We start from the raw sequence: 72,089 nt of genomic DNA, 5'->3' as shown, positions 1-72,089 counted from the left end.
TTTCTTTTTCTCATTTCTTCCCTACAATAAATGGTAATCTTTCACATCTACCAATTGCCCTGACCAATTTATTGATCAGGACAAATAAGAACCTGGAAAATACTGCTGGTCCCCACCTCATCCGATAACAATATGATCCCATATAGCTACAAAGGAGGCTATACATAGAAGGCCTCACTATTGGGCCAGATAGTAAATATTTTCAGTTTTGAAGGCATCATGGCCCTGTCACAATTTCTCAGCTCTGGCATTGCAACATAAAAGCAATCATAGACAATATGTAGATAAATAAGCCTGTGTTCCAATAAAGCAGTATTTACAAAAAAATCCCAGTGGACTAGATTTGTTCAGAGTTCCAGGGCTTTTCAGCTAATTTGCTCTATTGGTCAAAATTCATAAAACCAAAGGTATAACTGCTAGATACAGCAGATTCGCAATCTCCATTCATTCTACCTCTATGGGCCTTCCTGTACTGGAGAGCATAAAAAGCTAAAATCTACATTTCCAAGACCTCTTGTATTTAGAATTCTGAAAAATTTAGAATAAAATATCATATTTCATTATGATGAAAACTAACCTACTAATCGGATAGACATGGACAGTATCTGGAGCACAGACGTAAAACAAGCTATCTTTCTGCTTCTGCTGGCAAGCAGGTAGTAGGGATGTGGCAGAGCAACTGAAGTGACTGGGGTCTTCAATCTGTGATTTGTCACCAGCTTGAAAGTATCACAGGCAGTTGTGGCTGCCATACTGGGACCAGGTAGCCAGGTCCAGGAAGCTGCTTCTGGGCCTGGAGCGGACAGAAGGCATCTCAGCCAATAGCCACATCAGTGCTGGAGATACAGTCTGGGAAGATTCCAGAACTCAAGGAGAAAAGTCATCAGAGGAAAATGACCAAACTAAAGGATCATAAGTAGGCTTTCTCCTGTAAGAATATTTCCTGACCACAAGGAAGATATCAGTGTTTGTATCTTGATTTTATATGCAAGAACATATATGCTGAATAATTTGTTCTGGCTATATGCCTCACTCCCAGGTTATCATGTTCCACAGGTGATCCAAGTTGTATACATTTAGGCAAATCACATCAGTTTCTTCTCTATCATATAACAGTATAAAATAAAATGTCCTTCCTAAGAGCCTATTCTGTTCTAAAATTCTGTGAACTACTAGTTAACCCCTATAAACTACGAACTACTAATTAACCCCTATGGACTCATGTGTACATGTATATGTACTTGCATGTACACAAACTTCTATCAAGGTCCTCCAAAACCAGGTATCTGCAACATTCTTTTTTGCCCCAAAAGACTAAGCCAGACTCATATTTATCTCAGTGCTATTGGAAACATCTATGGACTGAATTTCTGAATTCCCTCCAAAATTCATGTATAGAAGTCTCAAGCCCTAGTATCTCAGAATGTGACTGTATTTGGAGATAGAACATTTAAGGAAGCATTAAGTTAAAACTAGGTCATTATGGTGGGCTGAAATTCAATAGGATGTGTGACCTTGTAAGAAAAGAATATTAGGACACAGACACACACAGAGAAAACCATGTGAAGACACAGGGAGAAGGTGGCCATCACCAAGCCAAGGAGAGAGGCCTCAGAGGAACCAAACCTGCTACCATCTTGATCTTATACTTCTAGATTCCAGAATCACAAGAAAACAGATTTCTAATGTTTAAGCCACCAGCGTATGGTACTTTGTTGTATTAGGAAACAAATACAGTAATACCAAAATAAAATTTTCTGGAAACTTTTCTGAACACAAGAGAAGAAAGGACTTAGGGATTTCACCAGCAAGGGATTCTCTGTAGAATTGGTGACTAGTGACTAGGAATGTAGTTAAATGTCCATAAGTAGATGGCAGGATATACTGCCAAAGAAAACTGTTTGAAATGAATGTTAGACAATATTTCCATTTAGTAATAAAAAAAGTGATTGGCTTTATCTAAGACATTAAAAAGCTGCTCTGGTGCTTAAAAAGTATTGGAATGGCAGAAATAATGCTGAAGCTGAAAAAAAGAGCTCATAAGCTCTGGATGTTTCTTTAAAAAATTAGAAATCACATTACTGGTTGTAATCTGAGAGGCAGCAGTCTGTTACTCTGGTCACTGGCTCCAGATGTGTCAAGTTCCTCCCTGGGCTTTTCTTCCTGTGAGTGGATGACTGACTCATTGTTTTCTCTCTCTTTAGGCACTGCTGCCTGTCACTCTTTGGTCAGAGCCTCACCAAATTGGAAAATAAGCACTACAAGGGAAGAAGGGTCTTGTTTCTGTCCATACCATGCCAATGACCCACATGATCTTTGCATCTTCAACACAGCAATCCCTCACCTGGGACCATTTAGCTCCAACTCTACATTACCTGGGCTCAAAGTTTAAGCTTTCTGAGCCCAGTTGAATGTAAGTAACTTTGTTGGCTCAGCATTTAGTGTGCTTTGGTCCACATGGCTAAATTACTGATCTTCAAAGAGGTCAGTGGTCTGCTCAAAGTTGCCTACATATGGATAGTAGTGCCTTGATTTCTAGGGCCATCCCACTATCCTAGAGGTTCCAGCATTTTTCATATTCTAAAACACATGGAACTGATAAATATTTTACAATACACTATTGTGTGGAAGAAAGGACCCAAAAGCTCCAGCCACCCAGGACCTGCCTACATTTTCCAAGAGTTGAGAGGGTCAACTATTTAGACATTCTGTAACACACTCCCAGGAAAGACACAGTTGGGAACTGCCATGCATCCATTTGTGACAGTAAGTAAAACAGAGAGTGTACCTTGTTGCCTATATACTTAAGGTGACTGTAAGATGACCACTAAGAACTAGAAAAATGAGTGAAATGATGTTGCCTCTATGTACTATATGATAATATCGATAGATATTAGGTTGTAAGAAGGATATAAAAGTCACACACACAAAAAGACAACATGTTCAGAAACAAGTTGTTCAGGGGCAACATTAGTGTTTATAACATGACCAAAAGCATTAAAAAATGTAAGAAGATCAGCAATCATCACCATAGAAATCCAGAGAACAGGAGAATGAGTATTGGCTGAGGCTTTCAGGGATGGGGAGCTTTAGCTATTATGCTTCACTTTTTCCCTTTATCAAGACCATCTTGATGGTGAGATGCATCAGATGCATAAGCCTGGCCATCTCTGCTCTTAGTACATATCTAAACCTCCTTATCTTAATTCCATGAACACAAAGCATTCTTCTCATTTTAATTTTGCCTCCCATTAAGTCTGCCTTGGGGAAGAGGGCAAGGGAACCTCCAAGAATTCTGCTTCCCAAGATAAGGATGTTCCCTGATAAATTAGTGAGATGACTTCTGATTACAATTTGAGTTCCCATGAAGCTCTTTACAGCGAGAAAATTTCCTGGAACTAGCCAAAGGGAGCTTTGTGTAACAGCTACATATTTCATGTAAATTAACTTTGACATTGTTAAACCTCATACAAATTGATGATTACTTTTATTGGTGTGGATAGCCTTCACTGCCTGACCACCAGGCACTGCCAATAATGAGATTCTGAGTCTTTAAGGAAGCAGAAAAGGGAAACAAATGGGGGTCTGAGGGTCAATAACGTGTAGCTATGCCCAGTTCTGTGGACCCTTCCTTACACCACACAATCACTATTTCCATCTCTCTCCTCTTAGTTTCTGCTCAGTCCATGTCCCTTAAAAATAAGATCTAATCTTTAAACAAGTGAGTTACTGAGTGGTTCTGTTTTCCACGTTCAGATAACTCTGAAAGAATTGTTTATTCACTCAACAGATCTGGTTTATCCCAGATCTCTACGGCCAAATAAAAGACAATATGAAAACTTTTCCTTGTCATGTTATGCCTTGCTCAATTCACCTGGTACTAGAAAACAGCTTTTTCTAACTCTAGCAATCCCATACCCTCCAGGGCAGTGTTTCTCAGTCTTCTGAGTCATTTGGAGATCTTTTAATGTAGATTATCATTCAATAGGTCTGGTTGGAGGCATAAGATTTCACATTTTTTACAGTAAAATACAAACTTCCAACACTGCTGGTGGCCACACTTTGAGTAAGTAGCAAAGTGTAGGCAAGCATGCATAGGTGGATCAGGTGGTCACTTACACGTGGGGCTGGAAGGGTCAGAAATCAAGGCTTCTAGCCCTCTGGAAAGTATTAATCCCAAGACCCATCATTCTGCCATTAAGGTTTTATGTCTTTGTCTCTAGAAAATTACTCTGGTTCCAGGAAAAGTTTGTTAAAATGTAAATACTTTTTGAAAAAGTCATTTCTTAAATCCAGCCAATACAATGATAACCAACAATATTTTAGCAGGGACCCCTTGGGAGCCAGCTGGACACAAAGATAGCAGTTGGGCTATAAGAAACATAGCAGTGTGACACTACAAAAAGAAACACTCTCCAAAAGGAAGAAATATCAGATAAGAATCCTTTTAGTTGCAAGTAACAGAAATCCCAATTAAGAGTGATTTAATCAATATAGGCATTTATTCATCTTACCTAATTGGAAGTCTAGCAGTTCAAGACTCTAATCATATCACTGAGAATCCAAGCTCTTTCTGACCTGTATATCCCAGATTTTCCATCTTTGGTTACTGGATTTTATCCTGGTGCTTATTGTCTCATGATCCCAAAATGGCAGCTGCAGCTTCAGGCATCATTTCCACTTTGAAAACAGAGAAGGAAAGGTAAGCAGTATGCAAGCCATGTGTGGGCCTTTTACCAGGAAAGCAAATTCCTTAGCAGAAGCTTCAACCTGACTCCTCCTTGAATCTGATTGGTTTAAACTGAATCACTTGCCTTCCATTAGACCAATCACTGACAAAGGGAATGAGCTTGCCCTGAACTCAGAGAAACCATGACTCATCCTAAGGTTAGGGAAGGGACCTACCCATCCCAATAACAAGGCAAATCTACCTATTACGAAGTCAGCGAGTGACATGTGGAGTGAAGAGCACTGAGTAGACCATGACCAGTACTTACTCTAGGAAGAAGCCAGTTCATATTTTTAAAAGAGGTAGCAGTGTACCAAAGCCCAACTTTACCCATCCTGCACTCTGAGTCAGGTCTAACCCTAACACATCACCCTTAGTATTTCCCCATGATTTGATGTTCACCTTGAGTTCAGGAAGGCTGGGGCAATGGGGATATCCAGTGGGTGCTTCTTAGAAGAGTGATTGGAGGTGTTTGAGAGACAAACACTTGCAGAAAGATATTTAGAAGAAACGGATCTAGTTCATTGAATAAAACTAAATGTTCAATATAAATATCTAAATTAAACTTCAAAATAATCTTATGAGGTAAGGATGGATTATTTTTCACATTTTACAGTTTAGAACTCAGAGACTAAGAATCTTGCCCCAAACCACATAGTTTATAATTATATTTAGAATTCTGAAAACCTCACTGATTCCAAAGCGCTGTACCTTCACACTCACACCCGTACATTTAGATGAGGAACTTGCTCAGAATGATCATCTGAGGAGTGTTATGCACTTGTTCAGGAGTTTTGCTTTGTTGAAAAGGTAATCACACCCCTACTTTTGGAATTTACTTCAATCAAACTGGTTGGATGGGAAGGGGAAGAAATAGCTATGTTCGTTTGTGACAGCCACGTTTTAAAACATAGTTCCAAATCTACATCACCGTTCATCTATCTATAACTCAGAACTCATCTTAACTCTCCTCTTCTCCCCTCCTTTACTCCAGCCACCATCATCAACCTCTTCTTACAAAATATTATAGGTTTATAAAAAGAAACAAGGCTTTGGGACAGAAGCAAAAATTAACTCAAGATTATATTAAGAATTACAGCACTGTTTTTGATTTCTTTCATTTTCTAGTAATTTTCCTGTACTGGGTCACTATTCACTTCAGACACAAAAAGCTTTCCACTACCTCAGAGGTATCGTGTCTGATGAGAATCCAACTCAGGCAATTACAGAACACTGGTGGAGCATATCCCACTTGGACCAGCTTGTACACTAATTTATTTCTTCCTCTATTGATTAGACATCTTTATAGCTGCCCACAGCAATTAGGCACTCAAATCCGTGAGACAAGGATGAGCACTGCAAACTCCCAAGTGCAACAAATGCCTGGGAAATACATCCTATTCTTTTATTTCCTGGCCCCTTGGTTATGTCTGGTGAGGAAATTGCTTGGCTTCTGCTAGTGCTGTTGATGTTCCTTAGCTTGCATACACTCAGGCTGGGCTGTCCCCTTTTCTTAGCTACATTCAGCATTTGGATAGGATGAGAATGTCCATTCTTTGGCACAGTTTTCATAAACACCATTAACAAGCCTCTGGATAATGACCTTGATTCTAGAGATGTTAGATTTTTACAGTCTTTTCCGAAGAAATATAGAGCAGATAAGGACTTTTCTAATGTGCTAGTATACTCCATAGTAAAAGAAAAAAAGGAAGGATAAGTATGAGGGGGTAGAAAGAGGAAGAAAACCAACCCAGACATTTTGGTATACATTATGTCACTTCATTGTCATAAGCTGTGTGGGCATATAGCCTAGGCTATTGAGGCTGAGGAATTTGACCAATACCACAAAGCTTGTAAATATAAAATCTGGGATCTAAACAGTCTCTCTGAGTTTGGAGCCTCTTTCCATAACCACTTGAGTTTTGCCACCTGTGACACTGTACTTGAAAAAGGCATGGAAAGTGGAAAGACTCCATCCTGCTACTTCTGCTACAGGTTTCAAATTATCTCAGTTTCATGTGTAAATCCAAATAGTTTCTGTGGTGTGAGAAACTGAAAATGTAGATAAGGATCAAAAGATATAATAGATATTGTAAAATAGGAAGAAAATGTCTAAAGGGGAAGGGGAACTAGAAGGGGTAGGGAAAAGGAAAGCAGGAAAAGGAAAAAATATGAGAAAAGGAAAAAATGGAAACAAAGTCTTTGTAAATAGGGAGGGATGGAAGGGTTGAAGGTAGGGCAGGGGAATGAAGAAAAAATAAGAACCAAGATACATCATGTAAAGGTACAAATTTCCAATGACGAATGCCTAAAATGTACCAATAAACTTAATGAATAAAAAAAATTATCTCAGTGTCTCCAGCAGTAACATATAGATGGTTCTGATGAGGGAAACTACTGCCCAACTTGCTGTGGAAAGACAAGACAGCCATTTTTAATCCTTTGCAAAGATCAGAGCATAGTTAAATGTTGCAGGCCCAAGATGAATGAAGAGAGTACTGAAGCGCCCTTCCCTAACTGATGCTATATAGTCCATCTTAACAATCTTCCCAGCCTCCAAGCTCTAGGGATCCCTTTCCTTCAGCATTTGAGTGGGTCACGCTCTGACCAGGCAAGGCCTCTGGCCCACGTTCAGGCTCTTTCCTCCCACACACAAGCTAAGAACTAGAGTTCTGCTGGTCTATGAGTCACTGGGCCAAGCTGGGAACTCAGGCAACCCTGACCTTTCTGTCAGCCCTCATATACAAGGTATGATCAAGACATTTGGTGAATGTTTAACGTTTTAAAAATGTATTACAGTAAAATACGCATTAACCCCCCCCCCCAAAATACTCCTTCCTTCAAAGACATTTATCAGATCATTCTTGCCACTCTGAAGCAGTTCTGGAAGTTCTCTTTCGTGAGTATCTTTAGCTATATTGTCATGGCTGCTTCAGTGTCCTGAATCCATTCAAAATTTTTACCTTTCATGATCAGTTTGACTTTGGGGAAGAGCCAGAAGTTGGAAAGTGTCAGATCCAATTAATAAAGTAGTTGAGGACACACTGTAATGTTTTACAAGCCTGCTTTTCTATTTAATGCCACTCAGCAGTGGCATTCACCTCATGTTTCATCACACCTCATAAAGACTTGAAAGACAGACCTGCTTCACAAAGTAGCAAGGAATGATGGGATAAGTGTGTTTAGAGCGAAGAGGGTATTTTGGTATTTTGAGGGTAGATTAACCTAAAGCCAGTTCTCTTGGCTAGGTGAGGGTACATTAGGAACCAGGGCACACATTCAGAAACAGTTGATGCTGCTGGCTAAAGTCTGCACAGGACCCATGTGGAAGAGATAAAGGTGTGTGTCGAGAAGAAATGCTAATATCTGGACCCAAATTCCTTTCTTTTCCACAGCTGTAGTTTGGAACACACATTCGGCTATTTTCTGAATTGAACAATGGAGAATCTCAAGAATAACCATACCCATGAATAAGGATAAATACTTCCAATGTATCCTCAAGACCATACAGAAGCCCTGAAAATACCTTTAGGGTTATTCCATATAGGGATATATATAAAAGACATAAACATCTCACTGAGAACACACATCCCTAAAATTAAAAAACGCTAAAAGGGAATGCAAAATTATATAAGAAGGAACAAAACTGAGCCTCAATGTGTGAAAATTTTGCTCTGAATTATAACAAAATATATCAGTCTTAGATTGTTTTATTGATTCTTTTAAAAACAAAAAATAAAAAAATAAAAACAAACAGGCAAATTTAGTTGAGGATGATTCTGCCCAGTAACTGGCCTAGATATTTCAAAAAATGCCAATGTCATGAAAGACAGAAACAGCTATCTTTGGGACATACTCTAGATTAAAGAGAACTAAAGAGACATGGCAAATAAACACAATATTTGATCCTGTATTTGCTCCTGAATTTTCAAGGAGCTATAAAGCATATTATTAGGACAATTGGTAGTATTTGAATATAGAATGAATAATAATATTCTTGTTTTAGTGTTAAATTCTCTTGCATGATATTTATAATGTAACTTCATAGTTGAATGTCCTTTTTCTTAGAACACACTAAAGTGTTTAAAGGTAAAATGTCATGGTATCGAAAAAAACTTACAGGCTCTCAAAATGAAACACACATGCACAGAGTTAAGCAAATGTGTAAAGTGTGAATGCAAGAGGACATTCACTGCATTTGCCTTGTAACTTTTCTTAAAACATTTGAAATTTTTCCAAATAAAATAGAAAGGAGAGGAAAGGGGAATTGTTATAGATTTTTAAATATTTAGCAGACATATCAAAGAAATGTAACAGGATTGCCATATCTGAATCCTGGTTGGAGCAAACCAACTATAAAAAGAATTCTTTTGAGACACTCTATAAAAGTTGAACATGAATTAGGACTTAATTGATGTTAAGGGGTCATTGATTCTCTTAGGTATAATAATGGTACATTGTGGTTATTGAAAAAAGTTTATCTGCTGGTGAGGCATACTGAAGTATTTACAAGTAAACTGATAAGCTGTTTGAGATTTGTGGTTAAATAGACCAGAAAAGAAAAAAATTTTAAAGATAAATGAGATGAAACAAGAATGAAAGTGTTGAAATTGTTAAAGCTGGGTAATGTATCAATGGGAGTTCTTTACATTATTAGAATCTTAACTTTCTGTCTGAAAATCTCCATTATAGAAAGTTGTTTAAAAAATGAAAAATACATGTAGAAGGGTGCTGGAGAATATAATAATTCTTTCTGAAAAAATAAGAATAAGCAATTTATAAATTAATCACATATAATCATTTATAAATTACAGCCTTTATATCTTACTTTAGGAGTTTAAGATTTGATGTACGTGTGTGCACACACATACACATTCTTTTTAAAAATACCCCAAGCCACTCTTGCTTAAGTTCCAGCCCCAGAAGTGATGCTGTGATAAGCAGTTGCTTCTCATTTGCCAACTAATACTTGGCAGGTCATCAACAGCCTTCCAAATTCAGCATTCTCTTAAACTGACTTTATGTTAATATCACTCTCTCTCTCTCTCACCTTCAGTCCTTTCTTCTTACCCACCACCAATTATAAAACAAATAAATATCACTCCCCAAAGGGCTACAGTACAGATGTTTGTGTTCCTATCTAGTTATGAAAGAATTGCTGCATGGAGGTGAGTTATGGGCAGGTTCACCAGGAGTCTGGGTTGGGCTGAGACTAGGACATTGGACCTAGACCCTTGTCTTAGCCCTTAGTGAACATGTCCTCTCTTGACCATCTAGAATGAAGGCAGCACTTGTCTCTATAGTAACCAATCTGCCTGATATAGGAATTACGTGGAGAACAAAACATTGAAAGTCAATTGGATCCATTCATACCCAAACAATGTCAATTTAAGGGCTGTTAACCAAGTTGTTGGCTTTTTGAGTGGTCTCCCACCATGTATTGTCAAAGTGTGTGTGACGGGGAGCAGGGTGGCTGTACCAAATGTTCCATTCCACATCAAATTCTGCATGCTTTTATCCCCTCTCCCTGTGTCAAACATATCTTTATGTCCCAGAATCATAAGCCTTTAAAATGAACTTATTAATGAGGCAGTTTTATGGCCACAAAAGTGAGACAAAAGTGGTAGTCTAAGAACTCCTTATAGGCAAAAAAAAAAAAAATTTGTTTCCCATGAAGAAATGGGACTGAGTCTAAGTCCCACACAGAAACCTGGCAACTTCATGCATTAGTTTCTGATTATAAGGTAGGACTTTGAAAGATTCTCCTATCCAGTCAACTACCCAATGGGCCTTTGGGGAGGGGTGGAATATCATTTCAAATCAGAGATAACACAGTAAAATTTTCTAGCCCCTTGCAATGGGCACTTGTTCATAAGGTCATGTGAGAAACCAACAGAGATGCACTTAATGTAAGAATTCATAAGTGTTCACAGTAACAGATATTAATTCACTGTTGTTACTATTATTACTTCTATATGTCACATATAACTTTTGGGTTCCACACTGGAAAATATCTACCTAATTCTACTTCTATTTTTTAAATCTTTATTTTGGAACAATCTTTGACTTCCAAAATATTTTTTTAATATTATTTTATTGCTACATTTTATGTATACAATATAATGACATTCATCATTGGAAATTTGCATCTTAACATAATCTCTCTTGGTTTTTATTTTTTCACATCACCCTGCCCTCCCTTCAACCCCTCCATCCCTCCCTATTTACAAAGACTTTGTTTCCATTTTTTAATTTTCTCGTATTAATTCCATTCCTTTCTTCCCTTTCCCCTAACCCTCCCACTTCCCCTTCTGCTTTGCCCCTTTCCTTCCTATTTCACATTATCTAATATACCTTTTAGTCCTTATTTACACTTTCAGCTTCTCACACTAGAGAAACTATTCGGTATTTATACATGTGTGTCCTGCTTATTTCACTTAAGAGTATCGCCTCAATGGGCATCCGTTTAGCAATAAATGTCTCTAATTTCTCATTTTTATGGCTGAGTAGTACTCCATTTTAGAAAAAAACCAAATTTTCTTTATCCAGTCTCAAGTGATGGGCAATGGGGTTGCTTCCAAGTTTTAGTTACTACGAATTGTGCTGTTATGAACATGGGTGCACATATATCACTGTGGTATGATTCTTTTAATTCTTTGGGGAAGATACCCAGCAGGGGACTAGCTGGGTCAAATGGGACTTTCAGTCCTACTTTGAGGTATCTCCATGCTGATTACCACAGTGGTTGCACAAGTCTACACTCCCACCAGCAGTGGAGCAGGGTTCCTCTTTCCTCACAGCCCTGCCAGCATTTATTATTGGTTGATTTCATGATAGCAGCCATTCTTTCTGGGCTGAGGTGGAATCTCAGCATTGTTTTCATTTGCATCTCTCGAATGACCAGTGATGTTGAACATTTTTTCATGTATTTCTTTGCTATTTCTACTTCTTTGTCTGAGAAATGTCTGTTCATTTCAGATGCCCATTATCAGATCGGGTCTTTAAATTTGAGAGGTCTGATCTTTTTAAGTTCTTTATACATCCGAGATAGTAGGCCTTTGTCTGAGGAAAAACAGGTGAAGATTTTTTCCCACATTGTGGGTTGTCTCTTCACCCTGGTGGTTTCTCTTGCTGTGCAGAAGCTTTTTAATAAGAAGAGATCCCACTTGTTGATTGTTTTTGTTAGTTCACAGGCAAATGAAGATTTGTTTATAAAATTTTTTCCTACACCAGTGTCTTCAAGAGTTCTACCTAACCTCTGTTCCAGCTGATTCAGCATTTCTACTTTAATATTTAGATCTTTAATCCATTTCGATTTTAGTTTAGTGCATGGTAAGAGATATAAGTCTGGTGATAATCTTTGGCAAGCTGAAACTCAATTGTTCTAGCACCATTTATTAAAGAGGCTATCTTTCCTCCAGTAAGGGTATTTGGCTCCTTTATTGAAGACGAGATGGTTGGGTGTGTCTGGAGTCATCTCTGCATGTTCTAATCTGTTCCACTGGTCTTCAGGTCTATTTCTCTGCCAGTACCATGCTGTTTTTATCACAGTAGCTTTGTAGTATAGTTTCAAGTTGGTGATTGTGATACCCCCTGCCATGTCTCTGTTACCTAGAATTGCTATTGCTATTCTGGGTTGATTCTTGTTTCACTTGAAGTTTTGGATTTTTTTCTCAAGGTCTATGAAGCATGCTGCTGGGATTTGAATTGGGATTGTATTGAATCTATGTACCAGTTTTGGCAGTATGGCCATTTTCACTATATTGATCCTTCCTACCCAGGAGCAGGGGATGTCTTTACATTTTCTGATAACATCTTCAATCTCTCTTTTCAGAGTGCTCTAGTTCTCAGAGAAGAGGTCTTTGATTTCTTTCGTTAGGTTGATTCCTGGTATTTCAGTTTTTTGGATGCTATTGTGAAAGGAATTATTTCCCTATTTCTCGCTCAGTGAGTCTGCCATTCGTGTAGAGGAAAGCTATTGATTTTTGTGTGTTGAACTTGTATGCAGCTACTATAAGGAATTTGGTTACTAAGCCTAGAAGACTTTTGCTGGAGTTCTTTGGGTCTTTGATATAGCATATTGTGTCTTCTGAAAATAATGACAATTTGACTTCTTCATTTCCTATCTTTATTCCTTTTATTTCTGTCTCTTGTTTAATTGCTGTGGCTAGTGTTTCCAAAACTATATTGAACAGGAGTGGTGATAGTGGACATCCTTGTCTTGTTCCTGATTTTAGTGTGAAGGATTTCAGTTTTTGACCATTTAGTATGATATTGGCTGTTGGTTTTTCATAGATGGCTTTTATCAGATTGAGGTAGAGACCATCTATTCCAATTTTTTGTAGGGTTTTGTGGAATGCTTTTTCTGCATCTATTGAGATGATCATATGGCTTTTGTCCTTGGCTCTATTGATATAGTGTATTACACTGATTGATTTGCATATGTTGGACCATCTCTGCATCCCCAGGGTGAATCCCACTTGATCAGGGTGTGTGATCTCCTTGATGATCTTCTGCATTCTATTTGCCAGTATCTTATTAAGGATTTTTGCATCTATGTTCATTAGTGAGATTGGTCTATAGTTCTCTTTTTCAGTTGGGTCTTTCTCTGCTTTGGGGATCAAGGTGATGCTTGCTTCCAGGAATGAATTTGACAGTATTGCTTCCCTTTCAATTTCATTGAAGAGTTTAAAGAGTAGTGGCAGTAGTTCCTCTCTAAATGTCTTGTAGAATTCAGCAGTGAAACCATCAGGACCTGGGCCTTTCTTAGTTGGTAAGTTTTTAATTACATTTTCAATTTCATTGATTGATATTGGGTTGTTTAGAATTTTTAGGTCTTCTTTGTTCAACTTTGGTAATTCATATGTATCTAGGAATCTGTCCATTTCTTCTGTGTTGTCCATCTTATTGGCATATAGGTTCTGGTAGTAGGTATTGATGATCCTCTGTATTTCTGCTGGGTCTGTTGTAATTTCACCCTTTTCATTCCCAATTGCATGGATTTTGGCCTTTTCTTTCCTTTTTCGGATAAGTTTGCCTAAGGGGTTGTCAATTTTGTTTATTATTTTGAAGAACCGACTCTTGGCTTCATTAATTTTTTTGTATTGTTCTCTTAGTCTCCATTGAATTGATTACTGCTCGGATCTTTATAATTTCCTCCCTTGTATGAACTTTGGGTTTGTCTTGCTCTTCTTTTTCTAGAAGGTTGAGATTCAGCATCAGTTTGTTTAATTGGGCTCACTCTCTTTTCCTAATATGAGTATTCAGTGCTATGAATTTCCCTCATAAGACAGCTTTCATTGTGTCCCAGAAATTCTGATATGTTGCATTGTTATTGTCATTTAGTTGAAACAAGTGTCTGATTTCTTTAATTTCATCTGTGACCCATTGGTTATTCAGAAGTGTGTTGTTCACTTTCTATGTGTTTGTGAAATTTTTCTGGTTTCTTTTGCTATGGATCTCCAATTTCATTGCACTATGGTCTGATAATAAATAGGGGATAACTTCAATTCCTTTGCACTTATTTAAACATGTTCTATGAGAGAATATGTGGTCTATTTTGGAGAACAACCCATTTGCAGCTGAAAAAAATGTGTATTCTGATTTTGCGGGGTGGAACACTCTGTGAACATCTGTTAAGTTCATTTATTCAAGAATTTGATTGAGTTCTAGTATTTCATTACTTACTTTTTGTCTAGTTGATCTATCTATTTGTGACAGTGGGATATTGAGTTCCCCCACTTCTGTTGTATTAGTGCATATATAACTTTTCATGTCCATTAGTATTTGTTTTATATAGTTGAGTACAGTAGCGTTTGGTACATATATATTTATGATTGTCATTTCTTCCTGTTGGATTGTTCACTTTACAAAGGTGTAGGGTCCTTCTTTGTCTCTCTTAATCAGTGTTGGTTTGAAATCCACTTGTTCTACAAAGAGGTTAGCTACTCCTGCTTTTTTTCAGGTTCCTGTCACATGGAGTATTGTTTTCCACCCTTTAACTTTCAGTTTATGAGTTTCTTTTTGAATTAAGTGTGTTTCTTGCATACAGCATATTGTTGGGTCTTGCTTCTTGACCCATTCTGCCAGTCTATTTCTTTAATTGGTGAATTAAGACCATTAACATTGATGGTTACAATTGATACATATTGACTTATCATTTTCATGACTTTTTCTTTTTGTTGGATTCTCCCCCTTTGCATTTAATTTCTTGTCATGCCCAATGCATTCATTCTGCTGTGCTTCCTGGGGTTGTGATCCTCACTGTCTTTTCCTAGGATATTTTAAAAAATTTTTTGGAGTGCTGGTGTGGTATTCATGAAGTTCCTAAGGTGCTCTTTGTCATGAAAGTATCTCATTTCTCCATTAATTTTGAAAGATAGTTTTGCAGGATACATCAATCTGGGTTGGAGGCTGTTTTCCTTTAGGGTTTGAAATACATCACTCCAAGCTCTTCTTGCCTTGAGGGTTTGTGTTGAGAAGTCTGGTGTGATTCTGATAGGCTTTCCTTTGTATGTGATTTGTTTCTTTTCTTTAACTGCTTGTAGAACTTTGTTCTTCTTTTGGATTTCTGGAATCTTAACAATTATATGCATATGCGTATGTGTAGATTTTTTTTTATCAAGGCTATTTGGAATCCTGTATGTCTTACTTATGTGTATGTCAAGTTCTTTTCCCCTGCTTGGGAAGTTTTCTACCATTACTTCTGTGAACAGTTTTTTATGTCATCTGCATTCTCTCCTGTTTCTTCGTTGACTCCAATCAGACTTATGTTATTCTTCTTTGCCTCATCTAGCAGCTGCTGGATTGATTTCTCATGTTCCCTTACAATTTTGAAGCAATTTTTCTTTTCCTGGTCATTAATTGCAATCTTATCTTCTATATCTGAAATTCTGTCCTCACATTGGCTCATTCTGCTGTGTAGACTTTCAGCGGAGTTTTTCATCTCCTGAAAATCTGTTTGCATCTGTTTTATGAATTCCATTTGTTTCCTATGTTGGGATTCCATCATGTTCCTCAACTCCTCTCTAGATTTATTAATCACATCTTGCACTAGGAGCACAATCTCTCCTGCTATCTGAGAAATTATTTCTGATTTCATTTTTTCCAGATCCTCTTTTGTTGTCAGTTCAGGGAGTCCAGGTGGTTGAGTATCAGAGTGTTCCATCTCCTTTCCCTTTGAGGTTGCTGTAGGTGATGTGGAAGTATGGTTTGGAGACTTGTTTATGTGTCTTCTCATTTTGACAGGGGTGGGGGAGGCAGGAGGGGTGTGTGCTGTTGGCACCCATGCGGCTCACATCTTCTGTGCTGGGAAGCCCCTTCCTCTGCACTGGGAGCAGTGGTACAGCAGCTGACTTCCAAAATATTACCAGGTACTGGGAGCCTTATCACTATACCTATCAAGTAGCCTGACATTTTTACTTTTTAATTTTACAGAGTGAGAAAATATAAAAAGTAACATTCATTTATCTTTTGATCTTTCTTTTTCCTCCTTTATTCTACTCGAGAAATATGTATTCAACAGAAATTTGGTGTGAGGCCTGGGTCTCATTTCTCACTTGGGTACAAGATTCTTGTGTGAAGACCCTTCACAGTAAAATGTGATAGACATGTGAACAGCTGAGTTATAGCTCTGCAACACTTACCAGGTTTAACAAGTAAAAACTAGGATGCTCATCTCAATTCAAAATTCAGATGAATTATTGTTTAGTAAGAGTATATTCCAATAAAAATTTTCATTATTTCTCTAAAATTCTAATTTCACTGGACATCCTGTGTTGTATCTGAAAACTCTAATTCATACACAATTACTACTATCAGTGAATATTCAATTCACAGAAAGGACTGGTGAAGCACAAAGACTTGCACAAATAGAGAGGAGGCACATAAAAGAAACATTAAAAATAAAACACAATGTGTACCAGGTAATGAAACCAGCAAAGAATTGAATCTGCCAGTGAGCTAGAAAAGAAACCAGGTCAGAGTATTTGGGCAACTGTGAAAAGCGTATGAAAGCTGGAGCATAGGGTGTCGTATCGGTAAGTGGCTTAAGATTAGCTAAAGAGGTTAGATACTATTCTTTGGTCCTTGGGGAGGCATCAAATTTTTTGGCACAGCAGTGACAAGGGCAGACCTGTTTTTAGAAAACTCTGGAGTAAAGAGTGAACTACTGGAAGAGAAGAGGGTTGAGATGAGCAGTTATGGGGCTGTTATAGTAATTCAAGAGGAGCTCCTTGGTGGAACTGAAACTAAGACAGTGGCTCTGGAGATAAGATGAGAAGCTAAATCTGGGAGATGATTACTCAGATTGTCTGAACTGTTGATGGGGAAAAGCATTTGGCCATAACAGGTAGGACTCTGGGTTTTGGAGACTAGGGAAATAATGTTGCTGTATTTGGCCATGAACAAGATGATGCAGTGTGTGTACAAATTGACTCCACTCTAAAATTTAGCAGTATTTAATTAACATTCAAAACATCCTAATTAGAAATCTATTCTTCTGGGATCGTTAATTAGCAATCAGAGATCAATAACCTTCAGAACTACAGTTACTTACCACTTCAAATAGTTTGTCTAAATCTGCCCCGCAAGGTTTGGTACTTGGCATTTGCATGGCAATAAGCTAGGAGTATCAAAAAGCCCCATAACCTTTGCATAAAGAATTTGGTATGCCCAGCAATTTATTATTATCTTCAGGTCCTGATCCCATCTGTCCTGTATCTTCTAACTTCACGAAGAACCTAATTCTCTGGGAAAGAAAGGGTGCCACATTCTGCCTTTGAAGTATCTTTGCACATGTTTCTCATGCTTGTGAAAAAATATTAATTAATATATCTGACAAGACTTGATCTAAGACTCCACTTTCACTTGAACATGCTCCGTAGTAGTGAGGTTGTGACTAAGGGGATATGAAATCTTCCCTGTGCTTACGCCTCACCACTGGAGGCTGAGATTAGTACATATCAAAAGAACATGAACTATTTTCAGGATGAGCAAGTTAGCTTTTCAAAAATTGGCTTCTTATAGAAGGAAGGTGTTTCCTTTAAAACTCATGGAACTCAACTTATACCTTTCTCTGTGGGTTTTAGACACAACCAAAACATGCTGTTTACTTCATTCTTCTTGTGGGGAGTCCCCTTTCCTTACTTCCTGTGAGCCAGATTTAATCAGTGACATTCAGCTGAAGAGAAACATGATCACACATGATGACTTTCTAAAAAGTCTAAAAAGACTTAAAAAATAAAGTAAAATAAACCCAAGTATCCCATCGCAAATGTTGGCTCCAAATAGAAGATTTTATTGTAAACCTTCCAGACATACTGACTCCACTGTTATTTTTGAAGAGACATTCCAATAACAGATGCCCCTTCAATTAGAACATGGTTTGATAGAAAGCAGCAGGCACAAATTTAAAAAAAATAGCTCTCTTGAGACACGTCAAAACAAATTAGCTGTGATGCTGAAATTATTTCCTGTTTGGTTTAATGAAGTTAACAAGATAAGTAAATATGAAAAACAGTATTAAGAAGAAGGAACAAAATTCCAAGCATGAGTCTCTTTCAGATATTGAAAATAAAATATGAAATTTCATTGTCTATTTTTAAGAATCACAATGCACCTCATTCACACTGATTTTCAAATTTTCTTTCAAAATCTCTTTTAAGGTGAACTATTTGTGTACTTGAAACCTACTTAGAAGTCTATGATTCAGGCATTATGATTTTTTTTATGCTCTGTTTGCATGTTGAATGTAGTACCTCCAACCCACTGGTAAGAGATAATTGAAGAAAACATTAATATTTAAATGACATTTGGAGACTATGTATATTTTTCATTTAATCAAGCTTTTTTCTTGGTCTAATTAGCATAAATAATTAATATTTGCCCAGCAAGTTAAAGAGACTTGTTCTCTTCCTCCAGTAATTTATGATCTAAACATAAATTTCTCCAAAGACAGTTTTCTTATTGTTCTTGATCATTACTACCTTGGTTTATGTCTAAACTGCCTTAAAGATTTAGGAAGGAAGTCAGGCTGGTTTCTAGTCCTAACTTTGTCATTCTTAATCATTTTATCCCTCTAATCTTTAGTTTCCTATCTGAAAAAAACAAGGAGAATCTTTAATATTACATTTTATTCATAGAGCATCTAATAAGTACTAGGTCCTCCAGAAAGAATGGCCATCATCAAGAAATCAAATGATAGCAATGCTGGCAAGGTTTCAGGGAAAAAAGAACCTGCCTACATTGCTGATGGGAATGGAAATTTGTACAATCACTAAGGAAACCAGTATGGAGATTCCTCAAAAAACTGAAACTAGAAATTCATTCAACCCAGGTATTCCTCTTCTAGGTATCTTCTCTAAAAAGTTAAAGACATCATATCACAGAGATACACGTGTATCCATGTTTATAGCAGCACAATTCATAATAGCTAAATCTTGGAAGCAGCCTATATGTCCATCAACAAATGAATGGAAAAAGACAATGTATTAATTATACACAATGGAGTACTACTTTGCCATAAAAATTTTGAGTCATATGTGGGAAATTGGATGCACCTTGAGACCATAATGTTAAGTGAAATAGATTAGACACACAAGCCCAAATATTGTGTGGTTTTTCTTACATGAGAAACCCAAAATATAAATGAAATGATAAATAAATAAGAAAGAAAAACTGTTACCTACAGCAGCATCTAATTGATCCTGACAGTAACATGTTACAGCATTATCTTTATTTTACAGATCTGGAACTTAGGGACATAGAAGTTGTGTAATTTTTCAAAGGCCACTCCTCAAGTGACTAAGTCAGCATTTAAATCCAGACTGACTCAGGCCAAAGGACACAACTGATCTTAACCACACTGAGAGATACTACCTCTGGGATCCCTTCTAGATCAAGTTTCTCAAGGTCTCATGATTGCAAAGAAGAGGAAATATTCTTAGCAATAAGGAATATGAAGGTTCAAGGGACAGACACAGAACAGAATGAGAGTAACAGGAAAAATGTTGCATTCTGGTTTCCACATAATGAATTTGATATGCTGGCAGAAATGTCCAATGAACACTTGGATATTTAGGCTGGAAGAAAGGTTAAAGTCAGAGCTGAAGATGAAGAACTAAGTCCCTTCCAAGAAGGTAAAGGTTGAAATTAAATAACTGAGAGCAAGCACCAAGAGAGAAAGTGTGAAAACAGAAGGGGAAGAGCTAAGGGAGTTTGCTGGGATCTGCAGACAGGTGCTGGAGCTACAGAAGGACGTGTGGGGTGAGCAGGAGAACCTCAAGGGGAATGCTTCTGAAGCAAAGAAGAGGTCAGAGGAGGGTGGCCCACAATCCCAGCGCGTCCTCCCTGAAGCTAAGGAGATCAAGAACTACAAAGCCACTGGAATCGAGTATTGGGAGTCACTGGCAATCATCAGTGAGCAGATGCAGCGTTCTGGGGATCAACACCCTAGCACAGTGGTTAGGAAGTGGGACCAGTGGGAGCACATCTAGAATGTGTGCTCCTCTTTCAAGGAATTTGATGTCATCAGACAAGAAGAGAAATGGAAGAATCAAAGGGAGAGAAATATCAAAAAGGGTTATTTTTAACATAGACATATTTGACGTTTTTTTCACACTCCAGGGAAAGGGACCAGAAGTAGGAGGGAACAATGGAGGGGATGAAGTCCTGAGTTCACTGGAGAGGCCAGAGCTCAAGGTGCACATGGAGGGCTAGTCTTGAAGCATGACCACACACAAACATCAGCCTCCCCTCATCTTGAGTCATCACACCACAGCCTCGGCCCTGGTCCCCATCACCCATCAGGCTCAGTTTCTGGTCTCTATTAAGTACCACTTCTTTAAAGAACAATAAAATGCTATGGTTTTCAGAACCAGAAGTAACTGTAGATACCAAAATGCTCCCAATTTTGTGGTTAAGGGAACTGGGGCCTGGAGCTGTAAGCCTGTTGTAGCCTTCATAAGATTAGTGACAACAAGGGCTGATACTTGGCTACATTAACTCTGAGGCCATTATTGTCTCCTTTGTATCACATTACTTTCAAAGGTGCAAAACTCTCTTTCAAATTTCTTTCAAATAATTTTAACCTACCAGACTTTGTGAATCTTTAAAACTTCCTTGTACTCATGATGTTTAACAACCTTACTGAAGCAAATTCCTATTTCTCTTCACTGTTACCTGCTTGCAGCTTAAAGCCACAGTAGGAAGTTTATTCAATACAAGATCTAATCAGTGCAAAAGTTAATTAGACTCCATCAATGCCAGACCAGACTAAATCAATGCAACACCTACTGGACTATTAGCTTTGCAATCCCTGTGTTTCCTTAACACCAAGAAGTTTACTAACATTCAGCTTCCCACCACATACATAGTGAAACCCTAGACTTTGTCACCACCTGGAGATTAGAACCATGGAAGCCTGATCTCCCCTATTCTCTAGCTGCATCTCACATGTCTTCTCTTCCACCTCATGGAAACCTAAAATCCCTCATCCTTCATCTTCCCAATCATCAGCCTGCTCCTCTTTGAACTTCACAGTAGATCACAGACACCTTTCTCTCACTATAAAACACTTATCTGCTCTTTTTGCCTTGGCCTCTAAGGCCAGAATAGTGTTGATATCTCTGGTGTCATTCTGCCGACCAATCCTTTGCCTTGTCCAGTGTGAAATCTCTCACCTTCTGCATGCCCCAGCTCAATTTTCATGTGCCTTCTCATTCCTTTCCTTGCATCTTACCTGCCCTCTAATGCACAAAGAAAGATCAAGGTAGTCAGGAAGGCTCTCTTTCAACTTCCTGCCCCCTTCACTGTAAATATATTTACATTCTCACTCATTCTTCTTTCCTTTTCCCTACCTCATGAGGCTCTTCCTATTTAGAATCAACCTCTGTCCTAAATCAGGGACTTTCTTACCACCTTTCTCTGCTATACCACCAGCTTGTTTCTCCCTCTGGACTGTTTCTCCCAGCTTGGAACTATGGGAAAGCTTCTCTAGGCCTAAAATACCCACCCCTTGACCAGATGGCCTTCAGCTTCTGTCAGACTTCCTTCCTTCACTTCTCACCAGAACCTCTCAAAAATATAACCTACATTCATCCTTTCTTCTTCTTCACTGCCCTTTCCTCAGATCACTGCAATATGGCTTACACCATTCTTCAGGCCATGAGTAACCTCCCATCTCCAAGCCTAACACACACTTTTCCCTCCTTATCTCACCAACCCCTCTGTTTCATCTGCTTTGATGACTCACTTCTGCTCTAAACTCCCTTAATTCCTGTGATTCTACACTTTCATGATTCTTCCTAATTCTCATTCACTAACTAAAAACACACCCTTACTGCCCCCTATCATGTGCCAGCAACTGTGGGAACCTGGAGTGAGAAAAGCAAACTCATTGCCTGTCCTCAATTAGTGCACTGGGTAATGTCAAAGACAGTAGTAAATAGGTGAGCACACAAACAAACATTCAGCCGCCTCTCAGTGTACAGAGTTGTAATGTTCTATAAAGTCACTGCAAACCGTGAGTTAGCCAACACCAAACCATTGCTCCTAAGAGAAGACAGGGGCTCAGATACAGCAAATCTCTCGTCACAGCATGGTCATCAACCAATTCATGCACAATTGCTCTTTGTTCTGCTTAAACACACTTCATTTAATGTGTATTTCCTACAAATAATTAATTATATGCAGAATTTCTTTAAAATAAAATATAGCTGAGAACAGTTCAACATTTTCCTTATCCTAGGTGACAAGATCTCTTCCACGTCAGAGTCTCTCTGTTTAGTGAAATCATTTCCTGAGTTGCTTTCTCTGAGTCACATTATCAAAGTTTGTGTCTCATTACCATCCTCCAAATCATCTTGACCATTGAGTAAGGTACCTCCATAGTCAAAGTCAACTCAAAAGCAACTAGTCACTTCAGGGGAAGGCTCAGGCAGCCCTGGCCATGGATTTCAGGCCCCAGGCAAAGAAAAAGAGCTACTATAAAGTTTATTGCCAAGGCTGAACTACTGAACCCAGAGTGTGGAAGCAGATGGAACAAAAAAAGAGCATCAGAAGCCATGGGTACTCCAACTTTTGGGCCTATCTTTTATGTGGGTATAAATTCCAACTAATTTGATGGTACTGACCCAAATTTAAGTGAAAAATTGACATGTTCCTACATGATCATGCTTGAACTTACATTTACATGGCACATAAGTACTTCTTGGTACAGTTGTAGATTTTGAGGGCTCCCTTCCCTGATGTCTCCACTCCTCAGGGATCCACAGCCTGGGGACTGTGCAACCCCAGGAGAGGAGAGACAACCCTGCAGTCTGTCTAGGTCCCCTATTTTTCAGGGTTACACAGGAAGAACTTGGGTTCTCATGTCAACTCTTTCAAGGAAAGAGACCACCTCCTCCCCCTTCCTCCTCGCCTCAGAAGGGCGGAATCTGACCCTAATAATGACGTTCTTCTCTCACTTGGTTTTATTCCCATTCATCCCCCACTCTCTCTTCCACATTTTGCCAAATTCCTCTTCCTGATGAGTCATGGATTTAAAATGCTTGGCATCCTTGCCAAATGAATAGTATTTGTTCACAGTGACACTAGACAGTAACAAACTGCCTTTGCTCTATGACAAGGAGGTGTTTGCACACAACTTGCAAGTGTTTTGTCCAAGATTCTGGTCCTCTACGAGCATCAAATTCATCCAACCATAGGCCTTGCTTGTATTCTGTTTCAGTTAGCGGAGCTAACTTGCACAAAAGGTAAAGGGTGAAGGATGAAGGAAGAAAGGAAGGGAAGGGAAAACAAATATGTTGGTTTTATATAAATCTCCCATTTGATCATACTTGTGATGTAGGTGTGATCAGTTCCATTTTACAGATCCAGAGAAAGTAAGTCATTTGCCAAATGTGCAAATGCTAGGCAAGCTAGAATTTAAACTTTCTTAGGGTTAAGGTTAGGGTTCAAATTCTCTTATTCTGAGTAGGAGTCTATCATTCTTCATCCTTCATACCACATCAAACAACCAAGCCTGAAATGGAAGCAGTGGCGTTTTCCTTTTCCCCCTTGGCCTGGCATCAGGTTGCCCCAGAGGGAAAGCTGTTGTGCTTTGGGAAGCTGAGAGAGAGGCATTCTCCTACAGTGGTAACATAGCAGTGTCCTGCTATTCCCCTGAAAATCCTGTACAGGGGCTATTCAGGCTTTTGAGCTGACCCTGCCATCCCAGGGGCTCACATTAGCTCAGGAAGCTGGGGCGTTCTTTCTACCATGCAGGCCTTTGCATTTCTCTTCTTTCACAGCTTCAAGCCCCCTTTGGAATGCTTCTAAACTCAAAATCTCACAGGTCATTCATTCCTGAAGATTCTATTTTATTTAAGCCCAACATTTTGCAGCCAGGAAGGTCAAGGCTCAGAGAAACACAGGGATTACCTTGAGGTCATATAGCCAGTGACTGACAGAACTAGGGCCTGCCAGTGATTCAGTTAATCATTTATCAGATATTCTTTGAGTGCTTAGTATCTGCTGGGCAACATCTTGGGGGCAGGATGCCCACTACTATTACAAACATGCTTCCCTGCTCCACTCTTCTGGTTGCTTTCTGTTCCCAGCCTCACAGTCTAACCCCAAGACCTCCAAGGCCACTCACTAAAGCATTCCACAAGACTTAGAGGAGGTGCTTTTGTGTGCAGTCTTTCCCTTCAAGATCCTGGAATGCACATCCACAGGACTTGCTGATTTATAGCCATGCTGCCTTTCAAAGAATTCCCTGGCCTGAACTGAGTCAACAGATATGAGAAAGGGTTTGTGAAAAGTTCTGTCATGGGGGCCGGTTGTTCCTTGTGTTGGCAGGATGCTTTCTTTAACCTGGGGTCTTGCTCAGGCCTGTAACAGCACACCCTTGTCCTATAATTCAGGATCTGTGTGTAAGACTTAGAAACTCATCACGATATAAATTTCCTCAGTACCATATACCAACCTTGCCACACCTTCAATCAGCCTGGAGCCTCTGCTCTCTCATTTATGGCTTTTTGTTTTTAAACCTTAAAGGTTGTGCGTGCGTGTGTGTGTGTGTGTGTGTGCGCGCGCGTGTGTGTCTGGTGTGTCTGTGTATGTGTTTGTGTGATTGCATTGGTTGATTTTCAATTTTTATACTCTTATCAGTCTGCTGGTCCTCTTTGGGCATGGAAACCTTTCTGAAAAGAATTCATCCATTTATTTGTTCATCCACCCATCCATTCAATGGCCCTGGACTGTTCTGAGACTTTCTGGCTGCCTGCTCTGATCCCAGTACAGGACCAAGCTGCTCATTTTCCAGCTATCAGGAGTGTAACTGATGGGCAACTCACAGGTGAGTCCTCCCTGGGAATTGCCGTAGGCCAAAGAGAACTGTGTCCCTAAGGAAACTCCCTCCTAGGGACAGCCTGTATCCAAGGGCTGGTTGATTTAAGGGTACCATGGCTCAGCCGCCTTGATCTCAGCGCAGGCCATCCCTGGAGCACAACTCCAGTCTCCATGCTCCCTACAGGAATTGCACTGCAGTGCCAAGCCTGGCTGCCCTCACACCCTCTGGTTGCTGTCCCTAGCAGTGCCCCCCTCAAAGCTTTCTGCACAACCTTGGCTCAGAGCTCTGTTCCCAGGGAACTTGTCCTATGACACCTGCTATCATGAAGTTTATATACTAAAGGAGACAGAAAATAAACAAAATAAATAGTAACACAGTATATAATAAGTGACATTGCCATGGGAAAAAATAGACTTGGGTCAGGGGATCAGAAATATGGAATGGGAGATAATTAATTTTCATTTTTGATAGAGTGATCAGAATAAGCCTCTCTGAGAAGGTGACATTTGAGCACACTTGAAATTAGCAAGATGAATGTTCAAAAGCCTCCAAATCCAAAATTATTACTGGGCCAGTCGGGATTTTCCAGAGAAACAAGACAAACAGGATATATGTGTGTGTGTGTGTGTGTGTGTGTGTGTGTGTATACACAAATACACAGGTACAAATACTAAGATTTGTTTTGAGCAATTGGTTCATATGGTTGTGGGGGCTAACAAGTCTGAAATCTTTGTGGCAGGCCAGCAGACTAGAACAGGCAAGAGATGTTGCAGTCCTGGGGCAGAATTTCCCCTTCTGGGAAACCTCAAGCTTTTCTTCTCAGTCATTCAACTCTTTACATGAGAACCAACCACATTATAGAGGTTATTCTGCTTTATTTAAAGTCTACTAATTGTAGACAATCATCATATCTACAAAATATCTTCACAGCAATATCTAGGTTAGTGTTTGCTTAAATCAGTGATGGCAAACCTTTTCGAGCTTTCAATGACACAAACATCATGCTGTGCACACATGCCATAGCTTCACCACCACTGGATTAAATCATAAGCCTAGCCCCAGAAAATAACCATCACAGCTGTTTCCCCCCTACACACACTCATATCCTGTCACCTTTCCCTGTTTTGCTTTTCTCCATAACCTGCATGAAGAGCTGACATTTACATATTTCACTTACTCATCTTCTACATTATCTTTCCTCCCCATTACTGGAATATACATTCCCCCAGTCAGGAGTGCTTATCTCTTCTGTTCCCTACTGGATCTCTGACACATAGATCAAACCTGGCCCTTATTAGGCACCTAGTCATAATTGGTTGAATAAAAATAGTGAATGAATTTTAAACTCTTCTATAAAAAAGAAATATCCAAAACCTTATGAAATAATGACTTTTCCAAACTCAGAAAAGGTATCAGAATAGGGAAAATTAATACAAATCACGAAAACTCATTACCAAGGAACTATTAGAAAAGGAAGTGTTGCAGGTTGTTTTTCAGACCCTACCACAGGATGCAGAACTTGACTGTAATTGCTTAAAGACAGATTGGAAGGAGATAATGGAACAGGGAATGGTGAGAACAAATGGAGAAACAACTGAAGGTGATTTACATATGGAAATAAATGCAGGCAGTCTTAGCAAGATGACAGAAGTTTTTGCAACATTTGGCCCTAGGTGAATAAGATATTGGGTGATAACTGTGTATATGTGAATGCATGTTTTTAAAGTTTTTTATTGTACATGTTTGCAGTACATAAGTTTGCATTCATTGTGGGGATTTGCCATGTGTACACAAAACGTCTTAATTCTTTTCATCCCCTTCCCTTCCTCTCCCTCCCCATTCCCTTCCCACTTCCTCAATCTGCTAATCCCCCCGCCATTTGAGAAAGATCTAGCTCCCTACTTCTTATTCTTTTATTTTGATCTTTATTTATATTTTGGGTTTCTCATATAAGAGAAACCATGTGATATTTAAGCTTATGGGTCTGATCTATTACACTTTACATTATAGTCTCAAGGTGCATCTATTTTTCCACAAATGATTCAAATTTATTTTTTATGGCAAAGTAGTACAGTATTGTGTGTAAATAACACATTTTCTTTATCCATTCATCTGTTGATATGCATATTGGCTCCTTCAAAGATTTAGCTTTTATGAATTATGCTGCTATAAACATGGCAATGTATGTATCACTGTAATATAGCGTCTTTAACTCTTTGGGGAACCTACCTAAAAGGGGAATAGCTGAGTTGAATGGAATTTCTAGTTTCAGTTTTTGAAGAAGCTCCATACTGATTTCCATAGTAGTTGTACTAGTTTACATTTCAAAAAATACAGAAAGGTTCTATAGAAGGGTTCTATATTTCCCCACAGCCTTATTAGCATTTGTTATTATTTGATTTCTTGGTGATGGTCATTGTTTCTAGGATAAGTTGGAATCTCAGGTTCATTTTAACTTGCAGTTCTCTAATGGCCAGAAATGCTGAACATTTCTTCATGTATTTATTGGCCATTTGTACTTCTAGAAGTGTCTATTCATTTCATGTGCCCATTTTTATTGGGTCTTTTATTTGGGGGGGTTCTAATTTTTTGAGTTCTTCATATATTCTAGATATTAGTCCCCTGTCTGAGGATTAACTAGCAAAACTTTTTCCCATTGTGTAGGTTATCTCTTCACTCTGTTGATTGTTTCTTTTTCTGTTCAAAGCTTCTCAATTGGATATGATCCCATTTGTTGATACTTGATACCATTTCCTGTGCAGCTGGGGTTCTGTTGAGAATGAAGCCTATGCCTATGGTTGAAGGGAGGGCAAGGGAATGGGAAAAAATAAGAACCAAGATGGATTATGTAAAGGTGCAAATTTCCAATGATGAATGTCATTATATTATATATCTTAAATGTGCCAATATAATTAATAAAAAAGAATATTACCTATTTCATCTTCCAACAGATTTTTTTGTTTTGTTCTAACAGTAAGGTCTTTGATCCATTTTCATTTTAATTTAGTACATTGTGAGAGATATGGGTCTAGATTGGGTCTTCTGCATGTGGATATCCAGTTATCTCAACACCATTTATTTAAAAGCCCATTTTTCCTCTAGTGTATGTTTTTGGTCCCTTTGTCAAAGACCATATAGTTGAATGTGCTTGGGGTTGTTTCTGCATGCTTTATTCTGTTGTATTGGTCTACAAGTCTGTTTTTGTTACAGTGCAATGCTATTTTTGTCACTGTAGCTTTGTAATATAGCTTCAAGTCCAGGATAAGGATGCCTCCTATTTTACTCTTGTTATACGGGACTGCTTTTGCCATTCTGGGTCCCTTCTGATTCCTTATGAATTTTAGGATTGTTTTACCCAGTTCTGTGAAGAATGATGTTGGAATTTTGAATGAGATTGTGTTAAATCTGTACATCATTTTTGGGAATATGGTCATTTTGACTATATTGATTCTGCCTATCAAGGACCAGAGGTTATCTTTCCCGTTTTGTTTTGTTTTTTAGACAGGGTCTCATTATGTAGTTCAGGCTGAACTTGAATTCATTATGTAGTCCAGGCTGGCCTCAAACTCGTGGCAATCCTCCTGCCTCAGCCTCCCAAGTGCTGGGATTACAGGTGTGGACCACCACACCTGTCATTTTCTGATGTCCTATTTGATCTCCTTTTTCAGAGCACTGTAGTTTTTGTTGTAGAGGTCTTTCACTGCCTTAGTTTAGTTAATTCCTAAGTATTTAATTTTTTCTGGTGCTACTGTGAATAGTATTTTTTTCCCAATTTCTTTCTCAGGGAGTTCATTATTGGTGTACAGAAATTCTATTGAATTTTGTGTGTTGATTTTGTATCCTGCTATGTTGCTGAATTTGGTTATTAATTCTTTTGGTGGATTTTTGAGGGATCTTCTATAAAGAATATCATGTCATCTCCAAATAGTGATAATTTTACTTCTTCCTTCCTATACATATCACTTTTCTTCCTTGCCTATTTTCTCTTGCTAATATTTCCAGTGCTATGTTAAACAAGAGTGGTGATACTGGATATCCTTGCCTTATTTATGATTTTAGAGGAAAAGCTTTCAGTTTTCCTCCATTTACCATGATGTTGGCAGTAGGTTTGCCATAAATGGCTTTTATCAGATTGAAATAAGGTCCTTCTATACTTATTCTCTTCAGTGTGGTTTCTTTTTTATCATGAATCAATGATTTTTGTCAAAGGCTATTTCTGCATCTGTTGAGATGATCATGTGATTTTTGTCCTTGCCTCTATTTATGTGATATATTACATTTATTGATTTGCTTATGTAGAACCATTCTTGGATCCCTGGGATAAAGCCTGTCAGTCATGATGGATGATCTTTTCTATGATTTGTTGCACTCTGTTTGCTAGTATCTTGTTGAAGGTATTTATTTATCTATTTATTTTTAGCAAAACATTTATTGGTACATTTGTATGTATGTAATGATAACACTCATCATCATAAGGAATTTGTACCTGTACATGATATATACTGCCTCTTTTTCTCCCATTCCCTCTCTCCCCTCAATCCTCCCTCCCCTCCCTATGTACAAAAGCTTTGTTTCCATTTTTTCCTTCCACTTTTACTTTTTTTCTTGTCCTTTCCTTCTGCATCTATATTTATTTTAAAAGATTGACCATAATTCCCTTTTATAGTTGGATCTTTGGTTTTAGAATCAGGTATGTTAGCTTCCAAGAATGACTTTGGATGTATTCCTTCTTTTTCAATTTCATTCAAAAGCTTGAGGAGCACTGGTGTTAGATCTTTCCTGAAGTACCCCCTATCCCCACCCTGTAACGAGGGATCGAACTCAGGACTGTGTGCTTGTGAGATAGGGTCAGCACCACTGAACTAAATCCCCAGCCCTTCCCTGAAGTTCTTGTAGTCTTCAGTAGTAAATCCCTTTGGACTTGAGCTTTTCTTAGTTGATAGTTTTGTTATTACTGCTTCTATTTCATGGCCTGTTATTGGATTATTCAGAGTTTTTATGTCTTCTGGGCTCAGATTTGGTAATTCACATGTATCAAGGAATCTATTTTTTCTGAATTATCAAATTTATTGGCATACAAGTTTACAAAGTAGTTGTTAATAATCTTGATTTTCAGTAGAGTTCGTTGAGATTTCAACTTTTTCATTTCTAATTGCATTTATTTCCATTTTGGGTAAGATTGGCTAAAGGTTTGATTATTTTGTTTATTCTTTTGAAGAATCAGAGCTTTGAATTATTGATTCTTCATATTTTTAATATCAATTTTATTGATTTCTGCTCTGATATTTATAATTTTCTTCTTTGTACTAGCTTTGAGTTTGGGTTGTTCTTGGTTTTTTAGGACCTTGAGGTGCATTGTTAGTTATCTGTTTGGACTTGCTCTGTTTCTGTGATTAGACAGTCACAGCTATAAACTTCCCTCTTAGGACTGCTTTCATTTTGGCCCATAAGTTCTGGTATGCTGTAATGGCATTATTGTTTAGTTCTGGGAACTCCTTTATTTCTTCCTTGATTTCTTCTGTAACCCATTGATTATTCAAGAGTATATTGTTTAATTTCCATGTCTCTGCCTAATTTCTGTATTTTCTTTTGCCATTGAGTTCTAGTTTCATTGTGCTATTATCTGATAATGTTCATGGTATAATTTCCATTCTTGCACATTTACTTAAACATGCTTTATTGACTAATATATGGTCTATTTTGAAGAAAGTTCCATGTGCTGCTGAGACTAATGTATGGTCTGTTGGTTTGGATACTCTGTAGATTATCTATTAAGTCCATTTGTTTGAAGTTTTTGTGCAACTCTGATGTTTCTATGTTGATTTTTGTCTAGTTGATTTGCCTATTTGTGATCTATCTATTGAGTTCTCCACAATAATTGTGTTTATGTTTATCCTAAGTTTTATGAAGTTGGACATGCCATTGTTCAGTGTATCTATGATAATAATTGTTATCTCTTCAAGTTAAATTGTTTCCTTAATCAATATGTAGTGACTTTCTTTGCTTCTTCCTATTAGTTTTGGCTTGAAGTCCAATTTGTCTGAAAATAGGATAGCTACACTTACCTTTTTCAGGTTCCTGTTACATGGAATATTGTCTTCCATCCTTTGATTTTTAGTATATGAATTGTAGGGGGTTAAAATATGTTTCTTCTGCACAGCATACCATGGAATTTTACTTTTTGATTCATTCTTCCAGTCTGCTTTTTTTTATTGGGGACTTGAGACCATTCACATTGAGCTGATTACTATCTACCATTATTGATAGGTATTAACTTTTTCCTCTCATTGGATTGTTTTCCTGTTGATTATTCCCTTCCTTTTCTACTTAACTTCTCACCCTATCCAGTGTATGCATTCTACCAGACCTTTTGTCATTGTTGAATTTCATTTTCTCCTTCTAGGATATCCTTGACAATTTTTTTTGAGTGTTTATTTGGTGGTCATGAATTTTTTTAGGTGTTTTTTCTCATGGAAATATCTTATTTCTCCATTACTTCTGAAACATAATTTGGAGGATATATCAGCCTGGGTTGGAAATTTTTTTTTTACTTGTTTGTTTGTTTGTTTGTTTGTTTATTTTGTTTCTTTTTGGTTTTAGGACTTGAAACACCACTCCAAGCTCTCCTGGCCTTTACAGTCTGTGTTGAGAAGTCTACTATAATTCTAATGCGTTTACCTTTATGATTTGTTGCTTTTCTCTAATAGTTTTTAACATTCTCTTCTTGTGTTGGGCTTCTGGGATTGGATTATGATGTGTTGTGGAGAGGTTCTTTTCTGATGGTGGCCATTTGGGTTCCATATGCCTTATTTATCTGTCTTCTGTGGGTTGATCATTTTGCTTATTAGCCCATTACTTTTTTAGTTATATCTTCTGTGAGCTTGCCAAGCACCTTATTGATCTGTTTTGTTACCTCGTCTGTTATCCTTTCAAATAATTTGCCTGTATGGCTTTTGTTTTCCTCCTCTTTGATACTCTATGGATAAGTTTTGGAGGAATTGGGAGTTTTCAGAGGCATTGCCTGTTTTCTTATGTTTCTATTTTTTGTTTGTTTGTTTGTCTGTTGTGTTGAGGTTTGAAGGATGATTATAGCGGAAAGTGTTGTTGCTAATATGGAGACTTCTTTTGTTAATGTCTACTTTTCAGTGATGCCCTCTGAGCATGGCTAACTATTGGCCTTTGCCTCTGTCCCAAGACCCAATCACCTCTATTTATTTGGGAGGGGAGGCTGAAGCATTTTTGGCCCAGTACCCAGTTCTTTAAGCATAGGCCACAGTACTGTTAATGACACTAAGGCAATTCAAATATTTGCATGCCAAGAAAACCAAATAGCAACGACTGTGTCACCTTGGCTATAGTAATAAAGTCAGCAATAATAATAACACCAAAGACCAACTGGATATTAACAAACCCTAAGAACCAATAATATGCCAAATAGCAACAACTGTGTCACCTTGGCTATAGTAATAAAGTCAGCAATAATAATAACACCAAAGACCAACTGGATATTAACAAACCCTAAGAACCAATAATATGCCACCCTTAAGCATAGAAAACAGATCTATAATTATATTATAAACTCTAAGACTAACCAAATATTGACCTACAATAAACATCTACTAAATGGAAAAATTTTACTTCCATTAACAATTATAACAGGATTCAACACTAATAGCAAAGCGTTAACTAGCTATTTAAAGATTCATATAGCTTAATAGTTATACTACTAGAGGCATAAGGGTTGAGAAACTAGTGAATGAAAAAAGTAAAATTTGAAAAATAATCGATGAAAGATGAGAAGGAGGAGAGAAAAGTGAGATGGAGTCCTACTGAGGAGTAAAGGAAATTAATAGTACTAGAAAACAATCACAAATAAGAATATACAAAAAAAGAAAAAAAATACAGGAAATAAAATAAATATCAAAAGGGAGAAAAAAAGGTGAAAGGGGAAAAGATAAAAGAGGAAAAAGAAAGGAGAGAGAGAGGGAGAGAGAGAGGGAAAGAAAAAACCCTAATCTCCCCCAAGATACTGATAAAGGAAAACAAGAAATAATAATGTTGAAAAAAATCTTAAAAGATTAAGTCAAAAAATTCCTCTGTGTTTTTAAATGAGTGTTTCTCCCCACCAGGATCTGCAGTCTTAAAATCTGGTCAGTCATGATTTTCTCTGCCTAGCTTTAGGGTCCGTGGGTTTGTGAGGTGCCCTCCCTGTACCAAAGGCCCCTCTGTCCATTCACTCCTGACTCTGATAACCATCCAAACTGAGGTGTATGCTTGCTCACATTGGTAGATGGGAAAAACAATCAGCCCTCTGGTCTCTGCTGGATATATGCCATAGCGTAGCCTGTTGGACTTAGTGTCAATATTCACTGGACTTTATTTCTCCCTATGGAGGCCAGGGTCCATGTTCTGCCCAGCCTAAGCTTAAACTTCTCAGGGATCTGTGTCTGCCCCACACCCTCACTGTGGCAGTCTCTTGTGGTTGTCCCTCATCCAGTCATCTTGGGAAGGTGGAATCCCTGAAGCTGCTGGCCAGGTTCATACTTTGTCCCTGGATCTGCTGGCCTGCCAGGCTTACTTCCTCTCCCCAGGCATAGTCCTTGCCCAGGATCAGGTCAGTTGGTTAGTCCACACCTCTGCTGCCCCTTGCCAAAGGGAAGCAAAAATGTAGAGCCAGCTTGAAGTTGGTGGATAGTCGTGCTGTGGGCGGAGGCCTGGAGCTGTGTTGCTCCTGCTGTGGTCAGCACCCTCACGTATGTGTGGTTTGATGAACAATAATCTCTGTTACATTTTCAAAGGCATCTAGAATAGTAATTTCCTTAAAATGTTTGATGAGGTACAACTTTCACAAGATTTTACTCAATTTTTTTAGGAAAAACAATAAATGATGGGGAAAACTTATAATTGTTCCTTCATACTGAGTACTGAAAAGATTAGTATTTTTTTTCCAAATCCTACTGGATTTAAAATTTTTGCATAGTCAGCCCTGAATCTAAAATCACAGCCTTGGAAAGAGTAATGAGTGACAACTTTTAAAGTAAAAATAGAAATGGCCACATTTTTCTGGTCCTTCAATCTGGACTTCTAAAATTTCACAATAGGCAGCCTATGGCCATATTAGCCCTGAGGGGCTTTTGTTTGGTCCACACAGTGTTCATCTACAGAATTTGACATTTTGAACATGGGCATTTCAACTTGCTTTAGTCTCCATCATTTCCCAGTGCCTCACTCATTTGTGTAGTATCAGCTTGTTCTCCTGAAAGCATGCAGGTTGATAACCTTACAGTTTGAGCATCCGAGAGAAAATAATCATTCAAATCAAAATACAAGGAGTTAGAAATGATAGTTGATGCCAATGAAGAGAGGGGTCCCTGTGAGTAACATGAAAGGTGCTAGAATAGTGTTAATCGGTGTGCCATGGTCAATGGAATAAGAGATTTTTTTAAAAGTCAAGAAAGAAAATATTTCCAAGCTGTCCTTCTGACAATGGATTAATTGCCATAATATGTATGGAAGTCAAACACAAACACACACACACACACACACACACAAAACCCAATCAAAAGATAAGAAGTACAAGACCTAAACAGGCATTTCTCAAAAGAAGATACAAACTTGGCCAAAAAATACCTGGGGGACAAAATGGTCAGCATCACTAAACATCAGGGAAATATGAATCCAAACCACAATGAGACATCACCTAACTCCAGTAAGAATAACTAGTCTCAAAAAAGCAAAAGCTTACAAGTGCTGGCAAGGACCAAAAAAAAGGAACCCTTCCACACTACTGGGAGAAATGTAAATTAGCGCAACCATTATGGAAAACAGTATGAAGGTTCATCAAATTTTTTAAAAATGGAACTACCCCATGATCCAACAATCCTACTACTGGGTATACATCCAAAAACAAATGATATCAGTATGTCCAAGAGACAGCTGCACATTTTATTGCAATAGTTAAAAAATGAAAACAACCTAAGTGTCCATCAACTGATAAATGGATAAAGAAAATATGGTACATGTACACCCTAAATAATATTCAGCTATAAAAAAAGAAAGAAACCCTATTGTCTGTGAAAACATGGATAAAATTGGACATTATTATATTAAGTAAAATAAGTCAGACAATGAAAAACAAGCACCACATGATCTCACTCAATCTGGTTGATCTCATAGAAGTTGAGTAGAATGGTGACTTCACACTGTCTTGGGCATGTGAGAAAACACAGCTGTAATAAGTGGAGATGAAATACACATATATAAAAACTTAATCACTAAGGCAAGATAATAAGTGTCCTAGCACAGCCCAGAAAATTTACCATGAGGGGATACAGAATCTGGAGAAAAGTTCACTATGGACTGACATGGGCCAAAAAGGCTTCAAGATGAAAAGAGAATAAAATTTGGTCAGCAACAGCCTGTAGTCGAGACAGACATAGCTGTGTGAGTAAGAGCATGGGTGGTAAAGCATATGCCTATGAGGATGCAAAATTCCTCCTTTATACTAAGAGCCAAGTTGTTGGGAGCAATGGAGAGAGGAAGACATTTTCCAATTGTAAATTAGCATACATAAAAGAGATGACAGGACTTTTGTTTCTGATTTATCAAATTATTTATATAATTTTTTCCAGAACTGAGCAACATTGAGTTTAAGATACAGCAAATCATTCTTTCAAGAAGAATAAAATTATATGAGGGAAGAATAGAATTACCCCTCCCCAAAGTATACGCTGTTTATTATTCATAGTTTCCCTGTGTGTTGGTTATTTACTGACTGTATCACAGCTCCAAATGCACTTTTTTATTGTTGATGTTGTTGTTGTTTTTGTTGTTGTTTGCTTTTTGAGACAGGATTTCACTATGTAGTTCAGGTTGGCCTTGAACTCACTATGTAGCCCAGGCTGGCCTTAAACTCGTGGTGATCCTCCTGTCTCACCCTCCCTATGCTGGGATTATAGGTGTGCACCACCATACTCAGCTAAATCTACCTTCCTGCCAGCTGTCTTGATATGCTGATATACTGAGCCTGTAAACCATGTCAGGGTTTTCCTGGGCTCCCACTGAGACAATGTGAGAAAGAACCCAGGAGTGGTCTGGACTGGGGGGTAGAGGGTGACCCTCCTTCCTGTCTGCAGCACTTCCTGGGAATGTCTGCCCACGAGCAGCATTGCCTAGCTGCAGTGGTTGACTCCAGATCTCAGCAGACTGAGAACCAGCTTCTCGGTGCCCCTCAGAACAATGAGCAAACCCAGGTGTCTCCCATCCTCAGAGCAAAAAGCTCCATCTCTGGGTCCTTCTTCCACCACTTGGTTCTGCTAACTCTACCTCTGGACTTTTGTCTCCCAAGCCATAGTGCTGGCAACTTCTTCCTTTGCTAAATTAATTTTTTCAAAGAAAAGTTCACATAAGATAAAATTTATCATTGTACTTAGTCAGGATTCCTTTTGCCTCTGATGTTTCTCCTCATAGTAAATTTCATCCACTGACCTTCCCCCTGCTGTTTGGCTATAAATTCCCATGTGCCCATGTTATAGTCAGAGCTGAGCAAAGCTCTCTCCTGACTATAAAATGCCTATATAGTGTGTTCCCTATATCTATCATAATGAGCCTGAACAAAGTCTTCCCCACTTTGCTTTTTTTTCTGTTTAAATATTTTTTTCACAATTTGTATTAGTGCATATTATTTATATCTACCTCGCTTTAAAAAATATTAACATTTTAAAGTGTAGAATTCACTGGGTTTTAGCATAGTCACAATGTTATGCAACAATTACCATTATTTAATTCAGTACATAGAATTGTACATGTTTGTATATACACATATGAAGATACAATGCGTATGCCTACATATGTAATATTTTATTTCTATATCTAACTCTATATATTGAAAACTAAATTTCCATCAAAACTTCTAATTTAATCCTACACTATAAGGTTCATTCTAGGTTTTTAGTTTTCTATATTCTTATTCTCTTCTCTAACAATGAGAAACCTGGCTCATACCACCTCATGACACTGACTTATGTCCTCAACACTCCTGTCCACTGACTGCTCTTACTCTGTCATCCAAGCCCAATGAGTTGTCACCCTCATTTGGCCACCTTCCTTAAGTGGCCAGAATCCCACCAGGCCAATAATCTACTTCAAAGTATTTAATTAGAAATATACAAACATAGGTTGTTCTGTAATAGCCTAGCCACTTATTTCCTTTGCAGAAAATGCTATGAACATAATGATAGAACAGACACTGAATGTGTGTTTTCCAGCAATTTTAAGGGATTAACTAGGGTAAAAGTCAGTCTATGTCTGCAAAACAGTGTTTTCTCTAAGAAAAGCTAACTTTATGGGTTTAAATTGATGAATTGGACAACCATTATGTGACATGAGAAAAAACATTGTTCAATAGTTCCTGGTGTGACACAAAAGACAAAGATGACTACTATTTTCTTCTGGATTTTTGCTTTATAGAAACAATAAAAACTGGTCACTTTAAGAAGAATCATGTTTTTCCCAAGGCTCAAAATTAGAATGGGTAAGAGAGTAAATGGCTTCATAGGCCATCTATCCTTGCAATTCAACAGTTTAAAATTATGTAGGAAATTTAAATTGAATTTTTTGCTTGCCCTTGATAAAAATAAAAGCATCTTTATGGAATTGTTAACTACAGTTTCTGGAATGGTTCATACTGGAAGATCTTGGCCCTTGGCTATCAGATACTGCTCCTTCTCTCTTCTTAAGATACATCCTGCCCTGAGCGCTGATGGTGCATTAGTTGGAACCATTGGCGCACTCGTGGGTGTTTAACATCAGCTTTCCAGTAGGGGGAGTGTTCAAATTTGTATACGGAATGTCTCCCAAAGGCCCATGTATTAAAGGCTTGGTTCTCAACTTGGCACTATCGAGAGGCATTAAAATTGAGAGCTGGTCTAGAGTTCAAGCATGTTTCCTTTACTTACAAAGGGACCTTTTCTGGAAACAAATGGGATGCAAGAGTACAAGTGAAGGAAAGTATGAAACAAGCATACTGTTTTGAAGTCAAAATGGGCCTTTACAGTAAAGTATATGTGATCGACCACTCCTCTGCTTGCAGGGTTCTGCTCTACCTGGAAAGAACTGTGAGTTCCAGTCAGTTTCCTAGAGGTTAAAGGTGCCAAGCTAAGGCTTGGCCTGGAGTCTCTCCAAGACGTGGAGCACGTCTGACCCCCACTGGATCCTTGTGGGTACTGCATCTCTAGAACGGCCAGGTCTCAGTAAAAGGCTTTTTCCTCAGCTGACCACTTCTTTTGCTGTGTTGTCAGAATGTTCTACTGGCTTCTATCTTTAATTTCTCCTCTTATTTCTCCCCTAGGGTGGTAGATATCCTGCTATCATTATATAGCATATGGAGTTCATTTTAGTTTTCATTTGATTAGAAAATGAGCCAAGAGAAGGTCTAGGGTTGTTACATGTGTTTTTGGTTTTCATTTCTCTTTTTCTGGACCTCTTGGTGACAAACATGCTGATTCTGTGTTTGTAAGAAGTCCTTCCACTGCCTATTCTATGTTGTCACTTGAAGCACATAGTCTCTTGCGGTCCCTACAGAACAGCAAACCACAGCAACAAAAGAGACACCGTCGGAGCCTTACATCTCCATAGGAAGCAAACCGAGTGCTGTCGATGAAACCTGTGCCACAAGGTCCCGTCTATAATCAGGATACTCGTCTATTGGGCATACTTGCACTTCTGATTCCGTCCGTTCATTTTGGTTTTTCTATGACATCTCTCACCATGGTACCTTGGTGTCCTGAGTCATGAATTAGACTCAGCTAGGGGGAGGCAATGATGGAGTGAGGAGCAGACCTGCTGGTGGGTTTGCTCTGGCCTATTAAGCAATCCCCACTAACTTCTAACCCTGCCTAAATATAAAATAGTTTTATATTACAGATATTTCCCAAAGGAGTGTGTGTGTGTGTGTGTGTGTGTGTACATGCACGCGCTGTATTTAGTGCCCTATATTAAATCAATTTTGATTTTGGATTGAGAGCTAACCCTAACTGCTAATCTTCTCTCTAAAAGGGCGTTTGTATTCCTGTTGAACATAAGTAATGTGTCTTAAGTCTTCTTTCCTCCCCTTCTCTCCATTCCCTCCATCGCTTGATCCCCTTCCCTTTTGCAAAAGATCTATCTCCCTGTTTCTCATTATCTATCTTTTATTTTATTCTTTAATTTATATTTTGGCTTTCTCATGTGAGAGAGATCATGTGATATTTAATTTTGTGTGTCTGATTTATTTCGCTTAACATTGTGGCCTTAAAATGGGTCCATTTTTCTACAGATGCCTCTTTTATCCTTCTTTATGATCTCTTGCTATTTTAAATCCTAACTTGAAACTGATCTCCCTTCCTCAACAGGAATCTGCTTGCCTGTGTACAAATGTCACTTTCAGATACAAAATTCAAAGTCCTTTCTCAAAACTGTTTTCTCTTCTTGTTTCTCTTGCCCAGCAGGGGGACCCCAGGTCACTGCCCGCACAGTGCAGGATCAGGCTACTTTGTTGTGCTGAAAGACTGGCTCACTCCCTAGAGAAATGACATTCAACCCTAGGGTTTCCCAGCACACATACAAAGCACTGGAGAAACAGAGCCCCCTCTCCTGAGACCACAGGTACAATCATCTCTATTTGGGCCTGGGAAGAGCTTTGCAACCACATTCACCCCTGGTAGAGAGAGAGAAAGCAGTTTGGTGCTCTTTCTGAGAATCATGAAAACTGAAGGGGAAAAGCAGAAGAAATTCTGGCCCTGGGCCACTATTCATCTTTGATATCACAAAGGCCAGAGCTGAGTGGAGGGGCAGGCAAGAGCTGGGGGAGCAGGGCGACTCCAGCTCATTGTATTCTCTTGGTGATAAACTTTATAAATGTCCTATTCTTCATCAGTACTACTTTATCATTTTTCATGTTTTTCTCTTTTTTTCCTCCTGATCCTACAGATAATACCCAAATTGTAGAAAAGAAGCTCTTTCAGAGTTGTACAGGCTACATTGTGAATTTTGAACGGAGCACTATCTAGTGATTAGAAAATGTTGCAGTTTCTCACCATGTGGTAATGACATCCTCCATCAGTGCCTATGTGTCAGTCAGTATTTACTAGAGAAACCGATAGAACACAAGATGTATAGACATATATGAGAATTTACAAGATTAGCTTACAGTACCCATCCACAGAGTTGAATGAGGAGGAATCCAGAGGGTCTCTCCGCACACTGGAGACCAAAGGATTCAAAGTTCTGGAGCTCACTGTAGTCCTGTGGGGCTCTGTATCAGGAGGCTGAAGGCACTGAAAGGCAAAGACTGGAGCTCCTCCAAAGAAACAGAAGAGAGCCTGATCTTCCTCGTTTCCCCTTTATAACAGTCAGGCAAGGAGCAGCCCTGGGGTGAATCTCCCACACTCTAAGGTGTGGAATTGCTGAGCCCATTTGGCTAAGCTTCTCTTAGCCAAACTTCTCAAGTTGACACAATCACTCAACCATCACAGTCTATGTGACTTAGCTAAAAGTTATCTTGAGGATTGGGTTAATTTTTTTTTCTAGATTTTTTTTTTTTTGGTACCGGGGATCGAACTTGGGACCTTGTGCTTCAGAGGCAGGCACTGGAACCACTGAGCTAAATCCCTGGCCCCTGGGTTTATTTTTTAATATTAAGTAAGATTGCCCAAGCAGTAAAAAAGTAAAAAATGTTGGTGTACCTGTCATGTTCAGGGAATCATGTACCACATAATGCAAGGCCTACAAATAAGTAAAAAAAAATATATATAAGAATATAAGAAATTGACTGTCTACCTAGGAAGATGAAGCAGAATCCAAAACAAGCAATAAAAAGTATCAAGTGCTCTATTTAATGATAATAATGAGGACGGCTACTGTGTATGGAGTGCTTACTCTGTGCCAGGCACTCAGTTAAGTTCTTTACATACCTTATCTCACTGAATCCCCACAAGAACTTTATGAAGTTGAAACTATTATTATTATCTTAAAGATAAGAAAATGTACACAAGATTCAATTAACTTGCCAGGATTTGATTCCAGACTGACACCAAGACCATCCCCTATATACCAAGAGATCTGCACAGCCTCCGAAGAGCAAAGGGAGTTCACAGATGGGTCATCTGCATGGATTGAGCACAGCCTTCATGGAGAAGGACCCTGGAAGGGAATGTGGCTCAGGGGTGCAGAGACAAAAGGGAAAACCTTGCAGAGCAGGATCAGCAAAAGCACACACAGCTGGGAGTTAAAGGCACAGGGCATCCGGGTTCCAGAATCAAAGCTGCAGCCTGCTGTAGACCCTGTGTGAATGAACAGGAGTTTGAGGATGACAGAAGTCAGGTGCAAAAAGCAGGTTGAAGTCAGGTTATGGAAGGACCTCCTTGAAAAACACTTTTAGAGATTGGTGTCCAAGAAGGTGATCTAGTCCTTTGGCTGGGACAGACCCTAAGTAGATTACTTCAAGAATTCTCCATGTGAGGTGACAACATATGTACTTGAGCTGTGAACAAGAAATACCAACCAGAGATGAAGTGTCACTCATGGGGCCTGGCTAACTTCCAGACCCTGGAATTCCATAGTATAAACCCTATCGGGAAATATTAAACACTACTATATTTTGCAATTTTGACCTAGTTATATACCTCTGAAAAATTCTATATCAAGTCCTTTTCATATACCTGTCATCCTCACAAGTGAGCTTAGTCATCGTCGTCATCAACATCATTATCATTATCATCATCATCATCATCATCATCATCATCATCATCTTATAGATGAGGCAACTGAGGCTCAGAGAACAAACAAATGACTTGGGGAGGGAAGAAGTCGAGGACTGAACCCAGGGCCTCACACATACTAAGCACATGCTTTACAACTGAGATACTCCCAACCCCCACAAGGGACTTATTAAAAGCTTTCTAAATGGGAAATGAGCAAATCAAAGCTCAACTCAGATCATGTCAGTCCACGTTGTTTACTAAAACATTTGCAAACATCAACTGAGCAACTGCTCAGTTACATACACCAAGCACCATGCTAGGTGTTGAATGCACAAAAATAAATAACCCATACCCGCCACTCTAGGGAATTCATGATGATAATATGGATAAACTTAATGGAAATGGTAATTATAGGTGCTAATAATACCTTTTCCAACATGTGCAATTGGGATGAATCTATATAAAATACCCAAGAGCACTTTTCAAAAGTATAAAGCCAGTTCAAATGTAGTATATTTCATCTCTCACTTCTTGCATGAGGGTAGCTGAAAAAAAAGGCCAGCTGCCACTTCTGCAGATTGATATCAAAATGTGATAAGTGATGTTTCTACAGTTTACTATGAGTGGTTCTCCACACTTACAGTCTCTTTGCAAGCCCTGACTGATACAAACCCGCCACCTGCTGGAGCCCAGCAGAACTAACCCTAAATTCCAAGGAAGTGGATGACCAGGGTGGGTCATCTGCACAGACTGCTTTTTCCTCCAACTCTTAAAGCATGTGATGACATGCTCCTGGCCGTCCCCATGTTTAATTGGCAAAGCCTATGAAGTCGAACACTGAGGAAGCTTTCAGGAAAGGAAGTTAGAAATGGTTTGCGTGCAATGAAGTCAAATAAATGGAGCATAAATCACACCCTTGCCACCTACCAGAGATGTCGCTTTGAACACGTTATTCAACTCCTCTAAACCTCAGTTTCATTGTCTGTGAAACAAAATGACAGGCAGTCAAGTACATGTTGAATAAATAAATGAAAAGAATATATGAATACATTTTTGTGGTAAGATCAGAAAACAATAAATGTAAAGCACTTATTATAGCACATGGCACAGAGTCAAAAATAAATGAGTACACCTCACAAGTGCAAGGTTCTGAGTTTAATGCCCAGTACCAAAAAAATGAGTATAAAAATTTATTTAGATCATTTAATCTTTCTCTGCATCAGACATCCCAAAGTCTTCCCATCTAATATATGTGTAGTGAACGATTATTTGGGGATGGGGAATAAAATACAACTTGTCCAAACCCCTTTCTCAGATTTATACAAGCCAAGACCAGTCTCATCATTCACTCAAAATCCAAGGTAAAAAAAAAAAAAAGTAGGTGTTACCTATAGTATATTATCAGTAGAAAAGAGAGGCTATTCTACCTGTTAGGTATATTGTGGGGTTTGCTGTCCATTTGAACATGCATTTGAGATATTCAGTTTTTAGAAACAAGTTTTGGAGGATTACTCTCCAGAAGCCTAATAACAATGACAGAGGTGGCAACAGCCAAGATCACACGTGTACCATTCATGCACTATTGTGTTTATCTTTACAGCAACATTAGGATAAATATTATTATTATTGAATATTATTATTGCCCAATTTTGAGGGAAAAGCAAATAAGGCTCAGCAAACTTTCATGCCACAGACATCAGTGTTTGTGTGCCCAATACCCTCCTTCCTCATTGGCCAAATTCAAATCCTATCCAAGTGCCTACTCATCCCTCCACAAGTGGGTCTGGCTTGCATACAGACCAGGGGGACCCATCACAGAAATCCCCTTCTCCTTGCAGCAGATTTACTTAAGCTGGAGCAAATGACCTAGTGATGTTCAATTATTCATAAGAGAAGACTGCTGGGTGCCTTCTGGGGGAGGATTGCTAGCTAATAAAAAGAGACACAAGGGAAGAAAATTTCCTTTATCTTCCATCAGGTGCTGTGTCTGGAGTTACTCACAGAACTGAGGAGCTGATGATGATACTGATATGTTGAAATTGCAGGGTAAAAAAATGGAAAGGGGGGCGGGGATTTAGCTCAGTGGTGCTGCTGCCTGCCTAGAAAGCACAAGGTCCTGAGTTCAATCCCCGGTACCAAAAAAAAAAAAAAAGGAAAGAACTTGAGTGTGACCCATTAAGTTATCAAGGTTAGATTTTTAAATATAAGTTTCATCATATTTTCCAAGGTTAAAAGTCATTTGTGCATTGTCAAATCTCCACCACCATGTGCCCTGAATTCGTCTATTCTTATTTCCTTATTTTTTGGAGGTTTCCTCAACCTCTTATGCTGGTTGAGCTGGTGTCATCTAAGAAAGGTATTCAGAGAAAATTTTGAATTTTTCCACACAAAAATTGTTCTCCACTACATACACATTAGCTGAGAAGACTGCAGGGTGCTCTGTGTTAAATAAATTATTTTGTATTCATAGAGTAGAAGACTATGGAAGCAGAAAGGAGAAAGTTCTTTGTACAGTATACTATTGGTCAGGATAGGTCAGGTTATGCTGCATTAACAAGTTAACCACAAAATTTTAACAGCATGACACAGCAAAAAGGTTTATTTTTAGATCATGTTTTATGTCCAATTCAAATTTTCAGAATGTCCTGCTACCCCTAATCACTCATGGCTGACGGAGGCTCCAATGATTTATGCCACTGCCATCTGTACATATTGTTTTCAGGGTCTTCTGCTGTGTTGGCAAAAGAGAATTGTAGACTATCTCATACTGGAAATGACAACATATATATCACCTACTCACAACTATTGTCCAGAATTTCTTACATGGACTTCCCTAAAAGGGGCAAGGGTTGTTCACTGAATCCATAAAGGAGATAAGAACCAGAGAGCAGTAATTATCTCTGTCACTGAAAGCTTCCATTTGAGTTTTCTAAAAGATAAAGAAGGTGCGCCTCTCTCTCTCTCTCTCTCTCTCTCTCTCTCTCTCTCTCTCTCTCTCTCTCTCTCTCTCTCTCTCCTCTCTCTCTTGAAAAAGCAGAAAAGGAACAGAAGAAGAAGCCTAATACATGAGGTGGGCTCCCTTTATAACAACCCACTCTTGCAAGAACAAACTCATACCTTGAAACCAGCATTAATCGCTTCCAAGGGCAGAGAGGGCAGAGCCTTTATGGTCTAACCACCTTTCACTGGGCCCCTCTTGAAGGTTCTGCCTTCAATTGTAGCACTGCCACACTGGGGACCAAGCTTCCCGCAGATAAAACTTTCAGAGATACACTCAAATCATATCCAAACCATAGCACTCATTCTCATTTTCTGAAGTATGCATTGGTACCTTCAGAAGTCAGATGATAGCAGACTGAATGCAAAAATAGATATGAGAAGCCAATTGTCTTCTAATAGAAGCCATTTCTCTAATTGACAGATTTCCCAGGTGTCATGGAGATTTGCAAACATTGTACAGGAATGTAAAGTAACATCATTCTTTGCTCAAATGTTTTGGAAAATAACTTAATGTTCTTATATTTTTCATGCATGTGTTAACTGATAGTGGATTTGTCATTATAGCATTAAGTAAACTAGCAAAAAAATTTTAACATTCTCAGTTTTTATTTCAAGTACGGTATATTATTTTTCCTTTACTATAACAAGACACCTGTGGCAAGCTAGTTTTATAAAGAAAATTAGGTTTGTTTAGTTGACAGATCTGGAAGTCCAAGCATATGATTCAGGTTCTGGCGAGGACCACTCTTGCCTGCAATACCTCATGGTGGATGACAACACTGAGAGTGCATGTGAGAGAAGGAGATCACCTCTCAAACTAGGAAACCAGAGAGAAGGTGAATGCGGTCCAAGAATCCCTTCTGAAGGTACCACCCCCAAAGACCCAAGGATCTCCCACCAGGCCTCGCCTCTTTGAAGATCCATCACCTCACTGGGGACCAAGCCTCCAATATTTGAAACTTTAGGGGTCAAACTACATCCACATCATAGCATGTGTAAATGCTGACTGAGGTAATTCATACATACAAAAGTTGTTTTCAGTTCTCAAAAATTTTTCAGGATGAAAAAGAGTCCTGAAACTAAAATGTCTGAGAATCTCTGTTTGAGATGAATGTCTGATGGTGATGTTTCCCCTTCTCTTACTTAGAAATTCTGTTTTGAGTTATAGGACTTGCACACCCAGCTTTAGCTCCTTTCCACTTTCTTTCTAATTAGAAAAATAATTGGTCTTTAATCCAAAGATTTTGGAGGCTTCCTTCTCTTTTCCTCTCCCACATGAAATTTCAGCAGAATTTGAGTTCACTCAAGGAGATATTCAGCCATTTTCCAGCCTTGGAAAATTATAGTTCTGCAACTGTGAGACACCTCCACTCTCTTTCCACGATATCACAAGTCCAGCTTTCAGTGCCGATCTTTCCCCATTTTCACGGCCAACACCCTGCAGCAGATGAATCCCTCCACTGACCACAACATAGGTTATCGAAAGGACAGAGTAATTTATTAAGTAGAAAGTCACCTGTGCCAGAATATTCAGGCCCTCAATGTGCTCACACAGGACACACCCTGTAATAGCATAGCCTGCAGTATTCTGGAGTTCATCTGGAGTTCTTGCACATCCATTTCTCAAAAGATCTCTAAAGGTTACAAAATAGGCACAGGTCCTCCTGTGAGAAATCCCTTTCCTTTTGCTACCTTGAAACTTACTCTAACCCACTCAACCTGACTAGCACTTCCATTGCAGGAGCTTTGCAAGCTGGAGGGTCATCAATTTGGGCAGACGGATGGTCACTGAAGGCATTTCTCCCATGGTTTCCATAATGAATCTGGAGTGGGCAGATATGGTCACAGGATCCTCTGCAGGAGTCACAAATCCTAATCTCCAACCAATGGGGGAGATGGTGATGCACCTAGACGGGGAGAAATTGGGCATATAGTATATTCATACAATAGGGCTCCCCATATTTTGTACCCAAACAAGACAGTAAAATGGGCAATTTTCTGAAATCTTATTTCCTCTGGGAGCTCTGTCTGTGTTTACCAAGGCAGGAGACAGTGTTTGAGTGATAAAGTTTTTACCATTACTTCTTTGCTTTGGGAAGATGAGGAGAGAGAGACAAGAAAGTGAAAGAGATTCAAGGAAGCTCTTCAAGACACAGAAAACAGTAGGAAGATTAAAATCCCTTGCTATAAGATTCTGTAATTTTATACCTTTACTCTTTATGTTCCAGGAATCTATTGTTTAAATTCCACTGGGGCCAAACCCAACCCAAGCATACATGCCAAACCATCTCTCCACTGTCTAAATTAACTGATTTGAGAAATACTGAAAGAACTACCTGCCCTCAAAGTATTGTCACTGCTGGCTTCTCATGGAGCTGGGAGCTCTTGCCATTAGAATCATATTATTGGGGCAAAGAAAGTATATCCTGCTCTAATCTGAATGCCACTCATATGATTGGGCCTACATACTCCAGGATGATACTGTCAACAAGTCTTGTAATATTAAAATTCCTCAGGTCTCTATATTGCACATACAACTTACATTTTATTCAGAATACCTATTGCTCTCTTCCCTTGGTGCTTCATTACCAGGGTTCCACATAAAACGGGGCTACACAGTGGGGCACTGTAGCTGGCATACTGGGCAGCTAAAGAAGGGATAAGTTATGCCATCTGAAAGTACAAAGTGACTTAGCTTTTCATGAAGTCAATCTTGATCAAGGGGAAACAGCAGATATGAAGTATGAGCAAACAGCTGTCCCTCCTTTCTGCCCTTCATGATGCTATTTTTTCTTGAAACCCTCCACAAAATTCACACATGCCCAGGGAAGACTCATTGCTCTACATCCCTGTATAGCTCACTGGGATGTTGGAGCCAGTATAATACATCACACCACAGAGCTTCACATCTTTCCTAAATTCTCTTCAATTTGTTTTCATCATCCTCATCACCCTAGGTGTGTACCTCCAAAAGCAAGTATTGTCACTCAAGTATTTCTCTTGGGCATTCTACAAAGTCTAGGCTAAAATGGTCCCTCTAAGGACCTTTTTAAATATCCCAATAAATAGCATTCTTCTTTCTGCCTAGCCTCTAAACAAGTTGAAAAAAATAAAAAGGAACTATATATATATATACACACACACACACATATATATATACACACACATATATATATACACATATATATATACATATATATATATACATATTCCACATAACACTTTTGTTGTTGTTGTTGGTTTTACAAATAAAAGTGAGATTCTAAGAAGTAGTCTACATTAAAAATCATATCTGCCTGCCTAATGAAGCCAAGGCTTGCACGCCCAATTCTAGTGTTAGATTGAGGGAGGCTTTACCATGTGCAAAGGAGATGAACAAAGAGTAGGAGGGAGAATTCCATGTTTTATGAAGACAGAGTTGAACTAAAGCACCATTCTCCCTAAATTTCTTAGTTAGAGAAGTCATTCTACCTCTGTAGAGACTGAGTGAAGGGGCAGAGAGGTCCAGAGTCCTATCACAGAAAGGATCCCTGAAGAAGGAAGACAAATTCCTGCTGAAGAGCTCTCATTCCCTGATCACTGGCAATGCTCCAGCTCCCAGTGATCTGTGCATCTCTCATAGGTATGGCTTGCTCTGATTTCCTGTTTTACTACATTTTTATCTCTTCACCTTCCATGACTAGTCTTCTGTGCACCCTGTGCCAACCCAAGCAACAAACAGTCATTTTTCCTTAAATTTCCCCAAAGAAACCATAAAAATAAAGCCACTGAGTGTTGAAGACTTACTAAAAGCTGTTAATAGACAGCTCAATCCAGAAAATACTTTAAGATTAAATAGTGAGAAGATTTAGGATTCCAGCTATGATTGAATAGTTTGCATTATACTAACCCTTTCTTTAAAAGACAATTAGAAATGTTGGACAAAATATATAAAACATCTATATGAAGGCATTGGAGACATGCACAGGCCAGACTTGAAGGGAAGGAAGCCCAGGACATGCATCCCACAGTCATCCTAAATATTTTTTTCTGGGAATGTTTACAGATTTCAGAATGGGGAAACATTAAACACTTTTAGTGCTTTGAAAAGGCAGAGGTCAGGATTTGGAGCAAAGTCCTGAAGAATGGGGAATAATCGAGAAAAAGCCTAAAATTCTGAAGACATATCTCCCTAAAGTTGGTAGACTCCTAAACTGAGCACAAACAAGGTAAAACTTAAAAAATGAAGGAAAAAAAAAATAGCATCTGGATAGGTAACAAGCTAGGTAGAAATTTCAGTAGAACCAGGGAGGCAAAAGTCATAATTAAAGCAGAATAAGGATTAATCCAAAGGAATAAGGGAAAACTGAAATATATTAATACCAAATAACATGAAAATAAATTTTTGCAAGATCTCAACTAATTTGTCTACCAGAAGAAAAAAAGAATCTGGAAGAAAACATTATCCAAAGCCTCTGTAATTTTACCCTATGATATCTGACACTTGATCAAAAACAGCAATGTTTGCAAAAATAATACAAATAACAAGATCAAATTACTAATTTCCAAGTGAAAATTATGATTAATCAAAACAGATATGATTTAGATACTGACATTAACTAGTAGGAAGTGTAAAATCTCTGTGGTGTATATAATCAAAAGAGTAGGGGAAATAGTAGTCAAAATAGAAGCTGGAGAATGTCAACAGAGAAGTAGTAAAAAGAAGTAAAAGTAAAGTAAAAACCTAAAAGCACTGAACACACCATTTGTGTACAGTAACTAATGAAAGATGAACAATATCTCCACTCTGAAAACTACAGATAATTGCTGAGAAAATTAAAGAAGAGCTATGTGCATGACAGGCTATCCTATGAACCTGGACTTCAAAATTGCAACATTCTTATGACATCAATTTGTTTCAAATTTATCTGTAGTTTAAATGCAATCCCAAATAAAAATTCCAACAGCTTTTTTAAAAAATGGAAATTAACAAGTTATTTGTAAAATGTACATGGAAATCCAACAATACCCTTAAAATAACTCAGGCAATCTTGAATCAGAAAAACAAAAATGAATATCATAGATAAAGTGATTAAAACTGTATGATATTGGTAGGAGAAAACACCAAAGACCATGGAATAACATAGTTTAGAAAGAGATCCACCCCCATATTATCAATGATATGATTTATCACGAAGACAATACGGTAATTCAGTGGGAAATAATGCTCTTTCTGGCAAATGGTAGTGGTTGAAATGGATACTCATATTTTAAAAACCCTTGGACTTTACTTCATACCATAGACAAAAACTATATCAAGATGGATCATATACCTAATGGTGAACAGTAAAACAATAAAACTTCTAGAAGAAAAAATAAGATGTATCTTCAGGATAGGCTATAGTTTCTTAAACAAAACAGAAGGAAATACTAAGCAAATTAGATTTAATTAAAATTAAGAAACTCTGTTCAATGAATTACACTATTCAGAGGATAGAAAAAGAAAACTTGAGACTGATATAAAATATTTGTTATGTAGACACCTGCATACACATACATCTGGAAAATATATATAAGAAAAAGATACACATTTTTAAAAATTGGGCAATAATCCTGAACAAGCACTTCATGAAAGAGGATATCAAAATTGTCAGTGGAAATTATAAAGATCCTCAGCAACATTCTTCATAAATCAATACAAGTTAAGACTATATCTGGCCTGGTGTGGTGGCACACACTTGTAATCCCAGCACTCTGGGGCCTGACGCGGGAGGATCACCAAGTTTGAGCCCAGCCCAGTCAACTTAATGACTTAGTGAAAACTTGTCTCAAAACACAAAAATAAAAAGGCCTCGGGATGTAGCTCAGTGTGAAGACCCTAGGTTCAATACTCCAGTCCTGGAAAAATAACACTCTGGATACTACATGTTGCTTTGTATTTAAGAAATACTAATATCTCACCTTGAAAAAGCAATTAGTAATTGCAAAACATCAGCTCTGAATATCAGAATGTGAACTAGAATAGGTGTGAACAATCATTAATTCAAAGTGAGGTTTCTGTTAAAGTTTTTCATCTTGCAGTGAAATATATCTTAATTCCCCATTGCCAGCCTAGTACCAAGAGTGAAAGTTATAGCAATCTTGTGGTCATTCAGAGTTACTGAAATCTATCTGAATTCATTTCGTTATATTCAAAGCTTTTGCTTTGCAACTACTTCTCTATGAAGAAACACTGGAAAAACAAGACTGCCCAGTTTTTCAAAATATTCACAAGATGTGAGAATTAAGTTCTCACATAAGGCCGTGGTCTGATCGGGAGGAGGAGGGCGGTGCAGCCTCGGCGGCGCTGCGGGGACTTCCACCCAGGACAGTTCTCCCTCCCCGGGCCTCTCCCTCCTGCCCTCTCGCGTCCTCGCCTCCTAGGCCTCTCTTACCGATACCGATACCGTGGGGCGAGGTGAGAGCAGGCCGGGGGAGGGTGATCACGCCGAGGAGCCGCAGTCTCTAGCAAGATGATAGAAGTCCTGACAACAACTGATTCCCAGAAACTGCTACACCAGCTAAATACCCTGTTGGAACAGGAGGCCAGATGTCAGCCAAAGGTCTGCGGCTTGAGACTAATTGAATCTGCACATGATAATGGCCTTAGAATGACTGCAAGACTGAGGGACTTTGAAGTGAAAGATCTTAGTCTAATTCAGTTTTTTGGCTTTGATACGGAGACATTTTCTCTAGCTGTGAATTTACTGGACAGATTCCTGTCTAAAATGAAGGTACAGCCCAAGCACCTTGGGTGTGTCGGACTCAGCTGCTTTTATTTGGCTGTAAAATCAATAGAAAAGGAAAGAAATGTCCCATTGGCAACTGACTTGATCCGAGTAAGTCAGTATCGGTTCACGGTTTCAGATTTGATGCGACCATTGGAAAAGATTGTATTGGAGAAGGTGTGTTGGAAAGTCAAAGCTACCACTGCCTTTCAATTTCTACAACTCTATTATTCTCTCATTCAGGAGAGCTTGCCATTTGAAAGGAAAACGAGCCTAAATTTTGAAAGACTGGAAGCTCAGCTTAAGGCATGTCACTGCAGGATCCTATTTTCTAAAGCAAAGCCTTCTGTGTTGGCCTTATCCATCAATGGATTGGAGATCCAAGCACAGAAGTGTGTAGAGTTAACAGAAGGAGTAGAATGTCTTCAGAAACATTCCAAGATAAATGGCAGAGATCTGACCTTCTGGCAAGAGTTTGTATCCAAGTGTTTAACTGAATATTCATCAAACAAGTGTTCCAAACCAAATGTTCAGAAGTTGAAGTGGACTGTTTCTGGGCGTACTGCATGGCAACTGAAGCATAGTTACTATAGAATAACTCACCTTCCAACAATTCCTGAAATGGTTTCTTAGTTGGTAATTTTGGTTGCTATTCTCTGTATAGAGAAAATTGTATAATTTTCTTCTACAATTGATATATTGAAATATTATCTTCAAAATAAACCAGCTGGACTTGGAATAGCAAGAGGGAAAAGCTGGTATCACCAATCTAGTCAGCTAATATTTGAAGGCATTTGCTATAGATAAGGTACAATACCCTAAGGGCCAGGCATGGTGGCGCATGCCTGTAATCCTAGCACTTGGGAGGCTGAGGCAGGAGGATCGTCATTTGAGTTTGAGGCCAGCCTGGGCTACATAGTGAGTTCAAGTTCAGCCTAAATTACATAGCGAGACCCTGTCTCTGAAAATCTTAAAAAAAAAAACGCTTAGGAATTTCCAATCTCTGATATATATGTTAACCATTTCATTAAATTAGCAGCTTAGAAAACAATGTCCTCTTTAATAATCTGAATTTTTAAGGTAGTGCTAAAGTAACGCTTTTTTAATTGCACATTTTGCTAAATGTAGCCCTAAGCTTTAGCTCATTTAAAAGTTATAATAGGACCAAAAGTTTGATCCATATATGAACTAATTGGAGACTGTTATCTTATAAGCAGAGAATCATTATGAACTTGAATGTTACACCTAAAGAAAAAGTAATACAAAGCAGATGATTGCTTTTGGGTTTCTGAAAATTGCCAGTATGTTTCAACATACTGCTACTGCAATTGGAATAATAGAAAGTAATTATATTCATTAAAAACATAAATTCAGTCACTCCATATATTCTATATGTTCTTGCCATCTAAATTTATTAGTTTACTGTAATGATTTATCTTTTCCTGCTCAAAACTGAATGTTAACATTTAATACATCCACATATGATTATGAAACTTGGGCATGAAAAATTTACTTTTAACAGCTAGTGGTATTTAGATAAACTTTTGATAAGTTGGGGGTTTTTGTTCTTTACATAATAGTATTGCAGCAACAAAAAAATTTCTTTGAAGCCTTTCTCCACAACCCTGAGCTATGGACTCCATAATGTTATAATTGATTTCAATTGTGAACCCTAGGGCCAGGGATTTAGCTCAGTGGTGCCACAGCCTGCCTTGCAAGCACAAGGACCCAAGTTCGATCCCTGGTACCAAAACAAAAAAACAAAATAAAATTATGAACCCTCAAAACATCACAACTAGATTAGTATGATGTTTTCCATCTTTGGAAAACTGCCTAATTAATATAGTGCTGCAGTAAGATTGTTTAGATTGAATTCATCTGTAAAGCTAAAGACATAAATGTGAAACAAGCCTGAAAGGGTGAACTGTGAATCTTCTTTTCTAACATTAATTTAACTTTCTATACAGGATCAATATATTATATTTAGGTGATTTGGAAAATGGTAACCTAAAATTTTAAATTATGAGGTTTACATCAAAACCAACATTTCACACATGCACTTTTTAAAGGCATAATAAGGTTATATTCTAGATAATGTAATGGTTTCTTGGCACCCATAAGTAGTCAAGTCATAGATAGTTCAGAGATGAGAATGTTACATTTGGGAATTATATTTACATTTAAAAACATTTTGTATTAAGCCAAAATGCAGACCTACTAAGTTTGGCATATTCATTGAGCTATCTTTAATGTTTCTTCTAAAAAACAGGTGACATTTGTAACAATGATAAAAATTTCTATACAGAATCTACTTCCTCAGTCTTATCTAGTTCCATTTAAAAAAAATATGTTCTATTATATTATATAGTTAAGTCAAAATCAATTACCACTCTGAAAACTTGCTTTACCCTAAGTTCTGGCTAGATAAAGCACTCCAAGTTTTACTATGGACTGTTTCTATAAAACTGCCATTGCTTCCAGTTTTGTTTTGTTTTATTTTTTTAAGGAATAGAATATACTTTCACAAATTTCCATAATGTGTCTTAAGAAAAGGAGGCACCACCGTAATTATGAGATTGCTGAGGTAGTGTTTGGAATTCTCCATATGAGCCAATCAATATAAGGAAATGTACATATATTGTTAGTGTTATAAACAGTGCAGCCTGAAGCCTGAGTCTATCCAGAATGGATGTAACCAATTTTAACATCATGTTACAGATAACTAAGCACTGAAAAATAAACCAAAGAACCACAGTATATTCTACCTTTAACTTTTCGTAAATCATGTTTTGTGGATACTTTCAGTTTTACCATAAGGCTGATATATTTCAATATTTTGAAAATATCAGTATTAATTTTGAGTTGGCAGAGGTAACCTAACCAACTACCTTTGGTACTAAGAGATATACCTTTCAATAAAATTATTGAAATGCAAAAAAAAAAAGTTCTCATATAAATGATAATATTGAAAAATGTGTCTAATGAGTATTGTGGAGCTACAAGGAAAAACAGTACATGGAAATGCATATCAAAATGAAAGTATGTACAATTTACACTCTCTGAGAATGAGATGTTAGCTTGGGTAAGCTATAAACAGAAGCAGCAGTTTGGGCCTTAACTCACTTGGTTTCCTGCAGCTTAGGCCCTTCCGTACTCACTGTTTCCTCACTATCACTGGTTCTCACAATGGTGATCTATGTGATGTCTTATGATCTGATTATTTCAAAAAGAGACTTTCCCATTGCTATTAAATGAAGGCTACTTTCCAAGCTCATTAGTTGTATAAGGAAATATACATGAAACTGAAAAACTGAAGAACCAGTTGAAATAAAGCCACACCCATATTATGGGCTAATGAATTGTATGTCCTTTGGAAAGAAATTGATCTCTCTACCTATCTATAAAATAGCTTAATAATGTAGCTTTTTCAGCCTATCACATGCTACAACATGGAAAGCTTATGTGAGATGAGCTCAGCCAGTTAGAGACAATTACTATGTGATTCCACTTATACAAGGAATTTAAAGTAGTCCAATTTATAGAAATATCATTGAAGCTCTGCCCTAACCACAAGACCAGAAAACTCAGTAAATATGAAGTTCAAGTTTCCTTCAGCCTCTGACCAGAAACAATCTTTCTGTGGTCCTCTTGACATAGAAACCAACACCTTGAAAGCACTGTGAACATGCTGACACCTGGATTCCCTGGGCAGGCCCTTGTGCTGCCTGTCTGGAGTGTAAAGGGCTCTCCTCTCTTGTATGCCCATATCACTGGCTGCTAATGACATTATACCTTCCTTTCCCTGCACTTTGAAAGTTGTCTCCCTTTTGCCCAACAAATGGTGACCATCAGTTTGGACAAAGCAATGAGCTTCTCCGCAATCTAGTAGGATGAACTGTGCTTTCTCCATCGCTGTCTGAACCTCTTCCAAGTTTGTCCTTCCTTGAGCAGTATCCTTCAGCTCTAGGGCACCATCAAGATTTTCCCCATATCTTATAGTTCCTTATAGTTACTCTCTTATCATTTAATAATTCTGTGTATTAAACTTTCCTATGCAGCGTACTATTAAGTTTTGATTGTTTTCAGTGTTGGGGATTAAGCCCAGAATTTTGTGCATGCTGGGCAAGCACTCTACCACTGACCTACATCCCCAGATCTCTTCTTTTCTTTTCTTTTTAAATTTTGAGACAAGATCTCACTAAGTTGCCCAGACTGGTCTAGAACTTGCTGTCCTCTTGCCTCAAACTCCCTAGTAGCTGTGATTAAAGGCATGCCACAACACCCAGTCTCCTTTTTGGAACTAGACTAATACTCTCATATAGGCTACTGTGATAGGAAAATATCATTATAGTTTAAATTTTAAATTTTAAATTTTTATTGCTATTTCCATTAAACTTTTCCTCTACTAGTTTCTTCATTTATTAATAAATGTTTATTGAGTAGCTACAGTTGGTCAGACTAAAGAGAACATTCCTTTTTTCATTTCCTCATTGCTGCTATTTTTCTTTCTCTACAAACTTCTTTCTCTACAAACCTATTTTTCTGTTGGGTTGTTGATCTTTTTCTCATTAAACTATATTCTCTTTAAATGTTAAGGATATTGATCTTTCAGCACACTTACAACAAATATTCTTCAAAAGTATACAGTATTTTATTTTTATTTTAACTTATTCTTAATGTACAGATTTTTTTAAAAATGCTTTGGCCTTAGCTATTGAGAAATAGTATTTGCAAAATGAAGACTATACCACATTCAGCCATTTCTGTAAGAGGAAAAGGATGATTCTATATCTTTGGCACTCTGTGCCAGCAAAAAGATTTTGGCACACATTTAGGGAATTGGGGTAAATTGGGTCTAAAAACAGAAGCTTATTTACAAAACGTTGGGCACTCAGCTTCAGGCTCAATGTGCATCCAATATATACTTCTTGTTCAATAGTGAATGGATGATCACCTCAATGATGATACACCATTCTAACTCTGTGTTGGATTATTCACTAAGAGGAAACAAGAATTTTAATTTGAATTCCTATTTCTACCTGGTAATGTAGAATTTAATACACAGGAATCTGTCCCATGCAAACTGAAATACATGAACAATCACTGTCAAAAGAGGACTCAAGGATCACACAGTATTCCTTGTTTCAGTCCGATATATCACTTTGTATGTTTATACATTTAACGGGGTAGAAGAAAGCTTAAACTTGTTTTTTAAACAAAGATTCACAGATTAATTCAGATTTAGCTCTTGAAAATTATTTCTTTGCCTCTCTAAACCTAGTCATGCAAAAAATTTCATGCTGCAAATTGAGATCTCATTTTTTTTTCCATTTCTCAATTTGAATTTCAATGGAATTTCTTTCCCTCAGGAAAAGAAGAGGGAAATGTCAGAATATAAACTCCAGGAAGCTCAAATGCTACAGCTAAGTGACAGATTCCATCAAGCTGAACTTGCCTAAAGGTTGATAGATTGCCTCATGTAGAGCTCAGACATCACATATCTCACTAATAGGACATAATACATCAGAGGAAAAGTCACCAATTCACTAAGAAACATAGACTGTGTAGCTGTGACACCAAAAAGATGGTCATTTCAGAGACCACAGTCAAGCAAACCACTTGTTGGCATAATAGAAACCAAGTAATATGCACCATGATTTGACTAAAATGTGAATGGTCTACTTTGTAAGCTCAAAAAAAATGTTTCATCCATTTCCAGGAGGAAGAAAATAGGGTTTTTTAAAGTTGTGTCTTTACAAAACATGGTGAAATCAAAGAGAAAAGAAATTGCTGTGCATCACTCAGCATTTCAAAGCTGTTAGTTGGTATGACCACATATGAAAACATTCTTTTGGACAGCATGTGAAGAAAGCCTCCAACCCCTTGAGGTTATTAAATTGTTGATATTATAACTGTACAATGGGAGTGTCACCTCAAATAACCAAACAATAATCCAAACTTTATTATATTCTTCTTGTGAACAAAGAGAATTATTTTCTCTCATGATTATTAGTTAAACTGTCAACTCTTTGGGTTCATTTGTAAAATGAGGACGACTAAGATAGCCTCTTGCACAACATAGTTTATGATTCTCTGAATGTTTGGATTTTTTTTCAAGACATATGACAATAGGATTTCAGAGGTTAAAATTCTTCTGTAGGGATATATGGTGGGGGCATCCTTGGAAATGTAGCAAGAGAGACAACAGATAGATAGATGATAACAAGAAGTATACAAATAAGAGAGGATTTTAGCCAAGCCCCATTTCTCTATCTAAAGGATCAGGTCTGGGTCCAGCAGCAACTTCATCAATCCATCTTCCTGCCTTGTATAGATGAAGGTTCTTTAGAAGAACAAAACCAAGAGAATATATTACATAGACATAGATCTTTTATGCAAAGGAATTTATTAGGTAGGCTTACAGGATGAAAGGCAGGAGAGCCCATAATGGACTGCATGACAAATCTACTAGCTGCTCAGTCCAAAAAGCTAGAAGCCTCAGAAAAAGAGGGATCAATGAGAGAGCACCAATCTTAGACCAAAGTCCTGGAAGAGCCCTAGAGAGTCACTGTTTTAAATCTGCAGAATGGGGCTTTTCAAAACACATTCCCTCTTCTTTCTTCTCTTCCTTTTATTTCATTGAGAATAAAAGCTTATTAGTTAGAGCCGTCTACAATCCACATGGGTCTTTGCCCCTCATTTTGCAGACCTACATATTAATCATTTCTAGAAATACCCCACAACACATCCAGAACTGTGATTTACTAATCTGCTAGTCATTTCTTAGTCCATCTAATTTGAAATATTATGATCAAAAGTCACAATTCACCCACTTGTCAACTTACAACCAGATACATTATCTTAAACCATATTTACTCTCCAACTGCAACAGTAAGTTCATAATTACACCTAACCTGTTACAACTATCCTGTGTATAAATGAAAATGTACTAATTCTCTCTCCAGAAGGGAAGGCCAAGTTTTTCTTTGAGTAATTCTTCCCCTTCTCCCAACAGTCAATAACTTAAATATTATAATGTAGGTTTAATAATACCTAACTACTTAGATACTGATGATAAATACTGATATTAAATCAATAGCTGTCATGTTAGAAAGATTACTGTTTAATATACGTGTATAGATGCACAAGCAAATTAACAATATAAGAAAGACATATTTATGACAATTATAATCCTTAGTTATGGGCCAGGGATTTAGCTCAGTGGTTCCACCTGCCTTGAAAGAGCAGGATCCCAAGTTTGATCCCCGGTAACAAACAAACAAACAGAAAAAACAGGAAAAAAATCCTTAGTTCTGTAACTGATCTTGTGGTCATAGCTGCTATTTATAACTATCTTCTTCTTTCCATTCTGTATTCCCTTGACTTTCAGCAAGCACCTCTGTGGCCCTTTGTTCTTAACCTGACAGGGTGATCCACACCTTCTTCCTGAAGGGTCTAGGCTATTTGTCATCCTGCCTGGACTGAGTTGTGGTAGTTTCCCATTGACCTTAATAATAGGGAATAGTAATACTAGGAGACACCCTACTGGGTCTCCTGTACTCCAAAGATATTCTTCCTTACATCTGTTGTGGAGTATTAATCCAATTTCCCCTTGGTAGTCTAGGTCAATCATCCCTGCCAACACTGTAACTCCTTTTTAAGTCTGTTGACTCAGTGGTATGAGGAGCTCAAAATGGTCAGGGGGAAGCCTTAGCTTCCAGTTCAATAGAATCACTGTTGTGCCTCCTGGTAGAAGCCTTCTCCCTCTGGAACTAAGACTTCTAAGCCAATAAAGCATAAGGTCAAGGGAACAGGAAGCAAATATTTTGCTGGTGGGTCACAGAGATAATGATGAGTTGTACCATTTGTTTCCACAGCATTGTGTCTTAGTGACTTTCATGTTGCTAAGGCAAAATACCCTACACTCACAACTTAAAGTAGGAGAGGTTTATTTTGGCTCACAGTTTCAGCTCATTGTCAGCTGGCTCCAAGGCACAAATAGCATGGTGGAAGAAAACTCCTCACATCTTGGTGCCAGGAAGCAGAGTGAGCAAAGGAAGGAGCCAGGGACAAGAATATACCCTTCCAGGTTTTACAAGTGAATCTGCTTAATACACCCATGATCTAATCGTCTGCCACACACATGAGAATCTGGGGAAACATTTTAGAACTTGATTCCTGGATCCATGAGTCCTGGATATGAAAGAAACAGTACTATATATTGGAAACTGGTTCCGAGCACATGTAACATTCTGAAGAATCTTGCCCCAAACCTATAAGGTATTGCCACCTACCTGGCGCTGTAACTGTGTCTTAAAAGGACATTCCACCATTATATTGACCCAGCCTTTTCTGGATGGTGAGGAACATGGTAAGATGAGTAAATTTCATGAGCTTGATCCAATTGTCACACTTTTTTGGCTGTAAAGCAATGCTGTGTGGAGTAGTATGATGGTACATGCGGCATTCTGTAAGTCCATGAGTGGCAGTTTTAGCAGAAGCATTACATGCAGAGAAGACAAACCCATACCCAGAATAAGTGTTTATTTCAGTAAGGACGAAGGGCTACCCTTTCCATGATGGAAATGGTCCAGTGTAATCAACCTGCCACCAGGTTTCAGGCTGATAACCTCAGGGAGTGAGGCCATAATGAGGATTCAGTATTGATCTCTGCTGCTGCTGGAAGATTGGACACTCGGCAGAGGCTATAACGAGATTAGCCTTGGTGAGTAGAAGTCCATCTTGCTGAGCCTATATATAACCTCTATCTTGTTACCATGGCCACTTTGTTCATGAGCCCATTGGAAACTAATAACAAGGGTGACAGAGGAAAGAGGCTGACTGCTATCTGCAGAACCAGTCACTCCATCCACTTGATTCTTAAAGTCCTCTCCTACTGAGGTCACCTTTTGATTAGCATTTACATGGAACACAAATATCTTCATATCCTTTGCTCATATGGAGAGGTCTATCCACATACCTCTTCCCAAGTCTTTGTCATCAACTTTCCAGTCATGTTTCTTCCAAGTCCCTGACCATCCAGTCAGACCATTAGCTACAAACCATGAATCAGTATATAGTTGTGATCTTGTTATTTTTTTCTCCCAAGAAAAATGTACAACCAAGTACCCTACCTGAAGTTCTGCTATGAAGATTTCTCTTCAGCATTGTCTTTTAGCAATGTCCCAGAAATACGTTGTAGTGTGGCAGCTGTCCACTTTCGAGTGGTGTCTGCAGAACCTGCAGAACCATCTGTAAACTGTACCCTAGTATTCTCTTCTTGTCAACTGGTTATAGTGTACATCCCATGAGGCCATAGGTACATTCTGAGGGAAAGAAGGCAGTATAGCAGAAGAAGAAACCATGGGTATTTGGACCACTTCTGTGTATAACTTACTTGTGCCTTCAGGACCTGTTCAGGCCCAGTCATGTATATACCACTTCCATTTGATGATGGATTGTTATTGTACATGTCCAATTTTGTGACTGACTTGGAGGGTCAGATAGCACCCAATTCATGATGGGAATTGTAGGTCACATGACAACCTTATATCCCATGGGCAAGTGTTCAGTTTCCATTAAAGTCTAGTAGAAGTTTCTCAAAAGGAGAATATCTGTCTCTAGATGATGGCAGAGCCTTGCTCCAAGGCCCTAAGGTCCTACACTGTGATTCACCTGTGGGAGCATTCCAAGGGCTCCAAACAGCATCCCTATCTGGTATTGACATCTCAAGTTCCATTGGATCTGCTGGACCATATGACCCAAGTGTCAGGCCAGCCTGTACAGTTGCCTGGACCTGTTGCAGAGCCTTCTCTTGTTCTGGGCCCCATTCAAAACTAGCTGCTTTCTAAATCACTCAGTAAATGGGCTGGAGTAATATACCCAAGTGAGGAATGCATTGCCTCCAAAATCCCAATAGGCCCATTAGCCATTGTACCTCATTTTTGGTTGTATGAGGGGCCAGATATAATAACCTAGCCTTCACCTTAGAAGGGCTATTTCTGTATGCCCCAGGCTACTGGACTCCTAGAAATTTCACTGAAGTAGAGAACCCTTGAATTTTATTTGGATTTATTCTCCAATCTCTGATACACAAATGTTTTACCAAGAAGTCCAGAGTGGTTATTACCTTTTGTTCACTTGGTCTAATCAATATAATGCAGTAACCATCATCAATTCAATGGACCAAGGCAGAAGAGAATGATGATCAAGATTCCTGCAAATTAAATTATGAGACAGGGATAGAGAGTTAACATAACCCTAAAGTAGGACATTGAAGATGTGTTTCTGGCTTTGCTATCTGAAACCAAATTGCTTCTGGTTGGCCTTATGGATACCTATGAAGCAAAAAGCATATGCCAAATCCATAGCTACAGATCAGGTACCAGGAGATGTATTAATCTTCAAGAGCAAAGAAACCACATCTGGAATAGCATATAGAGTTGGTATCACCACTTTATTAAGCTCACAGTAATGCATTGTCATTCTCCCATCAGTCTCCTATACAGCCCAAGAAGGAGAGGTAAATGGGACTGTGGTACGAACCATCACTCTTGCATTTTTGTTTTTTCTCCATTAAGTTGATTGGTACATTTTAGGTATAAAATACAATTACATTCGTCATAGGGAATCTTGTAACTTTACATGATGTATCTTAGTTCTTATTTTTTCCCATTCTGCTGCCCTCCCTTCACCCCCCACCCACCCGTCCCTATTTACAAAGAATTTGTTTCCATTTTTTTCCTTTTCTCATATTTTTTCTTTTCCCTTCTTTCCTTTCCCCTACCCTTCCCACTTCCCCTACTCCTTTAGACCTTTTCTTCCTATTTCACATTATCAATTATACTATTTGAACCTTATTTACATTTTTAGTTTTTCACACCAGAGAAACTATTTGTGTTTACACATGTGTGTCCTATTTATTTCACTTAAGAGTATTGCCTCAATGTGCATCCATTTAGCTATAAATGTCTCTAATTTCTCTTTCTTTATGGCTGAGTAGTGCTCCATTTTGTAGAAAAACCACATCTTCTTTATCCGTCTTCTTTATTGATGGGCAATTGGGCTGTTTCTAAGTTATAGCTATTACAAACTGTGCAGCTATAAACATGGGTGAGCATATATCACTGTAGTATGATTCTTTTAATTCTTTTGGAAAGATACGCAGCAGAAGGATAACTGGGTAAAATGGGACCTCTAAACCTAGTCTTTTGACGTATCTCCATATTGATTTCCACAGTGGTTACACCAGTCTGCACTCCCACCAAAAATGGAAAAGGGTTTCTTTCTCCCCACAACCCCACCAGCATTTCTTATTGGTTGATTTCTTGATAGTAGCCATTCTTTCTGGGGTGAGGTGGAATCTCAATATTGTTTTCATCTGCATCTCTGGAATGACCAGTGATGTTGAATATTTTTTCATATATTTATTTTCTGCTTTTACTTGTTTGTCTGAGAAATGTCTGTTCGTTGCAGATGCCCATTTTTGGATTGGGTCTTTATATTTGAGGGGGTCTGATTTTTTTTGAGTTCTTTATATATTCTAGATAGTAGACCTTTGTCTGTGGAACAACTGGTAAAAATTTTTTCCCACATTGTAGGTTGTATCTTTGCTTTGTTGGTGGTTTCCCTTGCAGTGCAGAAGATTTTTAATAAGATGAGATCCCAGTTGTTGATTCTTTGTGCAAGTTTCCGTGCTATTGAGCATTTGTTCATAAAGTCTTTTCCTATGCCAATGTCTTTGAGAGTTCTGCCTAACTTAAATTCCAGCAAGTTTACTGTTTCTGGTTTTAATATTTTGATCTTTAATCCACTTTTATTTTAGTTTAGTGCTTGGTGAAAGATAGGGGTCTAGTTTTAATCTTTGGCAGGTTGAAATCAAATTTTCCCAACACCATTTATTGAAGAGGCTATCTTTTCTCCACTGAGAATGGCTGGCTCCTTTATCAAAGATGATGTAGCTGAATATGTCTGGAGTTGTTTCTTCATCTTCTAGTGACGGAGCCCGCCATCACTTGTTGAACAGTACCTGAATGGGGGAGTGAGGATGAAGAAAAATAAAGACAAAGAGATAGAGTCGGGAGGGCTCCCAGAGACCGAGCTACTTTATTGACTTTACTGCTCTCTTTTATAGCACTCAAGAATAGAAAACATCTTACATAAGGCACATCTGGAAATTCCCCAGGCCTTGAGACAGTCCCGTGTTTTCTTTTCCCTAGCTCCATGTCCTTGTGCTGTTCTTATCACTTTCTCCTACGTCTAACTTCTTCAGAGCTGGGCAGCAAGCTCTACAATATTTCACTTAACCCTTTCATAGGAAATCCAAGTTGTCCATCTTAATACTTATAGAGCTGTTGGCTCTCCACATTCTAGTCTATTCCACTGATCCTCCGGTCTGTTTCTTTGCCAGTACCATGCCGGGTTTTTTTATCAGTGGCTTTGTAGTATAGTTTCAAGTTGGAGATTGTGATACCCCCTCTCGTGTCTCTGTTGCCCAGAATTGCTTTTGGTGTTCTAGGTCACTTCTTGTTCCAAATGAATTTTTGGATTATTTTCTCTAGTTCTGTAAAATATACTGTTGAGATTTCAATTGGGATTGCGTTGAATCTGTATAGCAGTTTTGGAAGTATGGCCACTTTCACTATGTTGATCCTTCCTACCCAGGAAGAAGGGATGTCTTTCCATTTTCTTTTATCCTCTTTGATCTCTTTTTTCAGAGTACTGTAGTTTTCAATGTAGAGGTCTTTTGTCTCCTTCGTTAGATTGATTCCTAGATATTTCATTGTTTTTGGATGCTCTTATGAAAGGAATTGTTTCCCTAATTTCTCTCTCAGTGAGTCTGTTGTTTGTGTACAAGAAGGCTATGTTTTTTAGTGTTGACTGTGTATCCAGCTACTCTACTGAATCTGTCAATTAAGTCTAGAAGTCTTTTGGCAGAGTTTTTTGGATCTTCTATGTAAAGTATCATATCAACAACAAATAATGACAATTTAACTTCTTCCCTTCCTATCTTTATTCTTTTTATTTTATTCTCTTGTCTAATTGCTGTGGCTAATGTTTCCAGAACTATATTGAACAGGAGTGGTGATAGTGGATGTCCTTGTCTTGTTCCTGATTTTAGCATGAAGGTTTTCAGGTTTTGACCATTTAGTATGAAGCTGGCTGTTGAGTTTTCACAGATAGCCTTTATCAAGTTAATGTAAAGACCATCTATTCCAATTTTCTGTAGGGTTTTTATCATGAATGGGTGTTGGATTTTGTTGAATGCTTTTTCTGCATCTATTGAGATGATCACATGTTTTTTATCCTTGACTCTGTTAGTATAGTATATTACATTTATTGATTTACATATGTTGAACCATCCTTGCATCCCTGATATAAATCTGACTTGGTCAGGGTGTATGATCTTCTTGATGACCCTCTGTATTCTGTTTGCCAGTATCTTATTAAGGATTTTTTTCTTTTTTTCTTTTCTTTTTTGGTACCGGGGATCGAACTTGGGTCTTTGCGCTTGCGTAGCAGGCAGCGAAACCACTGAGCTAAATCCCCAGCTTAGTAAGGATTTTTGCATCTATTTTCATTAGGGAGATTGACCTGTAGTTCTCTTTTCTGGTTAGGTCTTTGTCTGATTTTGGAATTAAAGTAACACTTGCTTCCAGGAATGAATTTGGAAGTATTGCTTTCCTTTCAATTTCATTGAAAAGTTTGAAGAGTAGTGACAATAGATCTTCTCTAAATGTCTTGTAGAACTCAGCAGTGAAGCCATCAGAACCTGAGCTTTTCTGTGTTGGTAAAGTTTTAATTACATTTTTAATTTCATTAATTGTAATTGGGGTGTTTAGACTTTTTATATCTTCTCTTTTTTTGTATTAAATTCTTTTATTGGTACATTGTAGGTATACAACACAATTACATTTCTCATTGGGAATTGTACCTTTACATAATGCATCTTGGTTCTTATTTTTTCCCCATTCCTAGCCCTCCCTTCACGCCCTCCACCCTTCCCTATTTACAAAGACTTTATTTCCATTTCTTTCATTTCTCAGTATTTTTCCTTTCCCTTCTTTCCTTTCTCCTGCCCCTCCCACTACCCCTACCCCTTTGGACCTTTTCTTCCTATTTTCCATTATTGATTATTCATTCTAATCATTGGTACATTTTAGGTATACAATATAATGACATTCATCATTGGAAATTTGCACCTTTACATAGTCTCTCTTGGTTCTTATTTTTCACCCTTGCCCAGCCCTCCCTTCAACCCCTCCAGTCCTCCCTATTTACAAAGATTTTGTTCCTAGTTTTCCATTTTCTCATATTAATCCCATTCCCTTCTATCCTTTCCGCTAGCCCTCCCACTTCCTTCCCCTTTGCCCCTTATCTTCCTATTTCACATTACCTATTATACATTTAGTCCTTATTTACACTTTCAGTTTCTCACACTAGAGAAACTATTCGGTATTTACACATGTGTGTCCTATTTATTTCACTTAAGAGTATTGCCTCAATGTGCATCCACTTAGCTATAAATGTCTCTAATTTCTCATTTTTTTTGGCTGAGTAGTACTCCATTTTATTAAAAAACCACATTTTCTTTATCCAGTCTCCAGTTGATGGGCATTTGGGCTGTTTCCAAGTTTTAGCTATTACAAACTGCTGCTGTGAACATGGGTGCACATATATCACTGTGGTATGATTCTTTTAATTCTTTGGGGAAGATCCCCAGCAGTGGAATAGCGGGGTCAAATGGGACTTCCAGTCCTAGTTCTTTGAGGTATCTCCATACTGATTTCCACAGTGCTTGCACCAGTCTACACTCCCACCAGCAGTGGAGCAGGGTTCCTCTTTCTACACAGCCCCACCAGCATTTGTTATTGGTTGATTTCATGATAGCAGCCATTCTTTCTGGAGTGAAGTGGAATCTCAGCATTGTTTTCATTTGCATCTCTCAAATGACCAGTGATGTTGAACATTTTTTCATGTATTTATTTGCTATTTCTACTTCTTTGTCTGAGAAATGTCTGTTCATTTCAGATGCTCATTTTTGGATTGGGTCTTTAAATTTGGGAGGTCTGATCTTTTTAAGTTCTTCATAGATTTGAGATAGTAGAGCTTTGTCTGAGGAAGAGCAGGTGAAGATTTTTTCCCACATTGTGGGTTGTCTCTTCACACTGCTGGTGGTTTCTCTTACTGTGAAGAAGCCTTTTAATAAGAAGAGATCCCACTTGTTGATTGTTTGTGCTAGTTCACGGGAAACTGAGGTTTTGTTCATAAAATCTTTTCCTACACCAATGTCTTCAAGGGTTCTACCTAACCTCTGTTTCAACTGGTTCAGTTTCTATTTTAATATTTAGATCTTTAATCCATTTTGGTTTTAGTTTAGTGCATGGTGAGAGATATAGGTCTAGTTTTAATCTAAACCCAATTTTTCCAGCACCATTTATTAAAGAGGCTATCTTTCCTCCAGTGAGAGTGTTTGGCTCCTTTATGGAAGATGAGATGGCTGTGTGTCTGTCATTGTTTCTGCATCTTCTAATCTGTTCCACTGGTCCTCAGGTCTGTTTCTTTGCCAATACCATGGTGTTTTTATCACGGTAGCTTTGTAGTATAGTTGCAGGTTGGGGATTGTGATACCCCCTGCCATGTCTCTGTTACCTAGAATTGCTTTTGCTATTCTGGGTCTCTTCTTGTTCCAAATGAATTTTTGGATTATTTTCTCAAGGTCCATGAAGTATGCTGGTGGGATCTCAATTGGAATTGCATTATATCTATATAGCAGTTTTGGAAGTATAGCCATTTTCACTCTATTAATCCTTCCTACCCAGGAGCAGGGGATGTCTGTCCATTTTCTGATATCATCTTCAATCTCTCTTTTCAGAGTGCCATAGTTTTCAGAGAAGAGGTCTTTGATTTCTTTCGTTAGGTTGATTCCTAGGTATTTCAGGGTTTTTTGGATGCTATTGTGAAAGGAATTATTTGGCCTATTTCTCTCTCAGTGAGTCTGCCATTCGTGTAGAGGAAAGCTATTGATTTTTGTGTGTTGACCTTGTATCCACACTCTATTGAATTTGGTTATTAAGTCTATAAGACTTTTGGTGGAGTTCTTGGGGTCTTCTATATACAGTATCATGTCATCTGCAAATAATGACAATTTGACTTCTTCATTTCCTATCTTTATTCCTTTTATTTCTTTCTCTTGTCTAATTGCCATGGCTAATGTTTCCAGAACTATATTGAAGAAGAGTGGTGATAGTGGACATCCTTGTCTTGTTCCTGATTTTAGTGTGAAGGATTTCAGGTTTTGACCATTTAGTATGATGTTGGCTGTTGTTTTTCATAGATGGCTTCTATGAGTTTGAGGTAGAGACCATCTATTCCAATTTTTTGTAGGGTTTTTATCATAAATGCATGTTGGATTTTGTCAAATGCTTTTTCTGTGCCTATGGAGATAATCATATGGTTTTTGTCCTTGGCCCTATTGATATAGTGTATTACATTGATTGATTTGCATATATTGAACCATCTCTGCATCCCTGGGATGAATCCCACTTGATCAGGGTGTATGATCTTCTTGATGATCTTCTGCATTCTGTTTGCCATTATCTTATTAAGGATTTTTGCATCTATGTTCATTAGTGAGATTGGCCTATAGTGCTCTTTTTCAGTTGGGTCTTTCTCTGCTTTGGGGATCAAGGTGATGCTAGCTTCCAGGAATGAATTTGACAGTATTGCTTCCCTTTCAATTTCATTGAAGAGTTTAAACAGTAGTGGCAGCAGTTCCTCTCTAAATGTCTTGTACAATTCAGCAGTGAAGCCATCAGGGCCCAGGCTTTTCTTAGTTGATAAGTTTTTAATTACATTTTCAATTTCATTGGTTGATATTGAGTTGTTCAGAATTTTTAGGTCTTCTTTGTTCAATGTTGGTAATTCATATGTATCTAGGAATCTGTCCACTTCTTCTGTGTTGTCCATCTTATTGGCATATAGGTTCTGGAAGTAGGTATTGATGATCCTCTGGATTTCTGCTGGGTCTGTTGTAATTCCACCCTTTTCATTCCTAATTGCATGGATTTGGGCCTTTTCTTTCCTTTTTTCTGACAAGGTTGGCTAAGGGTTTGTCAATTTTGTTGATTCTTTCGAAGAACCAACTCTTGGCTTCATTGATTTTTTGTATCGTTCTCTTAGTCTCCATTGCATTGATTTCTCCTCTGATCTTTATAATTTCCTCCCTTGTATGAGCTTTGGGGTTGTCCTGCTCTTCTTTTTCTAGAAGCTTGAGGTTCAGCATCAGATTGTTTAATTGGGCTTGTTCTGTTTTCCTAATATGTGCATTCACTGCTATGAATTTCCCTCATAAGACTGCTTTCATTGTGTCCTATAGATTCCAATATGTCATATTATCATTGTCATTTAATTGAAGGAACTGTCTGATTTCTTCTTTAATTTCTTCTGTGACCCATTGGTTATTCAGAAGTGTGTTGTTCAATTTCCAAGAGTCTATGAAATTTTTTGAGTTTCTTTTGCTATGGATCTCCAATTTCATCACACTATGGTCTGATAATATACAGGGGATAACTTCAATTCCTTTGCACTTACTTAAACATGTTCTATGTGTGAGTATGTGTTCTATTTTGGAGAATGACCCATGTGGAGCTGAGAAGAATGTGTATTCTTATTTTGTGGGGTGGAAGACTCTGTAAACATCTGTTAAGTTCATTTGTTCAAGAGTTCGATTGAGTTCTAGTATTTCATTACTTATTTTTAGTCTAGATGATCTATCTATTTGTGACAGTGGGGTGTTGAGGTCCCCCACTACAATTGTATTAGTGCATATATGACTTTTCATGTCCATTAGTATTTGTTTTATATAGTTGGGTGCACTAGTGTTTGGTGCATAGATATTTATGATTGTCATCTCTTCCTCTTGGATTCTTCCCTTTACAAGGATGTAGTATCCTTCTTCGTCTCTCTTAATCAGTGTTGGTTTAAAATCTACTTGATCTGCCAAGAGGATAGCTACTCCTGCTTTTTTTCGGGTTCCTGTCCCATGGAGTATTGTTTTCCACCCTTTAACTTTCAGTCTATGAGTTTCCTTTTGAATTAAGTGTGTTTCTTGTATGTAGCATATTGTTGGGTTTTGCTTCTTGACCCATTCTGTCAGTCTATTTCTTTTGATTGGTGAATTGAGACCATTAACATTGATGGTTATAACTGAAATGTATTGACTTGTCATTGCCATGACTTTTTCTTTTTGTTGGGTTCTCCCCATATACATTTAATTTCTTGTCATGCCAGATGGGTTCATTCTGCTTTGCTTCCTGAGGTTGTGATCCTCAATTTCTGTTCCTAGGATATTGTGTAAAATTCTTTGGAGTGCTGGTTTGGTATTCCCAAAGTTCCTAAGGTGCTCTTTGTCATGAAAGTATCTTATTTCTCCATCTATTTTGAAAGCTAGTTGTGCGGGGTACATCAATCTGGGTTGGAGGTTGTTTTCTTTTAGGGCTTGGAATATGTCACTCCAAGCTCTTCTTGCCTTGATGGTTTGTGTTGAGAAGTCTGCTGTGATTCTGATGGGCTTTCCTTTGTATGCGATTTGTTTCTTTTCTCTGACTGCTTGGAGAACTTTGTTCTTCTGTTGTGTTTCTGGAATCTTAACAATTATATGCCTATGTGTAGATTTTTTTTTGATCAAGGCTATTTGGAGTCCTATATGCCTCACTCATCTGTATGTCAAGCTCTTTTCCCATGCTTGGGAAGTTTTCTGCCATAATTTCTGTGAAGAGATTTTTTATGTCATCTCCACTCTCTCCTGTTTCTTCATTGAGCCCAATCAGTCTTATGTTATTCTTCTTTGCATCATCTAGCAGCTGCTGGATTGATTTCTCATGTTCCCTTATAATTTTGAAGCAATTTTTCTTTTCCTGGTCACTAATTGCAATCTTCTCTTCTCTATCTGAAATTCTGTCCTCACATTGGCTCATTCTGCTGTGTAGACTTTCAGTGGAGTTTTTCATCTCCTGGAAATCTATTTGCATCTGTTTTATGGATTCCATTTGTTTCCTATATTGGGATTCCATCATGTTCCTGAGCTCCTCTCTAGATTTATTAATCATGTCTTGCACTAAGAGCACAATCTCTCCTGTTATCTGAGAAATTATTTCTGATTTCATTTTTTCCAGATCCCCTTTTGTTGCCAGTTCAGTGGGTCAAGGTGGTTGAGTATCAGAGTGTCCCATCTCATTTCCGTTTGGGGTTGCTGTAGGTGATCTGGAAGTCTGGTTTGGAGACTTATTTATGCGTTTTCTTATTTTGACTGGGGTGGGGGGCTGTTAGCGCCTGCACAGATTACCTCCTCTGAGCTGGGAGAGGTGGGACAGGGGCCAGCAGCAGCAGTAGGGATGGTGACCCAAAAGCCCTTTCCTGTGGCCTGGGAGCAGCGGTAGGGATGGTGGCCAGGAAGCCCCTTCCTCTGGACCAGTAGCAGTAGGATGGCAGCTCAGAAGCCCCTACCTCTGGGCCGGGAGCAGTGGGAGGGATGGTGGCCCGGAAGCCCCTTCCTCTGGGCCAGAAGCAGCAGGACAGAAGGTGGCCCAAAAGCCTTTTCCTCTGGGCTGGGAGCAGCGGGAGGGATGGTGACTGGGAAGCCCCTTCCTCTGGACCAGTAGCAGTGGGACGACGGCTCAGAAGCCCCTACCTCTGGGCCAGGAGCAGCGGGACTCAGTACTGTACTCTGGTGGTCTGGTCTCCTCTGAATCTTTGTAGTGTGGAACCAGGTGGCTGCCTGTCTGCAGGGGGGTGATTTGGTGTGTTCCGTGTGACTCGGGACCTCGGTAGGGCATGTACAGACCTGCCTGTCTGCAGCAGGGTGATTCGGCATCTTCCGCGCGACTCTGCTGTGAATACTTTCAATAGAGGTTTTTTTTGTTTTGGGGTTTGTTTGTTTGTTTTGGTAGTGGGGATCGAACTCTGGACCTTGTGTTTGCAAGGCAGGCAGCAGAACCATTGAGCTAAATCCCCGGCCCCTCAATAGAGTTTTTAATCTCCTGGATATCTGTTTGTATCTGTTTCATGTACTCCATTTCTTTCCTATGTTGTGTATTCATGGTTTCCATTTCTTTCCTATGGTGGGTATTCATGGTTTCCATCTTGGTCCTGAGCTCATCTATTTTCTTTTCTGTTTCTGTTCTAGAGTCTCTGATCATGTCTTTCATTCTGCTCACCATCTCTGTGGTTATCTGGGAAATTATTTCTGTTTTGAATGTTTCTGTGCCTCATTCATCTGTTTTGTTACTTCCTGTGCCATCAGTGCAGGTTGTCCAGGTGATTGTCAGACTTTTCCACCTTGTTTCCCCCAGAATTTGCCTTTAATGAGCTGGTGGTCTGTTTTTGTGCCTTGCTTAGGTGTCTTCTCATTTCTTTTTTTGTTGGTGGTACTGTTTTTGGTTTAATTCCTGTGTTGATACTTCAATATTGCTTACTGTAAGTACCTTTGATGCTTGTATTTAGAACCTTCATGGAATGATTGCTTCTCAGAAATGGCTTCCAGA

At 38.4% G+C, this 72,089-nt stretch overlaps 1 pseudogene; it reads left to right on the top strand.

Moving 5' to 3' along the window:
• Window positions 1-51,140: 51,140 nt before the first annotated feature.
• Window positions 51,141-52,179, top strand: LOC101703134 (cyclin-G1 pseudogene; annotated as a pseudogene).
• Window positions 52,180-72,089: the final 19,910 nt, after the last annotated feature.

This window comes from Heterocephalus glaber, unplaced genomic scaffold (assembly GCF_053883595.1).
Source record: "Heterocephalus glaber isolate CG9 unplaced genomic scaffold, H.glaber_assembly_v1.0 deba00001538, whole genome shotgun sequence".
Classification (NCBI taxonomy): Eukaryota; Metazoa; Chordata; class Mammalia; order Rodentia; family Bathyergidae; genus Heterocephalus; species Heterocephalus glaber.
The sequence above is the reverse complement of the archived record's forward strand: the minus strand, read 5'-3'. Positions and strand labels throughout refer to the sequence as shown.